General features: G+C 40.3%; 4 protein-coding genes, 4 non-coding genes and 1 pseudogene across 9 annotated transcripts in view; 5 read left to right on the top strand and 4 right to left on the bottom strand.

The window, feature by feature from the left end:
* The first annotated feature begins 16,424 nt into the window (after positions 1-16,424).
* Positions 16,425-26,138, top strand: LOC146961244 (Krueppel-like factor 11; annotated as a pseudogene). The gene is made up of 4 exons (XR_015035215.1): positions 16,425-16,604; positions 20,425-20,646; positions 22,092-23,125; positions 24,063-26,138. The product of XR_015035215.1 is annotated as a Krueppel-like factor 11 (transcript).
* Positions 26,139-31,825: 5,687 nt separating this feature from the next.
* Positions 31,826-37,294, top strand: LOC146961241 (ribonucleoside-diphosphate reductase subunit M2). Its single transcript, XM_085771105.1, has 8 exons — positions 31,826-31,981; positions 32,103-32,219; positions 32,711-32,844; positions 34,032-34,126; positions 35,013-35,146; positions 35,252-35,356; positions 35,451-35,564; positions 36,749-37,294. The coding sequence occupies exons 1-8, from the start codon at positions 31,940-31,942 to the stop codon at positions 36,899-36,901; spliced, it is 894 nt and encodes a 297-aa protein (XP_085627231.1). The 5' UTR covers positions 31,826-31,939; the 3' UTR covers positions 36,902-37,294.
* On the top strand, positions 33,248-33,383 carry LOC146961243 (small nucleolar RNA SNORD94). Its single transcript, XR_015035294.1, has one exon. It is a non-coding gene; the product is annotated as a small nucleolar RNA SNORD94 (small nucleolar RNA).
* LOC146961242 (small nucleolar RNA SNORD94) lies at positions 36,325-36,460 on the top strand. Its single transcript, XR_015035293.1, has one exon. It is a non-coding gene; the product is annotated as a small nucleolar RNA SNORD94 (small nucleolar RNA).
* Positions 37,295-38,212: 918 nt separating the features above from the next.
* Positions 38,213-49,359, top strand: lgals8a (galectin 8a). The gene is made up of 9 exons (XM_085770232.1): positions 38,213-38,322; positions 39,597-39,685; positions 40,737-40,947; positions 42,068-42,190; positions 42,286-42,336; positions 42,943-42,969; positions 43,338-43,426; positions 44,104-44,269; positions 49,018-49,359. Exons 1-9 carry the CDS (start codon positions 38,284-38,286, stop codon positions 49,165-49,167), a joined length of 945 nt encoding a protein of 314 aa, XP_085626358.1. The 5' UTR covers positions 38,213-38,283; the 3' UTR covers positions 49,168-49,359.
* A 549-nt stretch (positions 49,360-49,908) lies between these two features.
* On the bottom strand, positions 49,909-57,065 carry LOC146961237 (ribonucleoside-diphosphate reductase subunit M2-like). Its single transcript, XM_085770231.1, has 10 exons — positions 56,858-57,065; positions 56,513-56,581; positions 55,786-55,929; positions 55,536-55,652; positions 54,915-55,048; positions 53,571-53,665; positions 52,157-52,290; positions 51,933-52,037; positions 51,722-51,835; positions 49,909-50,472 (listed from the first exon to the last, which is right to left on the bottom strand). The coding sequence occupies exons 1-10, from the start codon at positions 56,945-56,947 to the stop codon at positions 50,320-50,322; spliced, it is 1,155 nt and encodes a 384-aa protein (XP_085626357.1). The 5' UTR covers positions 56,948-57,065; the 3' UTR covers positions 49,909-50,319.
* LOC146961239 (small nucleolar RNA SNORD94) lies at positions 50,763-50,898 on the bottom strand. The gene has a single exon (XR_015035292.1). It is a non-coding gene; the product is annotated as a small nucleolar RNA SNORD94 (small nucleolar RNA).
* LOC146961238 (small nucleolar RNA SNORD94) lies at positions 54,302-54,437 on the bottom strand. The gene has a single exon (XR_015035291.1). It is a non-coding gene; the product is annotated as a small nucleolar RNA SNORD94 (small nucleolar RNA).
* A 6,885-nt stretch (positions 57,066-63,950) lies between the features above and the next one.
* LOC146961236 (palmitoyltransferase ZDHHC14-like) overlaps positions 63,951-64,857 on the bottom strand; it is a 23,253-nt gene continuing 22,346 nt past the window's right edge. Inside the window, exon 9 of the mRNA XM_085770397.1 lies at positions 63,951-64,508. Within this exon, the coding sequence (XP_085626523.1) occupies positions 63,951-64,508 (558 nt within the window). The remainder of the gene's footprint in view (positions 64,509-64,857) is intronic.

Below are 64,857 nucleotides of genomic sequence, written 5' to 3'. Positions count from 1 at the left end.
TTATCTGAAACACTCACACTGAGACTCCAGACGGATCGATGGGTTTGTTTACCTTCAGTTTTTCCTTTTTCTTTTTTCTTTTTTCTTTTTTACGTCGATACTGACACAGGTGTTTTTATTTTAGTTTCACTTCATGAAGCCACAGAAATAAAAGCCGGGTTAGTTTTTATTCTAGAGCACTAATCCTCTAAACTAGTGGATTAACATCATGTCATCATCGTTAATATGAGGAGTAAAGCAGCTTAGATGTGATGACACTATGAGACAGTGAATGTGTTGCATTAGAAGTTTATCATAAAGAGAACTGAATATAATGGTAGGAAGGTTTCGGTTTTTGCACGTTTCTTTGATGTGCATTTAGATTTTTGTTTTGTTTTTCTGTGTTTCAGGACGTAAAAAGAAGCTGCAGGAGGGTGAGATGAAAAATAAACGTTCATCATCTCTGTGGAAAATGCAGCAGCAGCAGCAGTCAGAGGGTTGATCCTGGCAGGTCGGAGCTTTTTCCAAGATCCTGAAAAAGAAAAACATGAGTTTAAAAGCACACACACACACAGAGAGAGCAATCCTGACGTTTCTTAATTTAGACGCAGGTTGTTCTGCTGCTGCTGTCAGGCTGCTGATAATAAAACTCTGGAAAACGTCCAAATCGCACACTGAGAGTTCCTGAAAAGCAAAAAGGTCTGTGAGTCTCTCTCTCTCTCCGTCTCTCTCTCTAGGAAACGTCACCAGATTCATGACGGAGAGAATTTATGAAGTCAAATCTGAGTAAGTGAAGTGAGAGAAGTCGTTTCTTCTCCGTGTTTAAAAAGCTTAAAGTTTCTCCTCTAATGAAAACAGATCAGACAGTGGAACCAAGTGAAGCGTCAGTTCAAGTAAAAATCCCAAATTCTGCTAAAGTCTAAACATAATTGCATGTACAAATATATAAATATATAATATATAACAATAATAATAGTATTAGCATTAAAAGATATTTGAGGAACCACAAGGGAAAGTACTAATAAAGCAGTATGGACTATTACAGAATGATACATATTGTATTATAATTATTATAATTCATTATTTAATGTGACTGTTTGAATGTAAATCTATAATCAAACACAATTAATTTGAGTTGATTAATCTGAGTTAAGTTATTAATCAATCAATACATAATGAGATCAATATGTCTCTCTGAGCTGTACAAATATAAAGTACCATTGTAATCAACTGCCACTACCTGAGTACTTTTACTTATGAACTGGTCAGAGGAGAAAATCTCTATTTTTAAATGATATAAACTGAATTTTCTCTAAAGTAAATACGTTTTTATCAGTGAAATGATCTCGTTTTGATTAAATGACTCAGTTTTTAGCTTCTTTGTATTATAACTAATTAATGTGTTGATAATTTTTTATCAGTAAACAATCATAACAAACTGGAAGACAGGACAAAACAAAAACAAGCTGGGAATAAAAACACAAAAACACAAACAGAAAGATCAGTTCCAGGTAAATGTGACAGGTACATTATACCGTATAGGGTGAAATATAATGGGAGTTAGATAAAGAGAAATAATACAGTTTTTATACAAATGCTTACGAATGCAGAAATGTTTACATCAATATAACCAGGAAATGGTTTCCATATTAAAAGCATTAGCATTAGCATAGTGCAGTAGACAGGTTAGAAAGTCCAGAGGTTTATATTCTATTATAGTCCTGCATGTGCCATCCCATAACTCAGGAGGCTTCATCTGAAATTCAGCGCTGAAGAATATTTTTCCTTGGTCAAAATGTCATTACATTGTTTTGACACTTTTTCCTTATATATATATATATATATATATCACTGGTCAAACCCAAACAGTGGACGGTTAAATGTTGATGGACAGGTCCAGACATTAATATATTAGATATTTATTATCATATGTCATATGTTATATCATATATAAATTCAGATTAAAGCAGTAGTTCGTACTAAAATAATTAATTGAGTTCATCCTGAGTTGTTGAGGAAGGTGAAAAAATCATTGAATTATTTTTTTGTGAAGTAGAAATGTGTTTTGTTGTTGACTCATTTTAATCGTTTGTTCATCTTTAATCAATTATAAAAGTGTTGGTGGGAGGGAAACGATTTATTTAGATCTTATTAATACAGACTGATATTTTCCAACCCACTCATGTTTTATCTTAGAGACATTGTAATTATTCAGAATATTCATATAAATACAGCTGTAGATAACGTTGTTATTTGTGTTCCTATGTTTTCACTCTGAACATATTAATTTGTTTATCAGATATTAAACATTAAAAGTGGGAAGTTAGACTTAAAACACATTACAGCATTTATCAACGTTGTAAAACCTGCAGTTGATTCAGTTTGAGTTCAACAGTTTTTATATTTGCAGTAATAACTGAATAACAAGATGATTTATTTCCATTTTATACAAAAACTATAATTAGTGTGAAGAAGTTTTGCACCTTCAGGGCTTTAGAAGTTCTGTAATCATCAGGTTTTATAAGATAAATGAAAAACCTTAATTATGTCCAATGTTTTTAAGCGTTAATATCTTTAAATGAAGCTTTATTGATCCAAGGTTAAAATCAAGTTTTCATCTGATGAAATCTCACAATGAAAACATTTAAATGAACATTTTAAATCAATAATAAATCTTGAAAGTCACTTATGAGCTCATAGTCACAGATACAGTGGGTTTGATATGAGGCGGCCTCTTAAAGTTTACCATAACAGATCAATAATAATCAACAGGAACAGATATTAAGAACACTTAAATATAAACAAACTCTCCACATGCCACTTAAATATCAAATATCAACTAACTCTTCATACAGAACAGCTTCTCTCTTCATTGTAGAAACCCAAAGGTCCTGGAAGGTTTTAATTGTTTCTGCACAAAGAAAAATAATTTGTTCTGCGTTAGTTTTTTTTTTTTTTAATCTTTGAATTAAAACAATAATTTTGCAGTTGAGTTGATTTTGGTTTAATCGTGAGAACGTGTCGTCGTCTGTCAGGTGGATTCAACAGAACAGAAACCTGTGAGTGAGTAAAGTCTTTGATCTGTTATAATTCATCCTATATTTTATATAGAAGGTGTTTTATTTCGCTTTTACTCTAAAAAAAAGTATGAATGAGTTCAGTAAAATGTGTAGAAAGTACCAGAAACAACACTGCTCCTGCAACTTTATTATAGTGTGTTTGTTCAGTTTGAGTCAAAGCAACAATTTCACCAAAAGCAAATCATGTTTATTACATACATCTATTTTTTTTGGGTACAGAAGAAACCCAACAAATGAGATAAAACGTGTTAATTATTGATCTTCAGAGGAGCTGCTTCACTTTCCTTCAATCAGATCCAGATGTTTTCCTCTGTATCAGCTCCTTTTAGCCTCAACAAAAACACTTCAGAAATCTCAGCAGAAGCCTTGAAAACATGGAAGACACAGAAATCAGCCTGTGTTTCCTCATTCTTCTTCCTCTTTTTCCTCTTCTTTTCTTTTCCTGCAGAGCGACGTGTCTCCTACGAACCTGCAGCCAGAGTTTTTCCACAGCAGTAAAAACTTGAAGCTCATCGGTGTGAGAGGAGCTGCTGCTGCTGCTGCAGGGAGGGAAACAGTGAGATCAGCTGACCGAGGCCCCCGCCCCCCTCTGGCCCCCCTCTGGCCCCCCTCTGCCCCCCCCCCCTTCAGCTTCAGGTTTCCCTCCGGTCACGTGTCGGCTGCAGGTGGAGGTGACGGAGTTCATGAGGCGACGTGAACTTCAACGACAACACGACGCGCTGCTGCTGCTGCTGCTGCTGCATCTCGTGAGCTGATTCACACTCCGGTGTCACGTGAATCAATCAGGTCCCAATAAAACACCGGGGAGGGAAAAAACAAGACCAGGAGGGAAAAAAGAAGAAATTAATTATTCCAACCTTCGACATGTTGAAAAGATTTATTACACTGTAAAAAAAAGAGAGCAAACTTTAGTAAAAGTTTGAGTTTCGAGTTCTCAAAGTTAATGTGTAAGAATTTCAACAACTTTTTGAGTTAAATCACGCTTGTTTTCTGCACTAGTCTTTTTTTTAATAGTGCCATATAGTGTAAAGACATACAGATACTACAGACAAACAAATACTACAGGGGTGCAACGTGGGTGACTAACAAATAACAGTATCATACAAACAAGACTTCAAATAGGCAAACAGAGAGGAGACAAGAACAAAACAAGACATATACATATATGATTATAGTAAAAATGAAAAAGAAAGAAAAGAAAAATATATATATATAATGAAGAAATAAATACAAATAGAATACAAAAATAAAGAATAAAAGGTAGGTAAAGGTTTTTTCTTGTGAGAGTGTGCATGTACGTGTGCATGTGCGTGTAGGTGTGTGTAGGTGTGTGCACATATGGATGCACATAAGGAAGTGGGGATAAGGGGAAAAAGACAGATGAGAGACAGGAAAAAGTAAAATGGTCTCGTAAGTAAATATTGTTTTAGACCCCCAGCTTGCCCCCGAGGGCCAAGACACCTTGATCTTGAACTTTACATTAAATCTATAGACACAGTTTATTCAGAGCTCAGTGTAATGGTGCAGCAGCTCTCTGCAGGTACAGCCTGGTCTTCATCGTGGTTGTTTCATGGTCGTGTTTCTGATCAGACGGCGAGAGGAAACTTTCTGACCTATACTGTATATAAAAGAGAAATTAAAACTTGGTGCTGCACATAGAAACTGAAACTGACTTTATAACAAGATAAATAATCAAAATAAACAACTAAATCTAATATAATCTTCATTTTTGCACTTAAATGAGCCACAATCTATTGTATAATCTATGTTTTTATTTTGTTTTAATGCTCTTTCATCATTGTTCTCATGCTGCTTTTATTCCTGATAAACACACTGATAAACCTCTTTGCTTTAACGCACGGCATGCTGGGAAGTGTATGCAAATGAGCTGTCAAATGACATTAAGTCGACTGATCTTATCTCATTAGTTTTTAAATTGGAAACACATGCTGCAGGTTTCTTTCTTTCTGTCTTTTTTTTTTATTATTTATATATATTTTTTGCAGTGCAGTCTCTGTGGGCCGGAACATGTTGCTCATCAACTGTGTGTGAGGTTTGGTTGGACGAATCTGTTTTTGTGATGACACATGAGTTGTCGATGGGGAACGAGGGAAGAGCCAAGCAGGAAATGTTTGTTGATGTTTGACTGCTGGTCTGGACTCAGCAAAAAAAAAAAAAAACTCCCATCATCCCTCTGAGTGAAGTCAGCTGAACAGATGAGAGCGTGTTTTTTTTGTTTCCCCCTTTACAGCTGTTAACTCACATTTCTCTCGACTCACTCAAACCTGATCGTCACAAAACTTCATTTGATTTACAGCCTGTTTAACATTTTTACTGTTTTAAGTTTAAAATCCAAAAACATGATATAAAATGAATGAGAGACTCGTCCAGGTGAGACGAGCCGGGCTGTGAGGATGTCTTGTCTGTCAATCAACATCAGTCATTATCAATTTCACTTTTCTAATCCTCCTTTTTTATAGCTGCTGGTAAAACACACTGGTTACTTCTCCAACCAATCAGAGAGCTCGTTACATCGTCCCATGTTGGCTGAACAATGGAGCTGATCATCATCAGTAAGTCAATCAATCAATAATTTGTTCCAATTTTAAGAAAATATCTTTTCAAGTAGTTTTTCATATTCTATAATGTATTTAAGAATCAATAAATGTATTAACAAAAGATTTATTTAATGTGTTTTACACTGTTTTTGTAAATCAATTCAACCTTTTAAAGTATTAATTGATAGATAATGAGTTATTTTTAATGCCTATTACACTGACTTTAATCATTTATGAGTCATTACCAAACTCTTACTTGAAAACAAACATTGTATCATGGAAAATCTTTTCATATCAAACATTTATTAAATATTTACTTTTACACGCCATGATGAAGAGTTAACACAATATTTACAACTCAGAATCAGAATCAAACACTGAATTGATCCCCAGGGTGAAATTAGGATGAGTTACAGTTATTTTCATCTTTGTTTTGCTTTTTTGAATATGTAATGAACAAGAAATGACAAAAAACAACAACAAAGTAAAACAAAAATGAAAATTATAGCAAAGAAATTGTCAAACACTTGTTTAACATGTTTAGAAAAGACTGAAGTAGAAAAAACATGTTATAGTGAAAAATAGAAATAGATGCATATGCAAATATACAAAGAAAGATGACTTTATTCTATAATATATAAAGAAAAATAAATACATAAGGATTTGAGTTTTAAAATTCCACTTTAAACTCGTTTTGTATCGATCTTCAACGTACAGACAAGGCAAGGCAAGGCATCTTTATTTATATAGCGTATTTCATACCAAGGCAACTCAATGTGCTTTACATAAAGACAAAACATTAAAAAAAGAAGCATAAGACAGAATAAAAACAAACAAAACACTAAAAACAGAGTTAAAAGCAAGAGCAAATAAAAGAAAATAGATAAAGTCTTAAAAGAGACCTTAAAGAATTAAAAGCTTTCCAGTGAAGTGATATAAAACAGATCTATTGAAATCAAAAACCCAAAGTAACAGAAGTTATAAAACATAAAAGGTCCGAAGATAAAGAGGAACTGAAGAGTCGACCTGTCGGAGAGATTTGACCTGACAGAAAACAAATGTATCTGCAGTTAAATAAATAAATAAATAAATATAACATGAATGTGGACGTTCTCTCTGTCAGATGAGTTGGATTCACGTGTTTGAACCTGAGTGACGAGGATCAACGTCCATCAGAGACGTCGTCTGGACTTCGTCTCCCTCTGGTTTTATCTCCGCTGTGGACGGAGGAAGAAGAGGAAGAAGAAAGAGGAGAAAGAGGAGAAGAAACTCTGTGTGGGAGTCTGAGTTTAGTCCCAGTGAACTCCCTGCACCACCCGCCTCGTCCTGGATGGAGACTGACCTACATTCCTGTGACCCCACCCACACTGGACGCCCCCTGCTCACACACACACACACACACACACACACACACACACACACACACACACACACACACACACACACACACACACACACACACACACACACACACTCCTCCACATACAGTACATACATACTCAGTGTGGGTGTGTCCCTGGTCGATGAGGTCGTTCCTGTTTGCTTTGGAGGGAAATCACATCTGCTGCCACGATCAAGCGCTCACTTTCTTTTTGTTGAGACTAAACTTAGACACTAAATGAAAAGGAAAAACTCAAAACTAAAGTTAAAATGAAAATTTAGGAAGTAAAAACTAAACAACAATAGAAAAACTAGATCTGAAATCAGGAACTAAAAACACTAAAAGAAAGAAACTTAAAAAGAAAAGTCAGAACAAAACTGACTTTTGGATATTCAAGAAGAAAAACAAGAACTAAACTTTGATTCAGGGCTTAAAGAGACAAAAAAAATAACGTATTCACACGGAACTAAACTATTAAGAACTTAGAAACAAAAGTCAGAACAAAACTTATAAATATTTAAGGAGGAAAAGTTGAAAATCAGACACTCAGAAACTTATGGACTAAACTCAAGAGCAGAAAACCTAAAACTAGACCAAACAAACTAAACTGAAATACTCCAGACTTCACCCATGAACGAAACTTAAAAACAAAAGTTATGAACATTGTTGAAGCAGCAAAACTTAAAAACAAAACAAAAACTGGGCCTAAATCCGGAAACTAAAATAACTAAGAGCTTCACTCGAGCCAAACTGAAGACTGAGACTCTTAAACTGATATAATGAACTTTATTCAACAGTTTCATGTGTTTGAAACTCAACCAAACGAGGTTTAAAATGACTAAAAAAACCCACTTTAAATGCTGCAGGAGGATTTATTCAGACGGAGGACGAAGCGTTGGGGACGATCCCGGTCCCCCACTCGCAGCTTTGGTCTGAATAAACAACAGAGAGTTTAAAATAAGCAGTTTGGTCTTTTAGAGAAACGTGAGGGTGACGGGCGGCGGGTTTCAGATGACGGCCGAGCCTGAACGTGAGTAATGTGACCATATGTATATGTGTGTGTGTGTGTGTGTGTTGAGAGACAGGGGGAGGGTCGAGGGCGGTTTGGTTCCTAGAGGTCCTGATTCTTGGAAGTCTTGAAGGGGCAGCGACCGTTGACCCCTGAAGCAACGTGCAACATCTGCTGCCGCGGAGGTTTATACACACACACAGACACACAGAGACACACAGACACTTTCAGGTGTATTGACACTGTGGGGATTTAAGTGACACTCTTATCTACACAGCAGCACTTAAACACAACACAGACACACACGCCTGTTCTTCTGTACTTCTGGGGACCGTCGTCTTTATAACTGAGACCAGACTGTTGGTCCTTCAAAGGTTTAGATTTGGCTTTATGGCTGATTTTGGACTAAACATGACCAGAGAAAAGTATGAGAGGCCGTTTAGGAAATAATTCATATTTGCTCTCACACACACCACTATACTCATATACACACACTACTATACTCTCACACACACACTATTACACACACTATTATACTCTCTTACACACACACTATTATACTCTCTTACACACACTATTATACTCTCTTACACACACTATTATACTCTCTTACACACACTACTATACTCTCTTACACACACACTATTATACTCTCTTACACACACACACACTATTATACTCTCACACACACACACACTATTATACTCTCTTACACACACTACTATACTCTCACACACACTATTATACTCACTTACACACACTATTATACTCTCTCACACACACTATTATACTCTCTTACACACACTATTATACTCTCTTACACACACTACTATACTCTCACACACACTATTATACTCTCTTACACACACTACTATACTCTCTTACACACACACTATTATACTCTCTTACACACACTACTATACTCTCTTACACACACTACTATACTCTCTTACACACACACTATTATACTCTCTTACACACACTATTATACTCTCTTACACACACTATTATACTCTCTTACACACACTACTATACTCTCTTACACACACTACTATACTCTCACACACACTACTATACTCTCTTACACACACTACTATACTCTCTTACACACACACTATTATACTCTCTTACACACACTATTATACTCTCTTACACACACTATTATACTCTCTTACACACACTATTATACTCTCTTACACACACTACTATACTCTCTTACACACACTATTATACTCTCACACACACTACTATACTCTCTTACACACACACTACTATACTCTCTTACACACACTACTATACTCTCTTACACACACTACTATACTCTCTTACACACACTACTATACTCTCACACACACACTACTATACTCTCTTAGGTCGCTTTCACACTAGCCTCGTTTGGTCCGGACTTTAGGACTTTTCAGTTTGGTCCGAACCAAAATTTCAGGTGTGAACACTCCCCCGGACCACGGTCCGGACTTTTGTCGGACCAAACAAGCGGACCATGGTCCCCCAAAAAAGTCAGGACTCGGTCCGGTTCGAAGTGAACCATGGTCCGGTTCGCTTCAGGTGAGAACGTAATCGGACTTTTAATAGGACCAAATACAGGAAGCAAACCAAAACAGCAGTGTTTCCCATAATAAATTACCTCAACCACGAATAGATTTTTCGGCTTTTGGCTCGACCAACGCAATATCGTTTCATTCATTCATGTCCGCATAGCGCTCTTTCTCCGTTATTGCCGTTCACACACACAGAGAGAGAGAGAGAGAGAGAGAATGCAGGACAGCAGGGCGCGGTGAAAGCTGCCACAGTCTCCTTGCAAAGGAAAACTGTCAAAGCTGCTGCTCCCCATTGTTGGTGAATAGGAAAAAAAATGACAGAAAGTGATTTTCCCTCACATTTTCTGACCAATAGCTGAACGACCTGTAGACCACGTGTCATTTGTTTACAAAAAAGGTGCGTTTTGACAAGGGACAGTGTGAACACAGACCGGACCAAAACTTAATTGCAACAATGTATCATTTCTTCCCTTTGGTCCGGACCGTGGTCCGGACTTTCAGGTGTGAAAGCGACCTTACACACTACTATACTCTCTTACACACACTACTATACTCTCTTACACACACTACTATACTCTCACACACACACACACACACACACACACACTATTATACTCTCTTACACACACTACTATACTCACACACACACACTATTATACTCTCTTACACACACTATTATACTCATACACACACACTACTATACTCTCACACACACACTACTATACTCTCTTACACACACTACTATACTCTCACACACACACTACTATACTCTCTTACACACACTACTATACTCTCTCATACACTACTATACTCTCTTACACACACTACTATACTCTCTCATACACTACTATACTCTCTTACACACACTATTATACTCTCTTACACTATTATACTCTCTTACTTGAAAATAATCGATAGTTGCAGCCCTGCATTTTACAACTGGGTCCCCACTTTTCACAAATATCCAATAATATCCTGCCTTTCCCCCAAAACAATATCCAAACTGTCACTTTTTAAACCCTAAACCCAACTCTCCCAATCAACCCCCATGAATCCAAACCTGCTCCATTGTCTTCTTCTACTCTGTTGGTTTCAAGTCGTAGGTATGATGGTAGCTAATAACCAAAACCAGATAGGTTTCACACTGCTTCCTCGTTTCCACGGCAACAGCCGGTCATCAATTATCACCTCATAACGCACCACTTGGTGTCTTGGGGGGGGGGAAGAAAAAGGAAAAAGAAAAGAAAAAGAAACGTGAGACATTAATTGCAGCCTCTGAGGTGAGAGAGGTGAGAAAATAATAAAATGACGCCAGAAGACTTCAGTCATTTATTTTATTTATTTATTTATTTATTTTTACACCAGTTTGAATCTTGAATGGCTCAGTTGAAAAATATCAGATTCTTTATTCTATAAAAAAAAAAAAAAAGACAAACAAAGGCAAAGTGTGTTCACACAGTTTGGGGTTGAGATATAAATTATTACCATTATTATATACCATTTTCCAAACCCAACAATGATGGCGAGCCAGTTTGTTCTTAAACAGTGGATCAGTCCTGGCGCCACGTTTGATGGTGTTCTCCATTAAACACACTGTAATACTGTATTTAGACCCATTAAACCTGTCGTACAGACAAAACATGGTTGTTTATGTTCAGTGCCAAATGTAACAAAGTACTAATACTTCATTACTGCACATGTACTTTTCTTTTAATGTAGGCTATATTTGTATTATTTCTATATTTATATTAATGACATGCCTCTTGTGCCGACTGAAAGTAGTTAGTGTGTATGTGTGTGTGCTGTCTCTGGGTCTTGACTTTGAGGGAATTGTTCCTGGAAAATCTTGGATAAGTCTGATTTGATGCTGATTATGATGTTTGACTAAAGAAGAGGTTGTGTTAAAGGCATAGTTCAACATTTTGGCAAATTGGCCCATTGCCATAATCCCTATAGTCATAGCAGTAGGTTCGTTACCTTTAATTGTCGGTGCAAGCTGTTTTTAGAACAGCGGAGCAGAGACAGAGTTGTTTTAGAGATACAGAGACTGCTTGATGAAAAACTGCCCCCGACGGGAACGCGCATCAGCGGTTTTGCATGAATTTACCTCTAAAACAACTCTGTCTGGTAACGTTCTGTTATTATCTCATAGCGTGGTGAATGTGCAGGTCACAACTTGTCCACCAGAGCGTTTTGGAGTTGTTGGATTGTGTATTTGATGAGGAAAACCAAGAAATCCCATGAGCCTCTGTAGCGTAGCTCTGAGCAGCTCGCCGCTCTGCTCCGCCATTCTAAAAATAGCTTGCACCGACAAATAAAGGTAACAAACCTACTACTAAAACTAACTCGTAAAACCGGGCAGGAAAACCGAAGTTACACAGTGTGATACTAGACCAGCAGGGGGCGCTGGGACAGTCTCAATGTCAATGGAAACGTCAAAATGATGTTTAAACTTTCACTTTAAGTTAAAATAGTTGCATTGTGTTGATGTAAATACAAAATAACAGATGTTGCTGATCCAGGCTGATGATGTTTGTGTCTTTGTTAAAGCATGACACTTTAAAAAAATCCCCAATTTTAGACTCATCAACAACAGGTAAATAGAGAAATAAAGGAAAATGTTGAGTCCAGCGCGTCTGAATTCAGGTTTCAGTCTTGTGTTTGTTTCCTGACTCTACCTTCCTGCAGGAGTTTGGTTTGACTTCTTCTTCCTCCTCCTCCTCCTCCTCCTCTGCGCTCTCTCTCTCTCTCTGACTTCATCCTGCAAACAGCTGGTGGTGGAGCTGAAGTCGAGCTCCGACGTCGTCTCTGCTTCTGATTTCCTCCTGCACAAAGTCTGGGAGTGTTTTCTGCCTGGAAACCGTTTTTTATGGACTGACGGACCGGCCGACCGACTGCCTGCCTCTGCCTCTCTGTGTGTGTGTGTGTTTCCCCCCCTCCACCACCACCACCACCACCACCTCCTTTTTCCTTTTTTTTATTTCACAACCTCGCTGAACTTGAAAATGAAAATGAACTCACGTCACCCCTGCCTGCTGCCAGATCCTGCTTTTGTCCCAGTTTTTCCTCTCTCCTCTCCTCTCTCTCTGTGTCGGCGCTGAGTTTACAGTACTCAGCTCACCTCATCTCTCCTCTCTCTCTGTCTCTCTGCAGACAGTTACAGCAGCAGCATGTGGAGATAATTCACTTTGAATAATGAAGATGTTTATCTGGATTGTTTTGTTTTGCTTTGCATAGGAGCAGAGCTGCAGGGGTTGAGCCAGGCCGCTGCTGCTGCTGTAGGTGTCCAGGTGAGCAGAGGTGAAGTCAGTGCTGTCAGTCAATCAATCTATCAATATATCAATCAATTACACACTGATAGATGAAGCATCAGCATCAGGAGCGGTGGGAAACAGCAGGGAATCAAACAGGCTCTTTGTCTGTCTGCCGCTGCCTCAGACAGAGATGACGTATCGCCACAACCAACCATCACCTCCACCTTCCTCCCTCCTCCTCCTCCTCCTCCTCCTCCTCCTCCTCCCGTCCAGTGTTTGTTCACATGATGATGATGATGTCACGATTATAAATATTCTTGGTACGATTATTGTCAGAGAAATGAATAATCACGGTAGCTAGTGCGATTATCACGATTATTATTATGCATTAATTAATTTCACAACACTACATATGAATGTGTAAAATCAAATATAGTCAAAATATAACTACATTGTTGATAATATAAACAAAATATTTTAAGTATCTATTAATATTATTACTTCCCTTAGAGGAAGTATTTGAAATATTCAAGTCATTAATTGTCATCTATACCAAACATTTAAGTTTATTTTAATATCTTTTTTTATTTTATTATTACAAATGGCACACTGACATTTAAATTCCGACCAATTCAATGTTAACGTGAGGTAAATGGACCAATAGTATCTGTGCATTTAGCTTTACTTTGGCGCCACATCTGCCGATACGGTTCCGACATATCGTTTTTGGAAAGTGACGGTATTTAGGAATCTTTACAATAGATTAATTGTGGCGTTTAATACCGCGATTAATTGTAAAAAATAAAATAAAATAAATCGTGACATCCCTAAATGATGATGGTGATGATGATGATGATGGTGGTGGTGGCTGAACCTCCAGCCTCTCCCGCATGCAGCAGCAGCTTAAAGGGTTAACACGCAGCCACAACAAAGGAGCCGGTGCTGGGCCGGCGTGTGCATGAGTCGAGTGTGTGGAGGGGGAGGAGGGGGGGAGGGAGGGGGTGAGGAGGGGGGTGGGAAGAAGAGGAGGAGGAGGAGGAGGAGGAGGAGGAGGAGGGGGGTGCTCAGGCTGCCTTCTAGCCCCGCCCTGGAATTCTTTATTGGAGAGGCTGTTTACAACCTCGACGCATAGGAGTCCCCGGGTTCATCGGCCCGGTGGGGAGGGGGTGAGGCGGAGGAGGATGGGGGAGGAGGAGGAGGAGGAGGAGGAGGAGGAGGAGAGGTTGAGACTCACAAGAGAGCAGAGAGGAAAATGGTACAGGAAGAAGACAATAAGAAAATATGTTGAGGGCCTCCAGAGCTGCAGGATCTGAGCTTTTGTTTCTCCTCTTTGTTCCCAATAATAATAATAAGAATAAAAAATGATAATAATCAACATTATTATTATTATTATTATTTTTGTCTCTGATTCGGGTTTCTCTCTCTCTGTTTTTTTCTTTCTTTAACACAATTTAAACATGCACATGTCTGAGTTGATGCAGACACGTGAAGAGGGATTGCAGCCCCCCCTCAAACCAAAAAAAAAAAAAACACACCCTCCTCTCTCTTTCCTCTGCTGCAGCCGACTCCACGTTCCCTCTATGTAAAGACACGCAGCGTGGACCAGGACTTGTTTAGTTTCTTCTTTCTTTTCTGTGTGTTTTTCACAGAGCGGCTGCTTCCTCCTCGTCTCTCTCTCTCACTCAGCTGCACTCGGTGTTTTCGCTGAACCCAAAACCTGAGCAGACAAAACAATATCTCACACTGCTGCTGCTGTTGATGGTTGTTGTTGAATGTTTCCGTATCTTTGAGTCTCGTCTGGTGGAAGAAGTCGGTCAGTTCAGTTCACTTCAGTTCGGTTCGGCCTCATGTTGAAGCTGCAGTGTGTGTGTGTGTGTGATGCTACAATGGCATGCATGTTGTTTATAAGCTGCTACTCTAGTTCACACACCCCTCCTCCTCCTCCACACTTGTGTTTACATCTACATTTTACATGAGTCCCACATCTGTCTCCAAACGGTGCACAGAGATAAAGACAAAATAATCATCAAATCTTCATTGTGTTTGATGTATAAACTGTTATAAATCAGTGACAAATGCCTGTTATCGTCCCCAAGTGTCCAAACTGACATGTTGTTTTGTGTTATATTCATATAAGATAGAATAATAGAATGAAAACTGGAAAATATTCACATATCACAGTCTGTATTTGGCATTTTCCTTAAATATTAAGGAATAATTGTGTGAGCTTGAATGAAAATAAGAGCGAATTCAAATCACATATAGTTATAACATATATATTTTATGGATAGGTTCTTAATTATTTGTCATTTTCATTGATTCAATGCTCAGATAAGATGGAAAACAACAAAAACATGCTTTTCTATTCATATCTTATGTACCTTGCACAGCCATGTTGTTCTAATATGATTATAAACTCAAATTTTGTGTCATTACTACCATAAAACATGTTACTGACATGTATTTTTGTTCATATCTTATATTCTAAGAGATATTTTAACATGATGTTCAAGTCAAAGTAAAATGTGTCATTTCAACAACAAAAGACAAAACAAAACAAAGAAATATAAAGATTTTCAATCAATATAAATATGTTTATCAATACATGTGATAAGAAATGTTAGATCCTGAAGTTGTCAACATGTGTTTTCATTGATATAGCCTACTATATTTAATGTCACCATAATACAAAACAAGTTCTGAGTTATTTGTCATGCCAATCGTATAAAAACATTACAAACTTGTTTTTTATAATCTATTGTTTTTATTTATTCTATTCTCAATGCACTTATATTTATATATTTATGTCTTGCTGTTGAATGACTGTTTGTTTATTGTGCAGCTGAGAAACTGAATTTCCTAACCCTTTCTATCTATCTATCTATCTATCTATCTATCTATCTATCTATCTATCTATCTATCTATCTATCTATCTATCTATCTATCTATCTATCTATCTATCTATCTATCAAACATCAATATAATTCTGTTATATGTTTAATTTAAGATAATATCATGTTACACCCAGGGGCTGATTAAAGTTAAAGCTTTTGTGTCATTTCAGCCATAAAAATACAGTAAAAAAAAACCCATAAAAAAACATAAAATTTAATGTTATGCCCGTGCCTTACATTAATAATGACATTATTCCATGTCATTTTCATTTTCCCGTGTTCATTTCGTCAATAATTTACATTTTTCCAACAACACTGTATTGTAGCAGCAGTTGGTCACTACACTACACTACACTACATGCCTATCTCTCTCTCATGCGCGTCCCCGTGGGCCCGCCGCCTGCTTCCCAACCTTTCCCCCAGATCGAGTGCGCGCCGCCGGCCGGGTTCAGCGGGTTTACTGTGACACCGCTGACTCCGCGGCCACGCCCCCCGACAGCCACGCACCCCGCCGCGGGCCAATGGCGTCGCGGCCACGTACCGATCACGCACCGCCTCGCCTCTGATTGGCCGCCGCTCGCTACACCTTTGCCGCTGATTGGCTGCGTGTTACCACCCGCCAGACTTGCTCTGAATTTTGTTTCTGTGTTTTTTTTTTTTTTCTCTCTCTCTCTCTCTCTCTCGGGTTTTTTTTTTTTTTTTTTTTTTGGTTGGCTCCGCTCAGCTGAAGCCAGTCTAGCTGGCAGAGGCTCAGCTTATTATTGACGGCTCGCGCTCCTGCCGTTGCTCCTGCCGTTATTTTGAATCCTCAACCGCCGCCGCCGCCGCTGCTCCGTGTTCAACTCTTCTTCCTCCTCATGCTCAGCTTCACGGCGGAGCGCTGCTGCCAGGTGAGTCACAGACAGACAACACAACACAACAACCTGTCCAGCCGGCTCTGGTTTAGTTGTTTCATTTCATTTCATTTCATTAATCAAAGTTGTGGTTGTTATATTTATGTATTCATAGTACAACGAGCTCTCGGAGTTCGTTGTTGTTTCAACTGTGTCTGCGAGTCTGCACACGTAACGTAACGTAGGCTTCAGGTGTGCTTGTTATCTATTATTTTGAGTATTTGTGTGTTATTTAAGGCGCTGCTGGCTGGTTTATTTGAGGTCATACTGAACCCAGCGTCTCCCAATGTGTGTGTGTGTATGTGTGTTCACAACAGTTGCATCACTGCAGTGCATCATAAAGTTTAAAAGACTGATGGAGACACTTTATCCCAAACTGGGCAGATTGTCTTTTGTTGTACTGGTTGCACTGGTTGCACTGGTTGTTTGTTTTTTGTTTTTTTTTATCGTTGATGCGTAGAATCAGATTGTACTTGATTGTCTTTGTTGTTGCTGTGATGATGTGTGATCATCAGGCTGCAGCTCACAGTCCTAACAATCATTTTCATTAGGCTACCGATGCTTTTGATGACACTAATTAATCGATAAATCCGTCTATAAGGTTAGACAGCAGTGCAAAAATAACCTCAACATTGTCTTGATTGAAGTAGAAACAAAACAAAACAAAAAATAGTGATTTATCCTGTTTATTCTAATTATAATGAAAGACATCATCAAATGTTTTGATGTTTTGGTGCAAAAATATGACTTATTGATTGGGCTGTCAATCAATCAGCCGATTTATTGCAGCAGCTCTGCTATAGATGAATTATGAAGTCTGTGTGTGATTATATGTGGTAATTAAACTAATAATCAGTCAGACAATAGAGAAATGTGATATAAAAACAAAGCTATAAGCACCAAACCCAGAAGCAATGCAGTGATATAGGTGATTATTGTAAGAAACGAATTGATTTCTGGTCAAAAAAATGTGATCAATATCAAGTCATTGTTGCACATTTTGTCCAAAAGCAAAAATAAAATCCAGTCAAGTGTCATTCAAAAGTCAGAAAATGAGCAGAGGCTGTTGTTTATTGACCTTAAAACCACCAGCATTGTTGCTCATTGAACACCTGTCAATCAAAACAAAACAAATGTCAGCACTGGAATTGATAACAATTTGTGTTTATCGGCTGCCTGATTGATTGATCGATCAGATTCAGAGGGATGGATCAGTTTTGGTTCCTGTTCAGGTTGCACCCAAAAAATCTGCAGCTGAGCACAACAAAGAGACAGAGACAGAGACAGAGGAATAAAAAAAAAAGAAAGGAAAAGAGCTCAAATGAACGTGAGAAAATATAAAACAAGCTGAAAAAGTGATTAAAAAAATAATAAATTTGAAAGAGGAAAAGAAAGAAATTCAGAATGAGGACGAGACGAGTCAAGTCTGATCAATAAATCCTCCTGGTTCACTCACTTATTTTTTCTTTCTGTCAGTGAAAGTCAGATGCTGAGTGATGACAATATTTATTCAAGAGTAATTAAAAACACATTAATTCCCCGTTACAAGTGTGTGTCTGTGTGTGTGTGTGTATGTGCTCTGCATTGTGTCCTGTTGCTGTAATCTCATTACGTGCTGCTGTGTGTTGTGTTTGTGTGATGTTTTGCGTGGGAAATTGCAGCGCCGGAGAACGATACTGTGTCTGAATGTGTGTATATGTGTCTGAATATGTGTATATGTGCGTGTCTGTGTGTGCTTGTGTGTGTTTGTTGCAACAGATTGACTTTGTTTTCACCAACTATACTTCCTGTGGGGAGCTTCCTCTCTCTCTCTCTCTCTCTCTCTCATGGGGCGAGTCGGTGCATGTTAATGTGGGAGGAGTAGGGGGCGGGGCTTCTGCATGGAAGTGGTGTGTGTTTGTGTGTGTGTGTGTGTGTGTGTGTGTGTGCGTGGGGTGTAATATCTGGCACGCCACCTCCCGTCATCTATTCTGGGTGCACGGTCGGGGAGGTTCCCCCCTTTAGCCGGAGCAAAACGATGATGGGTGTACCCGGCGCTGCAGTGGGGCCCCTCGCTCTCTCTTCTGTCTGTCTCTCTCTCTCTCTCTCTCTCTCTCTCTCTCTCTCTGTGTCTCTATCTACACACCAAGGTCTCTCGCCCCTCGCTCGCTCTCGCTCTCTCTCCCTCCACCCTTCCTGTACGTGCAGCTGAGCAGTCACCAGATGCCAGCCAACTTGGCCAAGCAGCAGCAGCAGCAGCAGCAGCACCCAGGAGCCCTTTGTCCCCCCCACTGGTCATCCCCCCCACCCCCCGGTCACCACGACGACCACCACTCAACTACACTTATTTTATTATGATTTTTATTTACATCACCGCATCGTCTCGTGTTGCATTTTTGAACAGCAACAACACAATTGTATAATTTGTTATAATTAGATTTCCTATGTTTTTATAGGTCAGGAAGACATAGCAGGAGAGGAGAGGAGAGGAGAGGAGGGGGTGGGGAGGGTATGACATCATTGATAATTACATGGGTGGTGTGCACTTTAGTTACCAAAGAAAGAAAAAAGAAAAGGAAGAAGACCATGGGGCTGTTTCTGAAATCACTCCCTTGTTCACTCATCCACTGACGGCGGCAGTGGTGGCGGCGGCAGCGGAGGGTCATCTGGGGCAAAGCTCCACCTGCTGGCAGCCGAAAAAAGAATAATGAAGTAGTTTTAGTGGCACAGAGCAACTTAGAAACGAGTGTGGAGAATCGATAATGTATGTATTATTGATTTTAGCTGGTAGAATAGTTAATATTGACCGTCTGTAGAAGAGAAACCGGAGCTTAAACCAAACCTCAATCACATTTTACACATTTAACAACTTGATAAAATCAGATTTTATATCTTAAAGTCAACAAACTGACAGTGAATATGAGTTGGGATCCCAAATGGATCCAAATAAAATGGATATAGAAATAGTGTGAAGTGAACAGGAAGTGATTGGTGATGAACTTCTGCTGGGTTTGAAAAGATGAGGGGCGATAACTCATCATGTTTCCTGTCAGTTCAAATTAAATTGTGTTACTTTTATAGATAACTAACACAATAGAAACACATGTTGGGGTCCCAAAATGGAAATAAATGTGAAGATACTGTGAAAAAATTCAAGTTTTATCTTGTTGGCAAAGAAATCCTAAAGTTTTTTTGGGCACAATGGAAAATAATAACAGAAACATTTAAAAACGAATCAGATTTTCATGTTGGATGGACACAATCGTGACATTTGGGATCCCAACGTGTATCTTAAGGATATTTACAGTGTCAAAATGTTCATTCTTGCTTGGTGAGAGAGGATAGAGTCGGTGGTGAGCTGCTAGCAGAGTGTGTGTAAACCATCATACAGATATTTTAAACATTTGAAAACCATTTACACATTTCTGACTCCACCTCTGTAATCAAATTCAGTCCTGCAACCCGACCCCACCCACTAGTGAGATCATCACAGAGTCGACCTGGTTCAAACTCTGTTTTCTTCTTCTGAACCGACTCACTGGATGAAATCATGTTTTTTTAAGAGCTCAGCCTTTTTTTTTTGTTTTTGGAAACTTCTGAGGATGTTGAAGATTCATTGAAGTGAAAATCATGGAAAATAAATGACTGAATTAGGTCAAGATGAGAGATTTAATTCTTGTTGGTGACAAAAGTGCAACAAAAAGAGTTTTACATGAATGCGTGGAAGCAAAATTGTGTCAAAATGTCTTTGTTTTTGAGGTTTTTCGAAAGATTCTTGAAAAGATAAAACCTGAGCGACTGGTTTTTCATCAGTGTTTGTCCTCCTGACTTGCCGTAGGTTGACCGTATGGACAGCCAGCCAGCGGCGACCATGGAGCTGAAGCAGTGCATCGAGTACCACGACCTGGAGGCCGCCGAGGCGCTGGTCAGCATGAGCTTCTGGGGTCAAAGGTCACACAAGCCGCGCCCGCTGACCCCCACCTCCGACTCCTGTGACTCCATCCAGCTCCACCCAGAGGGAGGCGACGCTCCCAAAGACCTGATCGCTCTGTCCTCACTGGTGAGAATCTAATCTAATCTAATACATCTGATAAAGAATGAAAGGAAGTTTATTTGAACACAGAATACAGAAACAAAAATAAAAACAAACAACAGTAAATACAGACAAAGACAACAACACAAAATAAAATAACAACAACTAAACTAAACTTAACAATTATTTATGTTCAAAAGGAATGGGAAGAAGCCAAAGCTTATTGAATCCCATCCCTTCCCTCTATGTTAATTCCAGTATATACTAATAAGTTATAAAATAGTAACAACAGATAGGCTGATACACATAAATGCACATACACACACATAGTCACAATGAGACTAAAAAGATTTTTTTTTAAAATGAGAAGCCATAATAAATTAAGGAGTCAATCACTCAGTATGTGTGTAATATTTGTCAGGGTTTATTGGCAAAATCTGAAAAAGCTACCCATGAATATGTTTGTATACAGTGGAGAAAATAAGTATTGCACGTGTCAACATTTTTCTCAGAAAATATATTTCCAACAGAGCTATTGACATGACATTTTCACCAGATGTCTGCAACAACCCAAGCAATGCACACGTACAAGGAAATCCAAACATTTATGTCCACAAATTAAGTAATGTGGAATAAAGTGAAATGACACAGGGAATAAGTATTGAACACATGAAGAAAAGGAGGAGGTGCAAAAAGGTAAAAAAAAAGAAAAGAAAAGAAAAAGGTAAAGAAGGAAGTAGACCTGCAATTACCAGGTACAGTTACTAAAAAAAAACAATGAGTAATGCATTTAACCGCCATGGCCTCTATGCTGCTCACCATGCAAGTCTATTCAATACTTATTTTTCCCACTGTATGTGTATAATCGCTATAAAATAAAATGTGGTTTTCGTAGCCTTGCAATTCTTCTTTTATATAGCAAGGGTCTTGCTTTAGAGCAGTGTTTTTCAACCTTGGGGTCAGGCAAACTAGAATCTGAACACTAGATGTGACATTTTCACCTCCGTTTTACAGACGTTTTTAAATGTTTAAAGGTCCAGTGTGTAATAATTGTCAAGGTTTATTGGCAAAATCTGAATAAACTACCCATGAATATATTTGTATAAGTGTATAATCGCTATAAAATAAAATCTGTTTGATTTTCGTAGCCTTATAATTATTTTTTTATATAGACATATAGCAAGGGTCTTGCTTTAGAGAGTGTCGCCATCTTGCGCCGCCATGTTTGTACGGCTGCACAAACGAAAAATCCAGCCAGCCAGAGAGCGCGTTTCAAGAGTTATGCGTTCATAAATACAGTAAACGAAGAAGGAGGAGGAAACAGCAGAGAGTGAGTTAGAAGTTAGTCAGTAGAGAATAGTGAGAAGAATAGTGAGTTTTTTTGTCCTCAGAGGCCATTTTCCCCCCGTTTTCAAAGTATTGATCAGTCATCTTGAACAGATATAATATTATCTTACCGTTTTCCCCCTCAGTGTATGACGCCGCCTCACAGTCCGAGCTTCGCCGAGGCCTCCACCACCACCGCCGCCATGAGCCCCGCCACCAGACCGGTCTTACCCCGCCTGGGGGGGCTCGGCGTCGGCGTCGGCGTCGGCCCCGCCCCCTTCCTCTGTAACTCCCCCTCCCCGTCCTCCTCCCCCTCCTCCTTCGCCGCCACGACGGACGCCTCCTCCTCGGCGCTTCTTCTTCCACCTCAGGCGGAGTCGACCTGCGTGGCTCCGCCCGGCCGCGCCATGGCCACCAGCGTCATCCGCCACACCGCCGACCGCCTCAGCGCCCCCCCTCCCCCTCCCCCTGCTCCCCCCCAGCAGCCGCCGCCGCCATCGTCTTCCCAGCCGCCACAGACCTCCACGCCGCCGCCACAGACTCTCACAGAGGAGAAGGACGCAACTCCTCCGTCTCCCCTCAGCCCGTCCTCGCCCCCCCCCCACTTCTTGGCGGCCTCTCCCCTCCCCCCCTCTCCTCACCTGTCGTCTTCCTGCCCCCCCCCCCTCCTCCTCCTCCTCCTCCCCCGTCTCCCCCGTCTCCCCGCTGCTGTGCCAGGTGTTCCCGGTGAGCGGCCGGACGGGGATGATCTCCGCCTTCGTTCAGGCGCCGGTGCCGGTGCAGGTGCAGACGACGCCGGGGGGGCCGAAGCCCATCCTGCCTCAGTCCCCCCCCGGCTTCGCGCAGCCCCTGCTGGTCGGCTCCGCGGTGCCGCAGGGGACCGTGATGTTCGTGGTGCCGCAGCCGCCCGTGTCCCAGCAGCAGCCGCCGCCGCTGCCGCTGCCGCTGCCGCTGCAGGGCGCGCAGACCGTCATGACACTGGGCAACACCAAGCTCCTCCCCCTGGCGCCGGCGCCCGTCTACATGCCGTCGGGGGCGAGCGGCGGCGGCGGCGGCGGCTGTGGCGGCGTCTCGCAGACCGACTTCTCCCGCAGACGGAACTACGTCTGCAACTTCCCCGGCTGCAAGAAGACGTACTTCAAGAGTTCACACCTGAAGGCTCACCTGCGCACACACACAGGTGGGTGGGGGGCGGAGCCATCGCAGCATCATGTTTTCTCCTATGTTCTAAATTCTAAATTCTAAATTCTTAATTCTAAATTCACTATTTATCAGGAAAAACCAACTACATGATGACAACACTGCAACAATTATCTGATAAATTCTCCATTGTGTTTTATTTTTACACTTTTAATTAACAAACAAGCCATTATCTCTCTTTATTTAGTTTGAATTTAGTTTGTTTATTTAATCATTTAGGGACTGGCTTTTACAAATAGTACAAATCACAAAACAATTGTTGGACTGGAACTGTATCTCAAAAAACAAACAGAAGTCTTAAATATAGTGATTCCCCATGAACATCAGATTATAAAAATGGCGTAATAATATTCTGCCCTTGATTAATCAAAAGAAAATGATCAGCAAATTAATGAATGATGCTTTGAACTAATGGAAACATCTATAAAATTTTAATTTTTCAATTCAATTCAATTCAATTCAATTCAATTCAATTCAATTTATTTGAAGTGGGACATTGCAAGTTCATGAACGAAACATAAAATCGTAAACAAGCCGGATGGTAGCCACAGGCTAATTTCCATCCGCTGTCCCATACATAGATGTTCCCTGGTACAAAATACAATAAATAAAAACAAAAGCATGTTATAAAATAGCAGCAGTCAGTTTACAGTTTTTTTCGGTACATTGGTAGGAATGACTAGAAAGAGTGTTTATTTATCAACAGTTTCTCCAGTAAAGAGTTTGACAACTTGATTTTTCCAAAGAATGGATTGAAATTCATTGTTAAAATATAAAAATAGTTTAACATCCAGTTGTTAATATGATACGATATGAAATGTGAAGCTTCTAATGTTGTTATCGTGTGTGTATTATTGGATGAGGAGTCGTCCTGTGAGCTAACAGCTGTCGTTCTGTCGTCCTCTCTTCTGCTGCAGGTGAAAAGCCGTTCAGCTGTCACTGGGAGGGCTGCGACAAGAAGTTCGCCCGCTCCGACGAACTCTCCCGCCACCGCCGGACGCACACCGGCGAGAAGAAGTTTGTGTGCAACGTGTGCGACCGCCGCTTCATGCGCAGCGACCACTTGACCAAACACGCCCGCAGGCACATGACCACCAAGAGGTCGTCGTCGTCCTCGTGGCCGACGGCCGCCGACACCGCGGCGGAGCTCAACAAAGTGGCGCTGCCCAAGGGCCCGAGCCGAGGCCCCGCGCTTCCTGTCGGCGTGCTCGTTCCCACCGCCAACTAACACGGACCCAAGTCAGAAGCCCCACTGGGCTAACTCAGGACCCCTGGAGGGGAGGGGAGGGGAGGGGTGGGAGGGGTGGGGGGTGGGGCAACCAGACATTTAAAGGTAACAGTGACTGGTTGTTTCAATCAGCTCCACCGGCATCAGGACAATATTTTCTACTCTAGTAAATACTTAAAATCATCGGGCTGGCGAACACAGTGACGACAGCTACTGACTGGGCCCCGGCTACGTTTACATACACACCTCAGAACAGGGTCATTGAACGCAACACGAACTCTTGATTATCTGAAAAGAAAAAAAAAAAAAAAAGGAGTTACGATTGCTGTCTTATGTCTTGTATTGACTCGGTTACTTTTTTGGAAACCATGGAAATCGGACCAGTTTTATTATGTTTTTCCCCCCTTCCGTCGGTACATGTTTCTGTTTCTCATGCCAAGCGATCTGTTTTCTCTGGCCGACTGTTTATCTTTCATTCACAAGTTGAGAAGTTTGACATCGGAGAGACTGCAACTCATCACACTCCACTGGAACTAACATTTTAATCCGACCCTGAAACGATCGATCGTTTTCTCTATGAAGTGCCAGAAAATAGTGAAAAAACAATCTCAAATCCAAAGAGACAAATGGTTTTTGTTTTGTTTTTTAATCATGAAGAATCACACATCAGCTCTTCACCTTAGAAGAAGCAAACGTTTGGCATTTTGGCTTTAAAAGATAACAAGTATAGTTGGTAGCTGAACCAGTTGATGTCGATCCACACTCCGAACTGCACAGAACATGTGTTGCTTTTCACTAGTACCATTTTTAGGAAACTGGACAAGCTAACAAGAACTAGCACAAACCTATTCTTTTTTTTAAATGAATACTTTTTAAAATACAAAATGGCAGCAGAAAGTAAACGATCCAGGTGTTTGTTTGTTTGTTTTGTTTTTTGTTTTGTTTTTTAAAGTGACTGAAAAGCAGATACATGTTCACAGCGGGCCAGCGTGCTAAACATTAGCTCGCCGGTCCAAAAAATCCAGATATTCTTGAGTTTGACTGATGTAGACGTAGCTGGAGCAGCCAGCAGAGGACGGAGCCAGTTCTTCTCCGCCCTGCTCAGGACATTTTATTCCCATCAACCACAAACTCACAAAGAGGAGAAGGAGGAAGAGGAGGAGGAAGACACGAAGGCGACAGGCTGCTATTCACCCACGGACAGAAACCAACAAAAACCTGACATTGCACTGGATTTTTTTAATCTTGCTTGTTTTTGTACTCTCTCTCCGTGTATAATCATGTTTACTTCATGTGTACATGTCAAGTTTAGCAAAAAAAATGTATGCACTCTTTTTATTTTTTGCCAAAGCCTCTGTATTGTGCTTCTATCGTTAGCTTACTTCTGTTCAATTGTCTGTGACTGTAAATATTGTAAATATATTGATATCTATATGAATGTTACGTGTATTCCAATCTGCATTTATTGACAGTACGAGTTATTGATATTTTAAAAATGTCAGTGGACAGTATTCCTCACTGTGATACTACCTACTATCTTTGCTTTACACGATATTATTATTATTTAATAAACATTTGTTGAGGAAAAAAATGCTGTTTTTGATAGTTTGATTTGGCCCATAGTGTAGCCAGTAAGAAAATACCTCATGTTATTAAATGTTATTCTTAATAATAACGGCTTTTATCGAAATAATCCCATTTTGAACATTTGCCTGTAAGCGATGGTGAAGGATATGGCTTTTATAATAAAACTTTACCATGAAAAGAGTTGTTGGTTTGCTGTTTGTTCTTTGCCACTGGACTATAGCTCATCAAGTGACATTTCATTGTAAGTTTTATTGTCAATTTAACACAGCTGACATGAGAAATTAGCACTCTGGCTAGTTTTTCCAGTAGATTATATAAAAAATACTAGTTTACTCATACTCATTTATACTGAATTATTCTTTACTGTTAGTGGTTGGATCAGTAGCCATGACACGTTACATACAGTACTGTATATATATACATTATCTCAGTTTTGTTGAGGATATGACCAGGGTTTGAAGATTTTAAACGGCCCAAATAATCACAATTTGCCTTAATTCATTGAATGTATCTGTTTTAACCTGCCCAAATGAAGAAAAAGTAATTTAGTTGGACAGAAAAATGACTTCAGTTTATTGACTTACTTTAATTATTGTTGGGGTATTTAATCAACAACGAGGAGACACTTAATAGCCATAAAGAGCATAGACGATCACAAAACAACACAAAATCACCACTGAGACAAAATCAACCACTATGAAATGATGCCAAACATCAACATACAGACGAAGATGGACCAGTGGAGTAAAGTAAATTCAGAAAGAGACAAAAGAAATGCTACAAATGTAAATGTATGTATCTTCCTTGCACATATACAGTTGGAGACAAAGGTCTGGGTATTAACATCTGAAAAACAAGTGCACTTTTTATGTCTGTCTGTGCCGAAGGCGCTGCATTTACTTCTTTTCTCTTAGAAAATAAATAAATAAATCAAAATATGGAATTTGCCCTCGGCTTCGGAGCCTTAAACATGTTTGTATCCAGGGGGGTCCATTTCCTCATAAGCCATTAACAAACAGCTATTTACTTACTTAGGATTATATTTAGACTATTACAGCCCATTTCCATGTATTTCCCCTGAATAAACAATGAATATTAATCATCTGCTGTTTGCTGAAACCCGGGGATTTAAATGTTAGTTAAAAGACTTTTTTTTTTCTTTGTGTCCCAGTTTGACCCACCCAAAAAAAAAATTAACTTTACAATGATGACAGTCTGTTAGATGTTTTTTTTATTTTATTTTATGTTTTATGCTGTGAACTGCACTCAAATGTGAGGATAAATTGTCAAGTATGATCAAATCTCCATAAAGTTCAATGAAAAATGAAAAATCAGTATTTTTCCGTGTTGTCCGAGCTCAGCTTCCTCCTCCTCTCCTCTCCTCTCCTCTCCTCTCTGACCGGAAGAAAGATAGAAAAAGAAGCGGTTAAATGCAGCTGAGTCGGTAACGAGGTTAATTCGCGGTTCCTGGCTGCGTTTCCTTATATAAACACATACATCGTCCCGTATATGAAGTTTCTGCTCGGCGACAGCGAGGCTGTTACGTGTGTTGTGTGTTATACAACGCGGAGCAGCTCGCCTCTCCCCACACCACCCGGTAACAGCGCTCAGCCAATCAGGAGCCGGCGCCGAGGGGGTGTGACCAATGGGAGAAGCCGACGTTGTGCCGGGAACGTGGGAGGGCGACGTGATTGGCTGACGAGGAACCCGCCCACTTACCTTACTGACCGACATTCAGCACAAGCCAAAGAAAATGAACAAAAATAAAATACGTATTAAAAAAAAGAAAAAAAAAAAAGGAAACACACACACACACTGGTGGAAGCGAAGTAACCAGGGCAACAGCACCACGTGGCGGAGAGTGGTACTGCAGCACAAATTAATAACAAAGACACACTGTACAAGGCAAAATAAATAAATGTTCTGGTTTAATATACTGTATAAATCTTTATTATTGATTTAACATGTTGTATTGCTGTTTGATATATTTGTGCAGTGTTCCCCTTTCTTTTTTTCTTCTTCTCATAAGTAACTTCATTTAGAAAGTTACAAAAATTCATCATATGTTCTATTATATTTTTGATATGATAAATGATCTAAAGAAATGATGACTAGGATTAGTATCCTGTGTGAAATCATCCTTTGTATGCTGAATATAGTAATTATTAATAGCCTATATTATTCTGTATCATTATTATAATCAAAAGTGATGGAATAAAAATTATATCTTATGTCTTATCTATACCTTTTAAGATTGAAGTTTAGATCAAAGCAGAAGAATATGGTTGTGGTGGAGTTATTTATTTAAGCAGAAACAAACAAACAAACAAACAAACAAACAAACAAAAAACATGATAGACACAAAAACAGAATTTGGACCCTGGACACATGATATATATCAATATATGCATTTTTCCCTCTTCTGTTTGTAATTACAGCGTAGCTTGTATTTATCTTCTTACATTTAAAATTGTCCTTTGTTAAACATGCATCAATAAATGTCCATTTGAATGAATTCAAATGCAGCCTGATATTTATTTATCTTATAAATATATGTCTCCCTTCCCTGATGGCACATTAGCTGATTTAATTATAGTACATCAAAAACTGTTAATTTAAAAGAAGATGACATGTGTTTTGTACAGTTAAGTGACAGTCATATAATATAGTGAAGTGACAATTTGCAATATTTCCCATTAAAATGTAGTGAAGTAGAGTTATAAAGTGAAAAACTAGGTAACCTATATTTAAGGGTATTGTTTATGTTTTTTATTAACATTGACACATCCCAGTCTGTAGGTGGCGACACCGACTGATCACTGGTATTTATAGATCCTCGTGCAGCCAATCAGAGCGCGGCTCGGCGGAAACAGCTGATAAGTCACCTTCGCCTGTTTCGAGGGAAAATGAAGCGAAAACTTTTGTGCTGGAGGCTGAAATGTGAACAAATGGAAGGTACAACACATTCAGACGATCAGAAACACAGACACACGAAACACAAGAAGAATCTGATCTTTGATCGTTTTAAATGTCGAGCTGATAAATTATAAGATAAAGAAACTGGCAGATGTTTCCATGATCTGTTGTCTGACATTTTAGCTGTTTTCTGCGTCCAAAACTGTTAAATACAGTCAAAGTCCTTCATTCCTGACAACATATATGAGAGATCTCGGTGTACAGTCATTATGACGTGTGATATGAATACGATTTTTGGCGCTAAATTGTCATATGGCGACAACGCCTATGCACAAGTAAACAAGAAAAAAGCGCGGTAGCGGGAAACTGACCAGAGATAAAAACTATAAATAAACTCATACACGTGCAATGATGACTTTACTGAATGCTTCAATAAAAGCAGATGGATGTCAGACATGTTAACATACTGAGATGAGAATAAAAACAAAGAACTGGTCAGTTCATGTATCCAGCCTAACTGAATGGAATAAAACATGCACGTAAAGCCAGATCATTACATATTTTAGATCACTTTGTGTTTGCATGACTGTTATTTATATGTAACAGTCATTCTGAACGACCTAAATACAAGACACACGAATAATATCTATTATATTTCTCCCTTTTCCGCCAATATCTGACAACGTTCAGATACAGTCTATGGTTCAGAGTTAATGTATTTATCCAGTCTATGAAGCAATAAACATGCACGTAAAGCCAAACTATTGGATATTCAGGCCACTTTGTGTTTGCATGACTGTTATTTATATATAACTGTCAACTATAGGCCGGTTTAAATACAAATTAAACTTCTTATCTCTTGTATTTCTCTTTCTCTGCTAATATCTTAATACGGAAATCAGATGTACCGACTATAAATGTTCATTTTAACTTTATGACTTTAGGTTTTTCAACAGTTAAATGACAGTTTAACGTCTTTCAGTCTAAAATCTTCGTCTTCTTTGTCTCAAAAACGTTTCGTAAACGCTCATTTCAATAGTTTTGTAACCTCGGTTTCTGCTCATTTTGTAACCTCCCGCACAAAGAAGACGTTTGAATTTCCCGCAGCTCTCCGGGTGTCACGTGGGCCCGGCTCGCAGCCTGATTGGCTACGTCGCTGCGTCAGTTTAAAGAGCCGGCACGAGCTGCGTTCCCATTGGCCGGCTGCGTTCTAGCGCCAAGATTTCAATAAAAAGGCGAAGCGGACAACAGATTCCGCTTCAGTCTCTGTTCTCCGTCTGTGTCTGCTCTTCGTTAGCTTAGATTCACTCTTTCTTTCCTCCTTTTCTACTTTTAGTTTCTTCTTCAGTTTTAGTTTATTTATCTAAAACCAAAATGCTCGCTGCTCGCTCTCCTCTCTCCGTCAAGGACGAAAACAAACTCAGCATCCAGACCAGCAAGATGTCTCTGGACAAAGAAAACACGGTAAGAAGAAGAAACAGTTTATCTTTTATCTTTTTCACATTTTATCTTTTAAATCTAAAAACTGTTTCAGCTTCTTGTTGGTTTATGTTTAAGTTTTAAGTGAAGTTTGATGTGTTTCGAGGTTTCAACTCGTGGCAGCCATTTTATAAACAGTTGACCTCGATTTTCCTGGATTTAATCTGTAATTCTCATGACTTGATCAAATGAAAGGTATCGATTAGGTATCGACACTAGTTTCTGGTCACTTGAGTGATTTCTGGTCATTGATGTTTCAGCCTCCGAGTCTCAGCACCACTCGCATCCTGGCGTCTAAAACCGCGCGGAAAATCTTCGACGACTCTGAGGTGAGTGAGAGAAAATGAGCGGAAACCTTCAGGATGTTCAACTGATCGATCAGACCAGTGATCGATACTGATGTAAAAGTCAGTGATCTGGTAGTTTTTTTATCTGGTTTATTGTGCTCACGTGGCGCCTAAATTCTTAATTTCTTAATTTCTGGCGCCAACGTGGACAGTTGAGCTGTCACCATGGAAACTCAGCTGAGTCCTCTACAGGTTTTAATTTATTGATCCGAGATGATCAGACATGTTGATGTTTTTATAAACTGTCCAGGACATGAACAGTTATTATTGATCCGACATGATTAAGTGTTATAATCTTCATAAAGGAGAAAATGAACATGTAGAAGATGTGAAGCTTTTATCTTAGAGTTTCTGTCAGAAGACACTGTGATTATATGCATGGGTGCAGATCCCGTGGGGGACGGGGGGGACATGTCCCCCCCAATTTCTGAAAAACATGAATGTCCCCCCCAATAAAAAATACCTTAAATTATTCAAAACTGAACAAATGTATTTTTGGACTTCACATTCTTCACATTTTAGATAAAATTCACATCTTTTTTAGAACCGTTTACCAGCATAACTGGCATTGTAAAAACATGATCAGTTGGTTTACACAACTTGGTTAGGGCTTCATATTTTGATATTCATCCATATCAATTAATCATGCATAAAGTAGTCCCATAAGGAAGATGGTGAGAAGAATTGGGGATCTGGAAGGGTCGCAGGGAGGCGAAAGATAAGAACATTACATGCCCGAGACCCTTAAAATTATGATTTACTAATATATGTAACAGTTAAGTAAGCAGTGATTCGTACTGTTGGTTCTTTAGGACAAATAAACAAGACAGGTAAGCACAATAAATGATTTCCTGTGCAGTAGGCCTACTTTTTGAATGATATGGCGAGCCTCTACAAAGTTGTGATTTATGGTGGCACGGTATGAGTTGCATACGGGTAAAAAAATAAAAAATAAAAAATTGTGTCCCCCCCAATCCTGAGATCGGATCTGCATCCCTGATTATATGAGCAGAAGCTGCAGCCATTTTGACTTTTTTATATCTACACAAAAATCTATAATTGATGTGATTTTATTTATTATTTGTGTCTTGAACCAAACAAACTGAGTGTGGTCGGTGTTTTGTTTTGTTTCCAGTCCACAGCGGTGAAGAAGAGCAGCAGCGAGGAGGAGCCTCTGCTGAAGGACAACCCTCGTCGCTTCGTCATCTTCCCCATCCAGTACCACGACATCTGGCAGATGTACAAGAAGGCCGAGGCCTCGTTCTGGACGGCAGAGGAGGTTAGTGTGACCGCCAGGCGCCGGCGCTGCAACGGTTCAGTTCCCGTGTTGTCATGTCATGTGATGGGATGTGACTCGTGGTGAGGCGTCGTCATGGTAACGGCGTAACGTGTCTGTTCAGGTCGACCTGTCCAAGGACCTGCAGCACTGGGAGTCTCTGAAGGACGAGGAGCGCTACTTCATCTCTCACGTGTTGGCCTTCTTCGCCGCCAGCGACGGCATCGTCAACGAGAACCTGGTGAGAAGCAACGACCTGCAGCCTCACACCTCTGATTATTTATTTATTTATTTATTTATTTATTTATTTATTTATTTACTTACTTATTTATTATTAATGGAAAGCAGGTGCAGATCAACATGTATCTGTCACTGCAGACAGGAAACATAAATGTATAAAAACACATTCAGATAAACACATAAACATGAACACATACATATAACAAGACTTTAACCAAGAAATAAATAACAGAAACAACAACAATAAAAATAAAACAATATTTATACATAGATATAAACACATACATAAACATAAAACTTCAACCATTCGTCACAATTCACATCATTATTGTGTAGAAATGAAACGAGTTGTAACTAAAACAATTAGAAAAACAACACAAAACCTCTTGATTATTGATCAGTTATTGGTTTGGTATCAGCTGCGACTCTGACCAGCTGTCACCGTCAACCATCCCATATCCTCATCCTGTCGTTTCCCCCGGCGACCACCAGGTGGAGCGCTTCACACAGGAAGTGCAGGTGACGGAGGCCAGGTGTTTCTACGGTTTCCAGATCGCCATGGAGAACATCCACTCGGAGATGTACAGCCTCCTCATCGACACCTACATCAAGGACCCCAAAGAGAGGTGAGACCCCCCCCCCACTAGATGCTGCGTTCACTGACCCTCAGAGAGTGTAGTTGTCTGACGATGCGTTCACTGACCCTCAGAGAGTGTAGTTGTCTGACGATGCGTTCACTGACCCTCAGAGAGTGTAGTTGTCTGACGATGCGTTCACTGACCCTCAGAGTACGTAGTTGTCTGACGATGCGTTGACTTTGAGACGACACTGTCTCTAAATCCACACGCTACAGAAGTAAATACATAGTTTACTACATGACAGTGTGTTCAGACTGAGAAGCAGCTTTAGTTTTCATTCACTCTAATAACTCAGGTCTGTGGATCAGACTCAGGTCTGTGGATCAGACTCAGGTCTGTGGATCAGACTCAGGTCTGTGGATCAGACTCAGGTCTGTGGATCAGACTCAGGTCTGTGGTGATGAGACGCGCAGGGGTACGGACCTCAGCCGGTGATGGGGGCTGAGTGCTGCTGCAGACTCTGCTCAGAGGACGAGTGGTTCACTGACAGACGGCAGCAGCACGACACAGACGCCAAACTGAACAGACCTCTAACACCAACTACTGTAGCACTCATCACACTTAGTTTAATTATTCAGATTAGGGACGGAGCTTATGAATGAACATTGTACAGATGTAAATATACCAGATTATAGCCACGGCCGATTATCGTCTGTTGTCTCCAGGCAGGTTGTTAATAATAAGAAGACACATGAAAAATACAAAAAACCAACACAAAGAAACAAAATACTGATTAAACGAAGAACAAACACACAAGTACAATACCGTAACCAGCGGAAACCTTCAGGATGTTCAACTGATCGATCAGACCAGTGATCGATACTGATGTAAAAGTCAGTGATCTGGTAGTTTTTTATCTGGTTTATTGTGCTCACGTGGCGCCTAAATTCTTAATTTCTGGCGCCAACGTGGACAGTTGAGCTGTCACCATGGAAACTCAGCTGAGGCCTCTACAGGTTTTAATTTATTGATCCGAGATGATCAGACATGTTGATGTTTTATAGTGTTTTTATATAGAGTGTGTAGTTGTCTGACGATGCGTTCACTGACCCTCAGAGAGTGTAGTTGTCTGACGATGCGTTCACTGACCCTCAGAGAGTGTGTAGTTGTCTGACGATGCGTTCACTGACCCTCAGAGAGTGTAGTTGTCTGACGATGCGTTCACTGACCCTCAGAGATTACCTGTTCAACGCCATCGAGACTCTGCCGTGTGTGAAGAAGAAGGCCGACTGGGCCATCAACTGGATCGGCAACAAGAGCGCCAACTACGGTAAAAGCTGCTTCCTGTGACGTCATCACCTCCTGTCTGTGTGTGTGTGTGTGTGTGTGCTCCTGATCGATCGGGTCGGTATTGATCGGTCTGTGTATAGGACGAATCGCCTTGTTGTTTACAACTACTTCCGGGTAGAAAACCAGCATTCGAACAATAGTGACGGACGAGAGTTTCACTATATATATCTGCTTTTTCATGTTACTATATCACCGTTTAGACTAATCTGATGTTTGTAAAGTCTATAAAACCAATGATTGGACAAACATTACTATTTACGTGTGCACATTTTTGTAATTAGTCATGGTTATCAGAGATTAGCTGGGCTAACGGTTAGCTACCTGTTTAACTTTATTAACTCAGTGACTCAATAAACGGTCCATGAAAAAATATTTTCTCCAGCGTATATCTGAGTAACAACATGATTGAGCTAACTGGAGTAGTTTCATGTTGTGTCCGACAACGGGAGGGTTTTAACAGCTGACGTCCTGGTGTTAGCTTAGCTACCGCCGTTAGCTTAGCTACCGTTAGCTGTCCCTGTCAGCTGAGCCACTGATGCTTTCTAGACACTGTGATTCCCCCAAACTGAATAAATCCAACACATAGCAACACAAAACACACACACAGAAATAGTAATGTTTCTTCAATCATTTCAGATTTGTCTAAATAGTGATAGGGCGTGAAAAATATGATATATATAGCTAAACTCTCGTTCGTTACTATTGATCTCATTCAAATTACGTGCTGGTTTTCTACCCGGAAGTAGAATGTAAACAACAAGGAGATTCGGTCTATTGATCGGTCTGTGTATTGATGGGTCTGTGTATTGATCGGTCTATTGATGGGTCTGTGTATTGATGGGTCTGTGTCTGGTATTGATCCTCAGGAGAGCGAGTGGTGGCCTTCGCAGCAGTGGAGGGAATCTTCTTCTCCGGTTCTTTCGCCTCCATCTTCTGGCTGAAGAAGCGCGGCCTGATGCCCGGCCTGACCTTCTCCAACGAGCTCATCAGCAGAGACGAGGTGACGACTCGTTGGCGACCGGCCGTCCGATCGATAATAACCGATCGATAACGGATCGATAATCTGGGTCTGGATGTGTTTAATGTGACCGTGTCTCTGCTTCAGGGTCTGCACTGCGACTTCGCCTGCCTGATGTTCAAACACCTGCAGAACAAGCCGTCGGAGAAAACCGTCACCAGCATCATCCAGAACGCCGTGGAGATCGAACAGGTGATCACAGATCGCAGTCACGGCCGCTCCCTTTGTTTGTTTGTTTGTTTGTTTGTTTGTTGACCTCTTGTTGTTGTTGTTTGTGTTTGTTCAGGAGTTCCTGACGGAGGCTCTGCCCGTCAAACTCATCGGGATGAACTGTGAGCTCATGAAGCAGTACATCGAGTTCGTGGCCGACAGACTGATGCTGGAGCTCGGCTTCTCCAAGGTAACGCACAGCTACTAGTACACAACTACTAGTACAGCTCATAGTACACAGCTACTAGTACACAGCTCATAGTACACAACTACTAGTACACAGCTCCTAGTACGCAACTACTAGTACACAACTCCTAGTACACAACTACTAGTACACAACTCCTAGTACAGCTCAAGTTTATTCTGTCACATATAATTACAAGTATTCTTATTGTACCATTTGATTTTTGGGTAAGAATATTAAAATATGTAAATAGTTTATTGTATTTAAATTTTCCACTACCTCCATTTAATGTTTTTTAATTAGTAAAATAAGTAAGAAATGAAATCGGAGAACTGCAATCAGAGTGCAGGTTGTATAAAGAGGATAAAAATAACACTTAACAACAAATGACCCAAGCAGATACGACTGCTGTTGTCTAAATAACCACAGCTCCCAGTTTTTATTTCGTTTTTGTTTTAAAATAGTTAGTGGAAGTATGAAACTATTCGAAATCAGACTAAAACTAGCAGTGAAAAAATAATTTAGATGACAATTTTGAGTGTGTGAGTGCGTTCACACTGACAAGTTTGTCAAAATGTAGTGAACTGTAAGAACCTGGATGGTTCAGTCATAACGATCCAAAGGAGTTAACGTTAACAACAGTGATTGTCTAAATACATAGTTTACTACATGACGGTGTGTTCAGACTGAGACGCAGCTTTAGTTTTCATTCACTCTAATAACTCAGGTCTGTGGATCAGACTCAGGTCTGTGGATCAGACTCAGGTCTGTGGTGATGAGACGCGCAGGGGTACGGACCTCAGCCGGTGATGGGGGCTGAGTGCTGCTGCAGACTCTGCTCAGAGGACGAGTGGTTCACTGACAGACGGCAGCAGCACGACACAGACGCCAAACTGAACAGACCTCTAACACCAACTACTGTAGCACTCATCACACTTAGTTTAATTATTTAGATTAGGGACGGAGCTTATGAATGAACATTGTACAGATGTAAATATACCAGATTATAGCCACGGACAGTTTCTCTCTGTTGTCTCCAGGCCGGTTGTTAATAATAAGAAAGACACATGAAAAATACATAAAACCAACACAAGGAAACAAAATACTGATTTAACGAAGAACAAACACACAAACAAGTACAATACCGTAAACTGACCTCTGCTCTGCTCTGTGTGTTCGTGTGTGTGTAGATCTACCGGGTGGAGAACCCCTTCGACTTCATGGAGAACATCTCCCTGGAGGGAAAGACCAACTTCTTTGAGAAGCGAGTGGGCGAGTACCAGAGGATGGGCGTCATGTCCGGCCCCACGGACAACACCTTCAGGCTGGACGCCGACTTCTAGAGGACGAGGAGCCGGGACGCACAAGGACGCAACACGTCTGAAGGACGGTTGTTGGACGATCACTAATATTATATATTGGACCTAATTCTGATCCACAGGGTGGACGGGTGGTCGTCTGACGGGTGTTTGACATAATTTAAATAAATGAACTTGAAGATGAAGACGCAGCAGCCCGGGAGTCTGGAACTTAAAGTCTTCTCTTGGACCAGAACCCTGTGTTTGTCTTTAGGTTTCTTTAACTTTGTGTCTTTTTTTGTTTTTTAATGTAAACTAACTTTATAGTTTGTGTTTTTATTTTATTTTTTATAAAACTGCTATATTAGTATGTTTTTATACGTTTTATGGTTTACTTGTACAGATATTTAGTAGGGTTTTTGTAATAAAAATTTAAAAACTGAAGCACCAGAGACTCTGTTCTGTTCATTGTCACGTGTTCACTGACGGTTTTAGTTCTAAAACACAACTCAGATTTTAAAGACTTTTTAATTGTCTTACAATTGAACTTACAGGTCTTGGTTGAATATTAATACACAGTAAAATACCCTAACCCTAACAAGAGGGGTGGGGGGTGGATAAACTTGTTGATATAGAACAACAACAGCTCTAAATTGATCATTTTTTAATTTAATTATTCCTGTCTGTTATCAGCCACATACACAGGTTATAATTGTTGGTCAGTTGCTGTTAACATTTACAGTTTAGTCATTTTCTAACTGATCCCATCAGTCTGTGACTGTTGTGAAGAAACTCCACTCAGTTTTCTGCTTAGGTCACGATAAACTAAATTAAGCCAAAAAAAAAAAAAAAAGCTCATGTGATTCATGTGAAACTGCTAAAAGACTTAGAAACACTCAAGCTGCTAAAATGACAAACTTCTCCCCCTGAGAGGAGATAAAATAAACGACTTGAATTCACTTTAAATGAATAAATGATTTTAAAAAAAGGTTGTTTCTTTTGTTTTCTTGTTGGAGTATAAAGTATAATTCCTCTGAGCCGCTGTGAGTCTGTTTGTTCTGTCTGATAAAACTGGGTTGAAGTTAATTATTCATTATTGAAGTCAGAAGACTGAGCAGCTCCCAAAGCTCTGCAGTCTCAAAGGAGCGGACAGCTACGTCATCACGCTGCCTTTAAATCTACTTAAATTAAATATTTAAACAGCAAAGATCTTAATATTAATATATTTGGTTACAATTGTGTGTGTCGACGATTTAAATCAATCACTTTATTATCTTGTGTTTTCACTGTTATCTCACGTGGGTTTAATCTTCCGTGTCCGCTCCTTGTGCCTGTGTACCGTGATGACGTCAGAGCAGGAAGTAAACAGAACAACAAACCCACCGAGCCGCTCGTCTGCGTCTCCGCTGTCCTGCTGCTCCGAAAAAATGTCCATTTCAAACCCGAGACAGACGTTTTTAAACCCGGTAAGACTCCACATGTCTCCGTCTGTATTATTATGACACATTTCGATTCAATTTCACCATCGTCTTTGCAGTTTAATTGATGATTTATCGATGTTTATCCGGTGAGCGGGTCAGCTAACACGTTAGCGTCGCGCCCAGTTTAATCCACTGTTATCGGCTCCGACGTGTCTCTATGTGTCTGTGCTGCTCTGATAGTGTAAATACTGAATAATGTGTGTTAATCTGCTCCATTATATAACTTTATTATGATCAAAACTGCTCAGTTTCTCAGGGCGGAGGCTCAGACTCTGTGGTAATAAATAATTCTTCTGCTTGAATGAACCTGAGCTGAATCATTTAATATCATTTAATCCATAAACAGACTCAAGTTTGTTCAACTCGCCATTAAACGTTTTCTGTTACGGAAGATAAAAATTAAATTTTCTAGTGTAGGTTTGTGAGGAGGTGACTGTTTGTGATTTTATTTAAATAATTTCAGTGAAAATCCAAACAAATGAACTAGAATGAACTTGTTCCAGCTGCAAATATTTAGTTTTCATCAGTGTAAACAGAGTTTTAATGAGTTTGAACTGTTGGACTCGTTACAAACAATACAAGACGGTTGACGTCACTTTTTCCTCGGGGGGATGGGGCGGTACCTACTTGTTTTTTTCTTTTCTTCTTTACTTTTGTGACGATATATGAACAAAATAAATCGATTAATTGAGAAATAATCATTGATACCCGCGGCCCTGAACACTGGAGTGTAATTGTGTGAACTGACCTCTGACCTTTGCTCTCAGATTACATTTTCAGTGAAGTGAAACTAAAATAATAACTCAAGATCTACAGCAGTCACTGTTTGGACTGGATCATTCGTTTGATTAATAATTAATCTGAGACGATTACGGATGAGTAGATTAATCTTTTACATTTTAGAAACTGGAACTAGTAAATTCTGTTTTATTTTTTGTATTTTTGACTGAAAAAGATTAAATATGTCATCAAACTAGACCGAGCTGCAATGTAACATGAACTCATCTCAGGTAAAGTTGTGTGTGAGTGTTTTATTAGTTTTACAGTAAATATAATCAGAGCTTTCATCAGCCTGAGAGGATTTCACTGTCGTTTTTACAGCTGCAGGTTTATAAAGTTCACATAATGTGATTTAATGATTTACTCACATTACAACCAGACAGTGAACGCCTCAGAGCTTCATTCACAACAACAGCAGCTGTCTCGTGTTTTATAAACTGATATATAATAACACAGAATCGTCTCTGTCCCGTCCACAGATGGTTCCCTTCGCGGGGACGATCCTGGGCGGTCTGGCGCCGGGGGAGATGGTGCTGATCCAGGGCTCGGTGCCGTCGGGCGCCGACAGGTGAGACACACTGCAAAAACTCAAAATCTTTCCAAGAATATTTGTCTTATTTCTTGTCAAAATGTCTCATTTCTAGTCAAAACTAAACTCTTTCCACTTAAAGTAAGACTCATCACCTAAAAATTAACTTGTTTTTAGATAATTTTCACTTGTTTCAAACAAATTTTCACTTGAAATAAGTACAAAAAATCTGTCAATGAAAGCAAGTTTTTTGTGCTTGTGCTAATAAGGAAGAAAAACTTGCTCCACTGTCAGATTTTTCTACTTATTTCAAGCGAAAAATGCTTGAAAGAAGTAAAAAGTGTCTAAAAACAAGCTACTTTTTATGTGATGAGTCTTATTAAAGTATAATGAGATTTGTTTTGACTAGAAGTGACATTTTGAGAGTGACTGAAGTGTGTTTACTACACGACAAACTGACTCTGGTTTAACTCTGTGAATGAATTCCTGCTGCATTAAACAAGGTATCCGCGGGGTCTTGAAAAGTATTAAAAGGTGATAAATCAATTTTGGGAAAATTAAGACCCTTAAAAAGTATTAAAAAGTCTTTTCACGACTTTATAAAGTCTTAAATTTTGAGGGTATTTTTTCTGAATTAGCTGTCCAAGAGTTGGAGTCCTAAAAAACATTGTGAAAGTGTGTTAATTTATTCATTTTTATTAAAAAACAAAGATGAACCAGTACATGAAAAAGAAAAGAAGATCGTTGTTTTTGTTTTTTGAGAGTGGAGCAATGTTTTTTTTTAATTTTTATAAACTTTGCCTTTTATTTATTATCCCAGCCTATTTTGAATACTGTTGTATCATAGTGGTCTATAGTCTTTATCACAAACTAAAACTGTTCAGTTAAAAGTGTCACTGATGTAAATGGTTACAGCTTTAAGTGGCGGTGAGGTATTGAAAAATATTGAGAAGGTCTTGAAAAAGTCTTAAAAAGGTATTAAAATGAACTTCAAGATTCCTGTATATACGCTGTTAAAGGGTTATTACATTGTTCATGTAATCTGGTCGACACCTGAACGTTCCTGTCGTCCCTCTGCGTGGTCTTGCAGGTTCCAGGTGGACCTGACCTGTGGCAGCAGCGTGAAGCCGAGGGCCGACGTGGCGTTTCACCTGAACCCGCGGTTCCAGCGGTCGCGCTGCGTGGTGTGCAACACGCTGCAGAAGGAGCGCTGGGGCCGCGAGGAGATCCTGCACCAGATGCCCTTCGCCGTCGGAGCCACCTTCGAACTCATCATCCTCGTCCTGACAGACAGGTTCAAGGTAAAAGTCCACTGCAAAAACTCAAAATCTTTCCAAGAATATTTGTCTTATTTCTTGTCAAAATGTCTCAATTTTAGTCTAAACTAATCTCTTTCCACTTAAAATAAGACTCATCACCTAAAAATTAACTTGTTTTTAGATCATTTTCACTTGTTTCAAACTCATTTTCAATTGAAAAAAGTAGAAAAATCTGCCAGTGAAAGCAAGTTTTTTGTGCTTGTAATAAGAAAGAAAAACTTGCTCCACTATCAGATTTTTCTACTTATTTAAAGATTTTGAATTTTTGCAGTGTACAGACAACTGCACGCTGTGTTCACTGACATCGTGTAACAATAACCTCGGTCAATAACATTCAGTCAAACCAGTTGAACCTGTAGCTGAAAAAACAACTTGATTTCAACGTCCATTTAGTGGTGAATCTGGAGCTTTCAGTCGAAGCTCGTCAGCAGTGAGTTAGAAGCTTTTAGGAAAAGAAGCTGAAGTTTAATTCTCTCTAATGATGAAGATCATGTGATGTGATCAACAGCAACTAAAGGTTCGTCCGTGATTTAGATCAGAGCTGCAAACAAACCTGAAGGATTTTCCAGTCATAGAAAATGAGAAAAAAAAAGTCAAATGGAAAATGATCGATCAGACTGTGACATCAGCAACAAGAGCTCAGCAGAGGATAGATAGATAGATAGATAGATAGATAGATAGATAGATAGATAGATAGATAGATAGATAGATAGATAGATAGATAGATAGAGAATACTTTATTCATCCCTAGCAGGGAAATTCAAGTTAGCACCAATCGCTCGAAACATTGTCTCTTGTAATACGTAACCCTTGAATAAATATGTTTTCTATTTGGGGAGAAGATGTTACGACTTCTCTTTTTTGCCTTAGAGAAGTTAGAGACAGAGACTGCGCCTAAACATAGAAACAAACTGGTTAAAGGTACAAAATGAGGTGAAACTGTGGAAAAGCAGTTGTGCAAAACATGAGCAGGAACCCTGAGTACAGACTGAGCTGTGTGTGTGTGTGTGTGTGTGTGTGTGTGTGTGTGTGTGTGTGTGTGTGTGTGTGTGTGTGTGTCTGTGTGTGTGTCTGTGTGTGTGTCTGTGTGTGTGCGCTGCAGGTGGCCGTGAACGGAGCTCACCTGTTGGAGTACAAACACCGGGTGGATCTGGATCGAGTCGACACTCTGAACATCTCTGGCAGCGTCAAAGTGGAGGCTGTGGGCGTCCTCCCCCCGAACTCTGTGAGTCTCTGACGTCTCACGTTGTTTTTTAGTTTTTTTTTAAATTCATGTGATAAAACTCGTGATGAGTTGTTTCTGGTTTTTTGTTTTTTCAGACTTCAGTTTCTCCTGCGGTGAGTCTGAGCAGCCAGGAGTCAGAGATGAACGTAAGCACCGAGGATGAAACAGCTCAGTGTCGTTCTATTATAAACACTTAGAACAGCTGATGACATTAAAGGGATAGTTCAACATTTTGGCAAATTGACCCATTGCCATAATCCCTGTAGTCATAGCAGTAGCAGAACGTTACCAGACAGAGTTGTTTTAGAGGTAAATACAGAGACTGCTTGATGAAAAACTGTCCCTGAAGGCAACGCGCATCAGCGGTTTTGCATGAATTTACCTCTAAAACAACTCTGTGTGGTAACGTTGTGTTATTATCTCATAGCGTGGTGAATGTGCAGGTCACAACTTGTCCACCAGAGCGTTGTGGAGTTGTTGGATTGTGTATTTGATGAGTTTGATGAGGGAAACCTAGAAATCCCATGAGCCTCCGTAGCGTAGCTCTGAGCAGCACGCGGCTCTGCTCCGCCGTTCTAAAAACAGCTTGCACCGACAATTAAAGGTAACAAACCTACTGCTATGACTATAGGGATTATGGCAATGGGACAATTTGCCAAAATGTTGAACTATCCCTTTAAAATAATAAAGTAACAGTGAGTTTCTGATGATAAATGATGAAGCTTCATGTTGATCGTTTGTTTCTCTTTCAGCCCGTTCGCTCGTCGTCAGGCGACTTGGTGAGTTTGTCACTTTTCACATTAAAGCAGCGTCACATCATTATGTTCAATGAATCAGTTGATTCATTTATCAGTTAATTGATTGGTTGAACTCCCTAAGCCTTCCTCACATGGCTTGTTTTACCAAGAGGTATTGATTATAACTAATAGTTTATTGATTGCATTGTGAACAACTGGTTACACTCAAACCAAACCACACAGTGAAACCCCCAGAAGTTCAGATCTGAGCAGCAGCACTGAGACCATATTTGGCTCTTTTTTTTTTTTTTGCTTAAAAACTGATCAATTCATTGCTAAATTAGTTATTAACAGCCAGTTATTGATTTCTAATCAATGCATGACTTCAGCTCTGGTCTGGTTCTGTGCAGGTCGTTCCCTTCAGAGGCGACCTGGTTAAAGGTCTGAGCGCCGGGCGAAGCATCACCATCAAGGCAGAAACAATCAACAAAGCAAAAAGGTAAAAGTCAGTGTTGTTGTACAAATCATCTTTTCTTTTTTAAAGGGATAGTTCAACATTTTGGCAAATTGGCCCAATTTGGTTGTTTTAGAGGTAAATTCATGCAAAACCGCTGATGCGCGTTGCCTTCAGGGACAGTTTTTCATCAAGCAGTCGCTTCATTTCCCTCTAAAACAACTCTGTCTGGTAACGTTGTGTTATTATCTCATAGCGTGGTGAATGTGCAGGTCACAACTTGTCCACCAGAGCGTTTTGGAGTTGTTGGATTGTGTATTTGATGAGTTTGATGAGGGAAACCAAGAAATCCCATGAGCCTCCGTAGCGTAGCTCTGAGCAGCTCACGGCTCTGCTCCGCCGTTCTAAAAATAGGTTGCACCGACATTTAAAGGTAACGAAACAAGGTAACAACATGTTGAACTATCCCTTTAACTAGGAGGAATAGTGTAAATATCAAGAGACATGATTATTATTATGAGGACTGGGACTGAATACAGTGATGGTCTTGAACATGGTCTCGGTCGTAGGTGAACATGAGCGCTTTTATTTTGAAACTTTGAGGATATTTTCCTGATTCTACTTCATTTACAGTATTTTTTTCCAGTGATTTTAGTGAAAGCTGTGGAAACATGTGAACAGAAACGAGGTATTAAATATGATGTTTGTGTTTGCTCCTCCAGTTTCAGCGTGAACCTGCGAACGGCAGGAAGCGGCGACATCGCACTGCACCTGAACCCTCGTCTGAAGTCTCGCTCCTTCGTCAGAAACTCCTTCCTGTCTGGTTGTTGGGGCCCCGAGGAAACAAAACTGGACTCGTTCCCCTTCGCTGCAGGACAGTACTTTGAGGTGAGGTCGTGACCTTTGACCCAACATGTAGAATTAGGAGGATGGACAATGAATTTCACTTTATTTCAGTGCCCTCAATGCAATAAACTGAGGAAATCCATGTTTGAAAAAGTTCAGATGAATCTCAGACTTATTCTGGACGTCTGAGTGACTATTATTAAAAAAGCCTGGACTCTGAGACAGAAAACATGATATATTTTATAAAAGTACTTACTATTATTGTTCTGGTTATTTTGAAAACACAGAAATGTTGATTGCATATTGAGTCCATGGACACACATTTATGAGCAGAGTTGTTAATCATCTGTATTTATATTATCAGTGTCTTGTTGGTACAGGAATGTGCACGACACTTCGGTTAGTTAAACTTCATCATCAAACAGCACAGAGAAAACACACACACACACAGTGAGGCCAATGAAACCTGATCTAAAAGTAGGACATCATTGTAAAAGAGAAGGACAATGTAAAACTAGAAAAAACATTTCCAAGAATGGAAATGGTGTGAATGCTGGAAGCAATGCTGAATGAGCTGAAGAAATTGTTGAAAGAAAGAAAGAAAGAAAGAAAGAAAGAAAGAAAGAAAGAAAGAAAGAAAGAAAGATTGAAACAAGAGAGAAAAAAGAAAAGGACAGAAAGAAAGAAAGAAAGAAAGAAAGAAAGAAAGAAAGAAAGAATCAAACAAACAAAGAAGTAAAAAGACAGAAATGGAGTGAAAGAAAGAAAGAAAGAAAGAAATGGAGTAAAAACAAAGGAAGAGAAAATGAGTAGAAAGAAAGAAAGAAAGAAAGAATCAAAAAACAAAGAAGTAAAAAGACAGAAATGGAGTGAAAGAAAGAAAGAAAGAAAGAAAGAAAGAAAGAAAGAAAGAAAGAAAGAAAGAAAGAAATGGAGTAAAAACAAAGGAAGAGAAAAGGAATAGAAAGAAAGAAAGAAACAATCAAACAAACAAAGAAGTAAAAAGACAGAAATGGAGTGAAAGAAAGAAAGAAAGAAAGAAAGAAAGAAAGAAAGAAAGAAAGAAAGAAAGAAAGAAAGAAAGAAAGAAAGAAAGAAGAAAAAGAGAGAGGGGGATGATAGATAGAAAGAGGTAGATGGATGGATGGATGGATGGATGGATGGATAGAGAGGGAAGGATATAAAAAGTTACGTAAAATACAAATGAAGGAGTAGAAGAAAGAAAGAAAGAAAGAAAGAAAGAAAGAAAGAAAGAAAGAAAGAAAGAAAGAAAGAAAGAAAGAAAGAAAGAAAAAAAGGAGACAGAGGGGTTAAAAGATAGATAGATAGATAGATAGATAGATAGATAGATAGATAGATAGATAGATAGATAGATAGGACACATGTTAAAAGCTGCATCCTATGTCCTGGCTCCACCTGTAATTGTACTACTATTAAAGGGATAGTTCAACATTTTGGCAAATTGGCCCATTGCCATAATTGCTATAGTCATAGCAGTAGGTTCATTACCTTTAATTGTAGGTGTAAGCTATTTTCAGTACGGCGGAGCGCAGCAGCTGGCTGCTCAGAGCTACGCTATGGAGGCTAACGGAATTTCTTGGTTTCCCTCATTAAACTCATCAAATACAAAATCCCAAAACTCCACAGCGCTTTTGTAGACAAGTTGTGAGCTGCACAACCACCACGCTATGAGATAATGACGGAACGATACGAAACGGAGCTGTTTTCGAGGTAAATACATACAAAACCGCTGATGCGCGTTGCGTTCAGGGACAGTTTTTTCAGCAAGCAGTCTCCGTATTTACCCTGTATTTACCTCGAAAACGGCTCCGTTTCGTATCGTTCCGTCATTATCTCATAGCGTGGTGGTTGTGCAGGTCACAACTTGTCTACAAAAGCGCTGTGGAGTTTTGGGATGTTGAATTTGATGAGTTTAATGAGGGAAACCAAGAAATTCCGTTAGCCTCCATAGCGTAGCTCTGAGCAGCCAGCTGCTGCGCTCCGCCGTACTGAAAATAGCTTACACCTACAATTAAAGGTAACGAACCTACTGCTATGACTATAGCGATTATGGCAATGGGCCAATTTGCCAAAATGTTGAACTATCCCTTTAATAGAGTTGGAAAGACTAAACGTCTGAACTTAAATTCATGAGAAAAATATAAATTGTTGGAGATGTTTACATCAAAAGTATAAAATAATTGAGAGCCTGATGAATTTGAGCTGAAAACCTGTGTGTGTGTGTGTCTGGGTGTGTGAGTCTGACGGTCTCTCTGTCTGCGTGTACATGTGCAGAAAGTAAAACTGTTAAGCGCCACAAAACTCCTCTCTCCCTAATGATCTGATTGATTGGCAGCCTGCCCTCAGAAGTTACCATGGCGACTACCATGCTTACATTTTACTGTGTGGAACAGTGTTGTGTTTGTGTGTTTGTCTGTTTGTGTATGTGTATGTGTGTGAGACTGTGTGTGAGTGTCTGTGTGTGTCTGTCTGTGTGAGTGTGATGCCTGTGTGAGTGTGATGCCTGTGTTTGTGCGTGGACATCCTCTGTCAGTCTGGTTTATCATGTGTGTGTGTGGGGCTGTGTTTAAAAACATCTTAACGAGCGGCCAGGCTGCACCTGCACTGTTCTATTTATAGACTTTGATAACGAGCTGGCCCCAACAGCTGGACCAACTGCACACAGAGCAGAGCAGAGCAGAGAGATTTGAGCTCTGTGCAGCTTCCGAAAACAGCCCATAAAAAGAGAACCGTAACTCTTATCAGAATGTGCTGTCCTGACCATCGGGGCAAGCAGACCTTCCTGAGCACATTGATGTGCATTAAATGTTTGTAGGGCAAAAACTTTTCTCAGGGTCGCAAGGTAGAAAAGGGGGGCATTTCTGCTTTTCTAAAAAAATCAGCTCCTACTTTTATATTGAAGTGGATGAGCCACTGGAGCGGGTCTAGCTGCACAATTAGGCTCACTGAGACAATTCTGTAAGTCTGTCTGCTGTTTTGAGCACATTAAATGAGACACGACAAGTGTGGCTACAAACCAGTGAGGAAATCATGTGTCTAGAGTTTAATTTGTGGCCGTGCTGGCAATTTATCCAGAAAAAATCCTGAATGTTTTTTCGATCCCTCTCACTCTAACGATGATGTCACTCACTCTGACCCAACCCCATACACACTCATTGAAAAGTGTGAAATTTGTCAGAAATCCTCATGTGCTTTTAAAGGATTTATCTCAAAAACGGTACAAGCTATGAAAAAGTTGTAAATACAGGATGAATACATTAGAAGTTTGTCTACAGCTCAGAATTTGAATGAAGTCTCTAGCTGAAAGTATGTGGACGCTTTAAAGGCTGAAAGAAGTAAGAAGATTTGAAGAGTTTCAAGACTGTTCCAATGCATTCTCTATGGGGAAAAAAAAATCAGAAATAGTTGAATATTGCAAAAAGTATGAATAGTTGAAAAGAGAAAAGACATAGCACACCTGTCCCGAAAAGGCTGAACATTTTGATATTTGAATTGTTGAAATAGCACAAAGTATGAAGGACTAGTTACATGACAAAGAAAGGCAGAAAATGGCCGAACCGAATAACAATAGTGTGAATGCTTCCAGCATTCACACTAACTAAAGTGAATGTCAGATAACAGATATCAGCTTAGTTTTAGTTTTCTTAGAGATTAAAGTTGCCACGGCACAGCTCAGTATGAAACGACTTGGAGAACAACCCACAGGTAGATAAGAGTGAATGAAACCCGATGGGAACAATACCGGATGCAATTAAAAGGGAAAAATCCCACAAATGTGGAAGTTCATCTTCAGAGGTCTGATAGAGGCTTTCTCCTAAAACCTAAAACAAACTAAAACTAAATAAAATCTAGTCAATTTCTCAACAATAAAAACTAAACTAAAACTGCTTCATCACTTGTTGAACTAAAATTAAAGCAGAAGTAAGCGATATTTTTGTGTTAATATAAGTCTTAAATAGTTATATCTTCCGACAGCAATCACTTACATAGAGTGTTTGGACCGAAACACGGGTCTGTCAGTCCCTCTGCTCTGCTCTGAGCCGAGGAGAAAACATTTATCGTATCCTACAAGTTTTATCCAATGAGGAGAGAGAACGGCATAAAGGGGCAGTCCTCTCTGTGTGTGCAGCCAAGGGACGCCCTGAATGTGGTGACGTAGGGACGAGGACCGATAGATCCATGACGAGGGCGGGGGCTGCTAACTCAATCGGCTGACAAGACGTTATGGTGCGTTCAAGGCAACTCGTAACTCGTGTTTTTCCGACCGTGAAGTCGTACCAGTTCAATCTGGTACGAGTTCATGGGTTGGAAGTTACGAGTGGCCGTTATAGTGACTTTCACAGGTAAAACAGGTCGGAGAAACGCGAGTTGTGGGTTGCCTGAAACGCTACAAAGTCGTAAGTCGTCACTTGAAGCTGTAATTTACGGTTTCAAAAGCCTGCCTGGAACGCAGCATTAGCCAAAAGGACCGGATCGCTTACTTCTACTTTAAACTGAAATGAAAAAGCAAGCTGAAACTACTAAATAAAAATAAAAACTAATGAACATTTCAAAACTATAACAACCTTGGACCTTAAAAATCTTTGTGGAAATATCTGACTGCTGCAGGAACAAAGACTTCGGTCAGTGGAGCGTCACTAGTCGTTCACTGACGAACTCATTGTGCAATGGATGAATAAATATATAAATAAATAATAAATCACAGTAGAAACGGCGCCCTGTTGGTTTTGACGCGCTCTTTGCTCTGCTCTCCGTGTGTTTCCTGTCAGATGATCGTCATGTGCGACGCGCAGCAGTTCCGCGTGGCGGTGAACGGCGTCCACCAGCTGGACTACAAACACCGAGTGAAGGAGCTGAGCGGCGTGGACCAGGTGGAGGTGGAGGGAGACGTCCGGCTGCTCGACATCAAAGTCCTCTGAGTGTGTGTGTGTGTGTGTGTGTTACTGTACCTGTACCTGTGTGTGTGTGTTTATAGAAGTGCCTGCTGCAGCCATAACAACCTCACACCCTCAAACTGAAACCACAGCAGTGTTGGACGTCAACGCCTCTAATTCATATTTAACTTTAACAAACTTCTCTTTGTGTCCGAGCATCAATCAACGTGTCTGAACCGAGTCTCCGATCAAATAAATAAACCACATTAACCTGTTGAACTCTGACTCGCCGTTTGGTTTTTGACTTTTTAAAATCATATTCACACTTTTTAAGAGCTCAGAAAACTGAATGTCTTTCCTTCAGCTGAGTGAATGAGGACATTTTCTGAATTAATCAATATTCCAGTGCTGATAATCTATTGTAAAACTGTATAAACACTAAAATGCAAAGATCAAAAATGTTCCAGGCAATAAACTTATTATGCATGATTGGTTTTGTTTACATTTTGTTGAGGAACGAACAGATTGTATACTTAAAGATGGAAAGTTCGTGCTCTAGATCAATAAAAGCTTTAGAAAATAAAGAATATTTTGTGGCCTCACATTTACATTTGTGAAAAAATATTTTGGGCCTCAGAACAGATACAAAGATTCAGGAATCTGTGAAGATGTACAAGTGAGTTCAGTAAAAATCTACATTATCAGCTGATTTTCTTAGTAAAACAATTAAAAAATAAAAGATTAAAAAGTGAAAAAAATTAAATAACACCAAACAGGATCATGTTTCTGTTCATATAATTTAATTACAAATCAAACACCATAAAAACAAATTGTACATATTTCACAAGAAACATCCTATGACTAAAAAACTCTAATATACAAATCTGTAGTTTACATTTTACAAAAAGCAGATAAAAAGTTTAAATTTACAAAATCGTCAGTTTCCTGATGGATTAAAACGACTTCATCAGATGTTTTTATATAAAAACCATCACGTTTCTGCTCAGCTGCAGAAACGTTCATAAACAGTTCAGTTTAACAGTTTGACATGAGATCGCCGCCTGTTTCCGTCCCAGCATGCACTGGGGCACAGGCTCATGGCGCCGTCCGTCTGTCCGTCCGTCCGTCCTCGTCTCTGAGGCCGACGTGTTGTGACGTGTTGCGTCCTTGTGCGTCCCGGCTCCTCGTCCTCGTCCTCTAGAAGTCGGCGTCCAGCCTGAAGGTGTTGTCCGTGGGGCCGGACATGACGCCCATCCTCTGGTACTCGCCCACTCGCTTCTCAAAGAAGTTGGTCTTTCCCTCCAGGGAGATGTTCTCCATGAAGTCGAAGGGGTTCTCCACCCGGTAGATCTGCACACACACACACACAGAGCAGAGCAGAGGTCAGTTTACGGTATCGTACTTGTTTGTGTGTTTGTTCTTCGTTAAATCAGTATTTTGTTTCCTTGTGTTGGTTTTCTGTATTTTTCATGTGTCTTTCTTATTATTAACAACCTGCCTGGAGACAACAGAGAGAAACTGTCCGTGGCTATAATCTGGTATATTTACATCTGTACAATGTTCATTCATAAGCTCCGTCCCTAATCTAAATAAATAATTAAACTAAGTGTGATGAGTGCTACAGTAGTTGGTGTTAGAGGTCTGTTCAGTTTGGCGTCTGTGTCGTGCTGCTGCCGTCTGTCAGTGAACCACTCGTCCTCTGAGCAGAGTCTGCAGCAGCACTCAGCCCCCATCACCGGCTGAGGTCCGTACCCCTGCGCGTCTCATCACCACAGACCTGAGTCTGATCCACAGACCTGAGTCTGATCCACAGACCTGAGTCTGATCCACAGACCTGAGTTATTAGAGTGAATGAAAACTAAAGCTGCTTCTCAGTCTGAACACACTGTCATGTAGTAAACTATGAATTTAGACAATCACTGTTGTTAACGTTAACTCCTTTGGATCGTTATGACTGAACCATCCAGGTTCTTACAGTTCACTGCATTTTGACGAAATTGTCAGTGTGAACGCACCCACACACTCAAAATTGTCATCTAAATTATTTTTTCACTGCTAGTTTTAGTCTGATTTCAAATAGTTTCATACTTCCACTAACTATTTTAAAACAAAAACAAAATAAAAACTGGGAGCTGTGGTTATTTAGACAACAGCAGTCGTATCCGCTTGGGTCATTTGTTGTTAAGTGTTATTTTTATCCTCTTTATACAACCTGCACTCTGATTGCAGTTCTCCGATTTCATTTCTTACTTATTTTACTAATTAAAAGACATTAAATGGAGGTAGTGGAAAATTTAAATACAATAAACTATTTACATATTTTAATATTCTTACCCAAAAATCAAATGGTACAATAAGAATACTTGTAATTATATGTGACAGAATAAACTTGAGCTGTACTAGTAGTTGTGTACTAGTAGTTGTGTACTATGAGCTGTGTACTAGTAGTTGTGTACTATGAGCTGTGTACTAGTAGTTGTGTACTAGTAGTTGTGTACTAGTAGTTGTGTACTATGAGCTGTGTACTAGTAGTTGTGTACTATGAGCTGTGTACTAGTAGTTGTGTACTAGTAGTTGTGTACTAGTAGCTGTGCGTTACCTTGGAGAAGCCGAGCTCCAGCATCAGTCTGTCGGCCACGAACTCGATGTACTGCTTCATGAGCTCACAGTTCATCCCGATGAGTTTGACGGGCAGAGCCTCCGTCAGGAACTCCTGAACAAACACAAACAACAACAAGAGGTCAACAAACAAACAAACAAACAACAAACAAACAAACAAAGGAGCGGCCGTGACTGCGATCTGTGATCACCTGTTCGATCTCCACGGCGTTCTGGATGATGCTGGTGACGGTTTTCTCCGACGGCTTGTTCTGCAGGTGTTTGAACATCAGGCAGGCGAAGTCGCAGTGCAGACCCTGAAGCAGAGACACGGTCACATTAAACACATCCAGACCCAGATTATCGATCCGTTATCGATCGGTTATTATCGATCGGTTATTATCGATCAGACGGCCGGTCGCCAACGAGTCGTCACCTCGTCTCTGCTGATGAGCTCGTTGGAGAAGGTCAGGCCGGGCATCAGGCCGCGCTTCTTCAGCCAGAAGATGGAGGCGAAAGAACCGGAGAAGAAGATTCCCTCCACTGCTGCGAAGGCCACCACTCGCTCTCCTGAGGATCAATACCAGACACAGACCCATCAATACACAGACCCATCAATAACCGATCAATACACAGACCCATCAATAACCGATCAATACACAGACCCATCAATACACAGACCGATCAATACACAGACTAGGGCTGGGCGATAAACCGAAAATTTATCGATACCGAAATTTACGACGATAACCGACGTCATTTTGCCCAGGTCGGTAAATTCGGTTTTAAAAAAAGAAGAAAAAAAAGAAACAAAATAAAAGTCGTTTTTGTCTTTTTTGGCTGTGTGTGTAGGTAGGCTGTGTGCATGTCCCTTTAAGAGCCGTACTCCGTGTTCAGCGTGTGTAGTCACGTGACTGCACCCATCCAGTCTGTAACAGGAGGGGACAGAGCCGGTGACACCGGCAGCAGCGCGGCGAGCGCGCTCATCTGTACTGAGACTGTTGTTATTTTTTCACCTGAGTTAATGACACACACACACACCAGAGCAATGAGAAAACACCTCGCTGAAATGTCGGATTAAAAACGTGCAGCGTCGGTCGCCACCGTCACGTGATTTTGTCAACAAACCAGCGTGAAGGGAGTGACAAAGAGATTATAGACAGAAACGGACATGTGGCGTTAAATTTATGGGCTGAAATAACCACGTTGACGTTCTTTATTGATAAACAGATCAGCGCCGTCCAGCGGGTCGAGGCACTTGAAGAAGTTTACAAAGTGACGGTAGATTATTACTGTGCGTCTGCTCTGACCCCATTATGAAATATTGGCAGCGATAATTAAGAAGCAGCGGCAGCCACAACTAAATGTAGCGAAAACGTTCAAAAGTTGAAGCCTGGGGCTGCTGAGGTAGTCATCTGGTTGAGGAGGAAGAGCAGCTTGTTCCAAAAAGAAATGTTGTAGCCATGTGTGCTGCAATAATGTGCTTATCAGTTGTTCAATAACTCTAAACAACTAAAAGTATTTTATTTGTATTTTCTTAACATATTTTCAGACAGTGTATAGTTTTAAAGTGGCACCTCTGTAAATACAGCAGTTATAGCAAAGAAAAAAAAAAGGCCTATATATAGCAATAAATAGGTCTAGGGGAGTCATGCTATCCGCGTGGGGGGGGGGGGGTGGAGTAGTTATCGTCCATTTATCGTTATCAAGGCGAACTGAACAATATATCATGATATTGATTTTAGGCCATATCGCCCAGCCCTAACACAGACCGATCAATACCGACCCGATCGATCAGGAGCACACACACACAGACAGGAGGTGATGACGTCACAGGAAGCAGCTTTTACCGTAGTTGGCGCTCTTGTTGCCGATCCAGTTGATGGCCCAGTCGGCCTTCTTCTTCACACACGGCAGAGTCTCGATGGCGTTGAACAGGTAATCTCTGAGGGTCAGTGAACGCATCGTCAGACAACTACACTCTCTGAGGGTCAGTGAACGCATCGTCAGACAACTACACTCTCTGAGGGTCAGTGAACGCATCGTCAGACAACTACGTACTCTGAGTGTTACAATAATCACTGTTCATGTCCTGGACAGTTTATAAAAACATCAACATGTCTGATCATCTCAGATCAATAAATTAACACCTGTAGAGGACTCAGCTGAGTTTCCATGGTGACAGCTCAACTGTCCACGTTGGCGCCAGAAATTAAGAATTTAGGCGCCACGTGAGCACAATAAACCAGATAAAAACTACCAGATCACTGACTTTTACATCAGTATCGATCACTGGTCTGATCGATCAGTTGAACATCCTGAAGGTTTCCGCTGGTTACGGTATTGTACTTGTGTGTTTGTTCTTCGTTAAATCAGTATTTTGTCTCAGTTTTGTTTCCTTGTATTTTTCATGTGTCCTTATTATTATTAACAACCGGCCTGGAGACAACAGAGAGAAACTGTCCGTGTCTATAATCTGGTATATTTACATCTGTACAATGTTCATTCATAAGCTCCGTCCCTAATCTGAATAAATAATGAAACTAAGTGTGATGAGTGCTACAGTAGTTGGTGTTAGAGGTCTGTTCAGTTTGGCGTCTGTGTCGTGCTGCTGCCGTCTGTCAGTGAACCACTCGTCCTCTGAGCAGAGTCTGCAGCAGCACTCAGCCCCCATCACCGGCTGAGGTCCGTACCCCTGCGCGTCTCATCACCACAGACCTGAGTCTGATCCACAGACCTGAGTTATTAGAGTGAATGAAAACTAAAGCTGCGTCTCAGTCTGAACACACTGTCATGTAGTAAACTATGTATTTACTTCTGTAGTGTGTGGATTTAGAGACAGTGTCGTCTCAAAGTGACAACTGCGTACTCTCTGAGGGTCAGTGAACGCAACGTCAGACAACTACACACTCACCATTCATGCAATTCGTCCAGAGCTGATCTTTATTTTTGTTTTATCTCCAATATATCTGCTCAACACCTCCTCTCGTAACTCCACTCTCCAATCTCTGATTAGATCTCTCCTAGCTCGTATGTTTGTTTTGTAAAGCGTCCCTTGTCCCATACGTTCTCGTACACGTCTAACTGTCGGTGTAATTGTCCTGTAATATGTGTTTAATTGTGCAATTAAAAAAACAACAACAACTACACTCTCTGAGGGTCAGTGAACGCAGCATCCAGGGGGGGGGTCTCACCTCTCTTTGGGGTCCTTGATGTAGGTGTCGATGAGGAGGCTGTACATCTCCGAGTGGATGTTCTCCATGGCGATCTGGAAACCGTAGAAACACCTGGCCTCCGTCACCTGCACTTCCTGTGTGAAGCGCTCCACCTGGTGGTCGCCGGGGGAAACGACAGGATGAGGATATGGGATGGTTGATGGTGACAGCTGGTCAGAGTCGCAGCTGATACCAAACCAATAACTGATCAATAATCAAGAGGTTTTGTGTTGTTTCTCTAATTGTTTTAGTTACAACTCGTTTCATTTCTACACAATAATGATGTGAATTGTGACGAATGGTTGAAGTTTTATGTTTATATGTATGTGTATATGTATAAATATTGTGTTTTATTTTTATTGTTGTTGTTTCTGTTATTTATTTCTTGGTTAAAGTCTTGTTGTATGTATGTGTTCATGTTTATTTGTGTTTATCTGAATGTGTTTTTATACATTTATGTTTCCTGTCTGCAGTGACAGATACATGTTGATCTGCACCTGCTTTCCATTAATAATAAATAAATAAGTAAATAAGTAAGTAAATAAATAAATAAATAAATAATCAATCAGAGGTGTGAGGCTGCAGGTCGTTGCTTCTCACCAGGTTCTCGTTGACGATGCCGTCGCTGGCGGCGAAGAAGGCCAACACGTGAGAGATGAAGTAGCGCTCCTCGTCCTTCAGAGACTCCCAGTGCTGCAGGTCCTTGGACAGGTCGACCTGAACAGACACGTTACGCCGTTACCATGACGACGCCTCACTGGGGGGGGGGGGGTCACATCACATCACATGACATGACAACACGGGAACTGAACCGCTGCAGCGCCGGCGCCTGGCGGTCAGTAACACTAACCTCCTCTGCCGTCCAGAACGAGGCCTCGGCCTTCTTGTACATCTGCCAGATGTCGTGGTACTGGATGGGGAAGATGACGAAGCGACGAGGGTTGTCCTTCAGCAGAGGCTCCTCCTCGCTGCTGCTCTTCTTCACCGCTGTGGACTGGAAACAAAACAAAAACACCGACCACACTCAGTTTGTTTGGTTCAAGACACAAATAATAAATAAAATCACATCATTTATATTTTTTTGTGCAGATATAAAAAAGTCAAAATGGCTGCAGCTTCTGCTCATATAATCACAGTGTCTTCTGACAGAAACTCTAAAATAAAAGCTTCACATTTCTACATGTTCATTATTTTCTCCTTTATGAAGATTATAACACTCAGGATTAATCATGTCGGATCAATATCATCTGTTTCTGGTTAAAAATAATAAATAAAAACCTTCCTGTGTTAGAATAATCACTGTTCATGTCCTGGACAGTTTATAAAAACATCAACATGTCTGATCATCTCGGATCAATAAATTAAAACCTGTAGAGGCCTCAGCTGAGTTTCCATGGTGACAGCTCAACTGTCCACGTTGGCGCCAGAAATTAAGAAATTAAGAATTTAGGCGCCACGTGAGCACAATAAACCAGATAAAAAACTACCAGATCACTGACTTTTACATCAGTATCGATCACTGGTCTGATCGATCAGTTGAACATCCTGAAGGTTTCCGCTCATTTTCTCTCACTCACCTCAGAGTCGTCGAAGATTTTCCGCGCGGTTTTAGACGCCAGGATGCGAGTGGTGCTGAGACTCGGAGGCTGAAAGATCAATGACCAGAAATCACTCAAGTGACCAGAAACTATTGTCGATACCTAATCGATACGTTTCATTCAATCAAGTCATGAGAATTACAGATTAAATCCAGGAAAATCGAGGTCAACTGTCTAGAAAATGGCTGCCACGAGTTGAAACCTCGAAACACATCAAACTTCACTTAAAACTTAAACATAAACCAACAAGAAGCTGAAACAGTTTTTAGATTTAAAAGATAAAATGTGAAAAAGATTAAAAGATAAACTGTTTCTTCTTCTTACCGTGTTTTCTTTGTCCAGCGACATCTTGCTGGTCTGGATGCTGAGTTTGTTTTCGTCCTTGACGGAGAGAGGAGAGCGAGCAGCGAGCATTTTGGTTTTAGATAAATAAACTAAAACTGAAGAAGAAACTAAAAGTAGAAAAGGAGGAAAGAAAGAGTGAATCTAAGCTAACGAAGAGCAGACACAGACGGAGAACAGAGACTGAAGCGGACTCTGTTGTCCGCTTCGCCTTTTTATTGAAATCTTGGCGCTAGAACGCAGCCGGCCAATGGGAACGCAGCTCGTGCCGGCTCTTTAAACTGACGCAGCGACGTAGCCAATCAGGCTGCGAGCCGGGCCCACGTGACACCCGAAGAGCTGCGGGAAATTCAAACGTCTTCTTTGTGCGGGAGGTTACAAAATGAGCAGAAACCGAGGTTACAAAACTATTGAAATGAGCGTTTACGAAACGTTTTTGAGACAAAGAAGACGAAGATTTTAGACTGAAAGACGTTAAACTGTCATTTAACTGTTGAAAAACCTAAAGTCATGAAGTTAAAATGAACATTTATAGTCGGTACATCTGATTTCCGTATTAAGATATTAGCGGAAAAAGAGAAATACAAGAGATAACAAGTTTAATTTGTATTTAAACCGGCCTAGTTGACAGTTATATATAAATAACAGTCATGCAAACACAAAGTGGCCTAAATATCTAAAATTTTCTTTACTTTTATCCCCATCCATCCCAGTATGTCTGACACTAATACATCCATGGTCTGACATGACCTACTTTTATTCAACAAATGATTTCCGTATTACATTGGCGGAAAAGGAGAAATATAATAGACATTATTCATATGTCTTGTATTTAGGTAGTTCAGAGTAACTCTTACATATAAATAACAGTCATGCAAACAAAGTGATCTAAAAAAATATTCAATAATCTGTCTTTACGTGCATGTTTTATTCCTTCAGTTAGACTGGAGAAATGAAACGACCTTGTTCTTTCTTTTTGTTCTCATCCTAGTATGCCAACACGTCTGACATCCATCTGCTTTTATACAACCTTTCAGCAAAGTCATCATTACACGTGTATGAGTTTATTTATAGTTTTTATCTCTGGTCAGTTTCCCGCTACCGCGCTTTTTTCTTGTTTACTATCACGGAAAGGCGTTGTCACCACGAAAATTTAGCGCCAAACATAATTTTTCAACTCACATATGATCATAACTGTATATTTAAAGATGTTATATGTGTTGTCAAGTATGAAAACCAGAGCTGGCTTCAACTATTTTGGACCTAAAAAGCTGTTGAAAATATCAGACAAGACAACAAAAGAACACGTCCTAGATTCTTATCCGTCACTTCGACACAACAAACACATTAAAAGACTTGTCTCTCTGTGTTTCTACTGATTAAAACACCTTGTACCTTTTTATTCTTTCACTTTTCAGCCACTGAATTAAACGTTTAAGCTTCATTTTCCCTCTAAAATCGGACGCAAGTAAAAACAACATTTTCTTCCCCGCTGCAGGCGAAGCTGACATAGCAACTGTATCCAGGTTACTGCAGAGCCGAGTGCTCTGATTGGCTGCTCGGGAAAGAGAACGACCCTGACGTCACAGTCTGTACCGCCACCTAGCGACCAGGATGACCGCGCATTTTCTACATGATTGACATATTTGGGTCAGGAGGGCAACGCCATGATGTTTAGTTTTGGACAAAGAAAGAAAACTCTGTAACAAAGAAGAGAACATTTTAGAGACACATTTGAATCCTCTGTTGTATATTTTTGTTCTTTTACGCCCTAATTTTCAAATTCCAAGTTATTATTCCACTTTTTTTTTGTTTTGTATAATGCTTTCCTTTCCCCCCCTCTTTATAGGACATTTTTCATTTACACCAGAGAACAGGTTTTGTTTCAGGCTTCAGGGTCCGTGAAGTTGTACCTGATTATTTAGAAGAAACTGGGGACAGTAGCAACACTCTTCACATTTTTCTCAGATACTCAGAGACTATTGGACCAGGCTCACCAAACTTTTATAGATTAAAACGTAGGCTACATGTGTCTGCTAATTAGCCATGCCATTTAAAGATGGTTACATATGACATCAATATTTATTTGAATGGAAGAATTCAGACGTTGTAACTGACCCCAAACAAGTTATTTTGGGAATTATTTTGTTTATCTTTACCATTAGTCTCTCGTGGTTTAATATAATTGGCTGTTCTGTTCATCACGAGGAATAAAATAGATAAATTGTGCCTATTTTAAGATAAGAATGTTCAATTTTATACATTTGCTTTAACATATGCACTTCCATATTCGAATGGAAGTTGCAACAAGTTGTTCAGCCATGCCAAAACATCATGTACACACACTAACATTGACACATGCTAACCATGTCACTTCATAGTCAACAAAACAGTGATTTGAACCAGGTACGTTTGGATTCACTCATACAAAAGGTCAGGACAATAATGCAGCTCATGAAAAAAGCTACTTTCATACCTCCAAAACAACTTTGTCTCAGTACAAGCAGGAGCAGATGGTGAATATGTCTTCTCTATTCCTGGTGGGCAGAGGGTCTAATTGAGCATGTGCAGTGTGAGTGTCATCACTCTGGCATGTTTCTGACTGGAGAAATAAGACTTGTTGCAACCATCCCAAGTCTATGCTTTAAACACAAAAAGCAGAAATTATTCCATTTAAAAAAGTGTATTTTATTGAAATCCACAGTTGGTAATACAACAGCTGGAGGTGGAGGACAAGGTCTTGGCACAAAAGTACAATCTGTGCACATTTATTCTTAAGCAATTATTATTATTTTTATATTCTTTTTTACCGTTACTACAGAATGCAAAGCGGCACACAATCGTCCAATCGAGCATTTCTGTGTCTCCAGTGCTGACTGGAAGAATAACATCATCACCAGAGTGAAGGTAACATGATGAGTGACTCATTCATAAAGTCCTGCAGCCACATCTGGAAAACCAAAGTTCGTCTCTGCTGATTTCAGCTGCACCAGAGCTTTAAAGCTGCACTGTGGTCTCCAGCACATCGGTGAACACATCAGTGATTATTATTTTCACTTTATCTCGGCGACTTTATGCAACGTTGCTGGGTGGATTTTTGTCTCTTTTAACTGACGTACAGATCTAACTAAAATAAAAAAATAAGGCAGTTATTGTTTATCATTATATCTCCCGTCGCTGACAGCTGCCACAGGGTTTCACCAAATTACGTCTAAGAGACCACAGCTGGAACTATAAGGCCTAGAGTTATTATTTTTCTAAGAACGTGGATTTAGTGACAAATACAGTATCATGTTTTTGTCCCAACCGTTTAAAACAATATAATACTGTGACCTGGATTCAGAGAAAAGAAGAGAGGAAGAAATGAATCACTTATTTATGGCAGGGAAGATCAAATATTCAAAATCTATGTAAATTATATATAAGAGTGTATTATCTTTATGTTTAGGGATGTAAAGACCTGTGCCACTTATAGAGCGTTATATATCCACAACATTTTCATCTCTTTAGTTCAGATTTTCCCCTGAAATTGGCTTTAAACACTGTGACCCTCATTACGTGATGTAATGCAGCATTTAATTGTCATAGCAGCTGAATGAAAACACTAAGAACCGGTTTCAGAAACACAATAAAGAAAAATACAAGGACATCCCATCAGCTGAAAACAAGTGAACCACGCAACTTTTTAAGTGTTAGTTTACAGCACAATGTTTATCTCAGAACACGTCTCCTGGTTTTGTGTTTCACTACAATGTCAAATAAAGTTTTGTTTGTTTTTGTTTGGTCACACCAGGAAGTAGCACAGCAAAATCCATCTACGTGTTTTTCCTAATGTTATAGCTCGGCTGTTTCAGGGGGAATAACTTCACACTTTACTGAAACGATCCTACAGTATTTCTACCAGAAGAGCTTTAATGAAACTGGATGATGACAAACAGCTGGAGCTAGGCTACGTTAGCTTCCTCCATTTTATCCATTCACTCATTTTGTTCAGGTTCAGTTTAATGTCTGCTGGTTACTGCTGCAATTACATCTGGATTGTTTTCCACCTGTTGCTGATTTTGTCATTTTAAAAAGGGATAGTTCAACATTTTGGCGAATTCGCCAGTCGCATTAATCCCTGTATTCATAACCTTTAATTATCGGTGCATGTTGTTTTGAGATCAGTGGGGCAGAGATGTGAGCTGCTCAATGAACACAATGGAGGTGAATGGTACAGGCCCCCTGTCCCTCATCAAACTCATCAAATACACAATCCAACAACTCCACAACGCTCTGGTGGACAAGTTGTGACCTGCACATTCACCACGCTATGAGATAATCATGTAACATTATGCAACATTACGAGACATGAAGCAAATCTCTACTACTTGCACTTTTGAAATCCCTCCGCCCAGCAGCCGTGTCTGGAATGTAGTTCCGGCTGCATTTGCCTCTAAAACAACTCTGTCTCATTGGAGAATTTGACTAAATGTTGAACTATCCTTTTAAATTCTGGCGTGACAGGAAATTCAAAATACTTTGATACTAAGTGGACAGCAGCTGAACATCTGGCAGTATCGGTGCTGATGAACTGTGGGTGTACAGATGTTCTTATTTCTGTTTAGTTTATAAAACTTACACCGGGTCAGTTAGCACTTCTGAGGTTAACAGTCAGTCCTCGTTATTCCACATTGACAACTGTGTTGCCCAGATCAGCCACTTGATTTGTAAAAAAAAAAAACAGCAACAACAACAACAAAAAAACAGTCGGTTGTGGTCCGACTGCAGCTGAAGGCGGACGTCCATTTGGCACCGGACTAGCTTATTCTGGATTAAATGTCCACGGCAACAGGACACAGAGGTGATGATGATGTCGGAGGAAGGTGAAGTCGAGATGAAAACAGAAGCAGAGGGTGAATGAGGACATAATAATATGGCTTTGGTCCAGCAGCGATCTGACCTCAGATAACAGAAAACGTTTGAGTATTTTATTTATTTATTTATTTTTTGGCATTTAAACTTTGAGAAAGCAAAAAAAAAAATCAAAAAATTTGGCGACTTCTTCTCCATTCAAAACTCTCGTGTTCAGTTTTTCCTCGACATGCTCTCTTTGCTTCTCTCCTACATGCAAACCTGGACGCTGACGTCTACATTTGCTTTATATTTATATTTTTAGTTTAAAACCCTCTAGAGTCCGTGAGCATATTTATACTATCATTACTTCGTTTTTAGACATCATGCAGAGACGAGCTGAGAAAACCAGTTGAAAGTGCTGAAGTGGAGCTTTCACACACCGATTTATATCTATATATACCATACAAATAGATTTGAAATAAATATCTATAACTGTGAACGATGGACGGTTTCAGACTATCAATGAAAAAAGGCACAAAAACCAGTCAGTCGGGCTAAAAAATCACTTGTAAATGTAAACAGACTCTGTTATAGTTTCATTTCAACTATTTTCCTGCCGTGTTTGTGCGTATAAAAAGTGAAACAATAGCTTTTACAACCTTCAGCGACTCTACAGTAATAATAAGTTTAGTTATTATCACTACAGCCTGTGTCGTTTTACATGTCCTGTCACCGGGCTCCTGACGTCGTTTTTACTCGTTAAATTGATAAAATGTGAAGTCGGACACAGGAGCTGAGTTTGTACTGAATAAAAACACACGAGCATGTGAGGTAAGGACAGTTTCAATAACAGGAACGAACCAAAATGAACTGCAGAGGGTTTTAAAAACGACCAAACGTCACTTTGGACTTAAAGAGAGAAGTCGCCTGTTTACAGAGGAGACTCGTGGTGCGTTCAAATCTGCAGTAAATTTGGAGATTCAGGTTTGTTTTTTACATTTTTGAGACTTTCTACATCTCATCCACCTCTACTACTTACACGTCTCACCCATCTAACTGGAAGTAAAAAAAAATGGATTGAACCATTCGACCTGCCCTTAAACGATGGAGTGTGTCTTATCATCGAGTTTCTGTCCATTTTTTCCATTTTTGCACAAATCTGAAACGAACTTCCAGAAAATGGACAAAAGGAAAACGCAGATCTGAGGTTTTCATCTTCAGACAACATGAAAAACTTTGTTCTGTTTCCACTTTGAGTCGTTTTTTATGCACAAATTGAAAGAATTTGCACAAATCTGAAATGAACTTCCAGAAAATGGACGGAAGGAAAACGCAGATCTGAGGTTTTCACATGAAAAAACCTCTGAAAACTTTGTTCTGATTCCACTTTGAGTCGTTCTTTTATGCACAAATTGAAAGAATCTGCATAAACCAGGTGGATGGTCAGTCTATAGCTTCACACGGAGCTGAGTTTGAACAGCAAGTAAAAAAAATGGATTGAACCATTCGACCTGCCCTTGAACGATGGAGTGTGTCTTGTCATCAGTGAAGTTTCTGTCCATTTTTTTTCCCATTTTTGCACAAATCTGAAACGAACTTCCAGAAAATGGACAAAAGGAAAACGCAGATCTGAGGTTTTCATCTTCAGACAACATGAAAAAACCTCTGAAAACTTTGTTCTGTTTCCACTTTGAGTCGTTTTTTTTTTATGCACAAATTGAAAGAATCGGCATAAACCAGGTGGAAGGAGAGGAGACGCACCGTGGTCAGTCTATAGCTTCACATGGAGCTGAGTTTGACCAGCAAGTAAAAAACCATTTGACCTGCCCTTGAACGATGGAGTGTGTCGTTTCCGTCCATTTTTGCACAAATCTGAAACGAACTTCCAGAAAATGGACAGAAGGAAAACGCAGATCTGAGGTTTTTACATGAAAAAACCTCTGAAAACGTAAAAACCTCTGAAAACTTTGTTCTGTTTCCACTTTGAGTTGACCAGCGAGTAAAAAAAATGGACTGAACCCATTCGACCTGCCCTTGAACGATGGAGTGTGTTTTGTCATCAGTGAAGTTTCCGTCCATTTTTTTTTCCATTTTTGCACAAATCTGAAACGAACTTCCAGAAAATGGACAAAAGGAAAAACGCAGATCTGAGGTTTTTACATGAAAAAACCTCTGAAAACTTTGTTCTGTTTCCACTTTGAGTCGTTTTTTATGCACAAATGGTGGTCAGTCCATAGCTTCACACGGAGCTGAGTTTGACCAGGCCTCTGACCGAGTCCTCGTGCAGCGCGTCCTGAGTGGCGGGGTCGTACAGCGCGGCGGGGGAGGGGACGGGGGGCTGCTGCTGCTGCTGCTGCTGTGGGTGGTGGTGGAGGTGCAGGTGGGCGGGGCAGGGCAGCGCGGCGTGCGGCGTGGAGCACGGCGTCTCCTCGGGGCTGACGAAGTGGTGGTGGTGGTGGTGGTGGTGGTGGTGCAGGTGGTGGTGGCAGTGGGAGTCGGCGGCGGCGGCGGCGGCGTCTCTCAGCGTCAGGTTGAGGACGTCGCCGCCGCCGCCGCCACAGGACGGCAGCGAGGGCAGCGAGGGCAGCGAGGGCAGCGAGGGCTGGGCGGGGGCCAGGTAGGCGCAGGGCAGACCCCCCAGGCCGGAGGAGGAGGAGGAGGAGGACGTCGTCTTCCCGCCGCCGCCGCCGCCGCCCGGCAGAGGAGCCAGCACCACGGCGTCGCCGCTGTGGAGCAGAGGAGTCGCCGCCGCCTGCAGGACGAACTTAGTGGACTGGATGCACTGGTCCTGGTCACACTGGACACGGACATGATGAGTCATCGTCTGTCTATGATGCACCTGTCACTTCTACTGTTACTCTACTTTTTATTTACTTACTTACTTTACTTACTTACTTACTTTATTTTTATTTACTTTTTTACTCTTTTTATCTTTCTACTAGAGATGCACCGATCCGATACCAAGATTAGTGGGGCGGATTAGCTCAATATTTTACACCAATCGTTCACTTTGTGATAAAAGCATGAAATTTGGTGGATGTGTTGGTGAATATGTTTCAGACAAATCTGGATATTGGGCCACCTCAAAAGCGCCCCCTAGTGGCCGTGGCAGCTATTTGTTATGCGAATAAATGAAAGATGAATAA

The sequence above is a fragment of the Trachurus japonicus genome, chromosome 24 (assembly GCF_045865225.1).
Source record: "Trachurus japonicus isolate A0001 chromosome 24, Traja_1.0".
Lineage (NCBI taxonomy): Eukaryota > Metazoa > Chordata > Actinopteri > Carangiformes > Carangidae > Trachurus > Trachurus japonicus.
The sequence above is the reverse complement of the archived record's forward strand: the minus strand, read 5'-3'. Positions and strand labels throughout refer to the sequence as shown.

Excerpts from the sequence above, each read along its gene's own strand:
- LOC146961237 (XM_085770231.1), bottom strand. The coding sequence starts at position 56,947 with ATGCTCGCTGCTCGCTCTCCTCTCTCCGTCAAGGACGAAAACAAACTC. Across the intron at positions 55,049-55,535 it reads GCATCGTCAACGAGAACCTG|GTGGAGCGCTTCACACAGGA; the intron begins GTGAGAAGCAAC and ends GGCGACCACCAG. Across the intron at positions 52,038-52,156 it reads AGCTCATCAGCAGAGACGAG|GGTCTGCACTGCGACTTCGC; the intron begins GTGACGACTCGT and ends TCTCTGCTTCAG.
- LOC146961241 (XM_085771105.1), top strand. The coding sequence starts at position 31,940 with ATGTACAAGAAGGCCGAGGCCTCGTTCTGGACGGCAGAGGAG. Across the intron at positions 32,220-32,710 it reads GCATCGTCAACGAGAACCTG|GTGGAGCGCTTCACACAGGA; the intron begins GTGAGAAGCAAC and ends GGCGACCACCAG. Across the intron at positions 35,565-36,748 it reads TGGAGCTCGGCTTCTCCAAG|ATCTACCGGGTGGAGAACCC; the intron begins GTAACGCACAGC and ends GTGTGTGTGTAG.
- lgals8a (XM_085770232.1), top strand. The coding sequence starts at position 38,284 with ATGTCCATTTCAAACCCGAGACAGACGTTTTTAAACCCG. Across the intron at positions 38,323-39,596 it reads GACAGACGTTTTTAAACCCG|ATGGTTCCCTTCGCGGGGAC; the intron begins GTAAGACTCCAC and ends TCCCGTCCACAG. Across the intron at positions 42,337-42,942 it reads GCCAGGAGTCAGAGATGAAC|CCCGTTCGCTCGTCGTCAGG; the intron begins GTAAGCACCGAG and ends TTTCTCTTTCAG.